This window comes from Myotis nattereri (assembly GCF_964212035.1).
Source record: "Myotis nattereri genome assembly, chromosome: 7".
In the NCBI taxonomy this organism is placed as follows: Eukaryota; Metazoa; Chordata; class Mammalia; order Chiroptera; family Vespertilionidae; genus Myotis; species Myotis nattereri.
Window position 1 is genome coordinate 50,520,960 of NC_138082.1, and position 72,089 is coordinate 50,593,048.

The following is a 72,089-nucleotide window of genomic DNA, read 5'->3' on the forward strand; positions in this document are numbered from 1 at the left end:
AAATTTTATGGCCAAGTTATAGTGCTGGATGGAGTCTGAAAAAAATTATTAAAGTAAACGTAGGACAGCTAGCCTTTTAATATTTTTCGTTTACTATAAAACAGTTATGAGACAAATTGTAGGGACCATAATCCTTTCTTCTAAAAAAAGATGAGTGAGAGATTAGATTAGATCCCTTAATGACCTGTAGGGATACAGGCTTGGAAGTTCAGATAGAAGCTTTTAATTTTAACCTGCCTTCACATTCTTGATAGAAGGAATATTTCTTCTAAAGAAATTAATAGTATATTTAATATTTTGGAAATGGTCAGTACCTAAATCCTCTCCAGACACATTCAGTTCTCTGGTCCATAGTGTAAAAATGAATTTGGTGTGACAGATCTTGTATGGGTATAAAATGTGATTGAAAAGGAAATATTTTCAGTTCCTTATCTAATTATGCATCTATTTCATATAAGAATAATTAGTTTTATATAATTTTAACACAGTTAATGTACTGCCAATAGCAACATTGAATCCAAATCAGTGCCAGCCATGGCAAGAGGCCAAAGAGCATTAACTTATGTCAAAGCAAAGACAAGTAGGACTCTGAATTCTAGGTCATTGGTGACTGTTGACAATTAGATTGTCTTTGAGTCATTCTCTGAGCCGGACTCATATTTTTGGCACTAAAATAGAGAGTTTTTCCCTGAGTACACATTTTCCCTATAATTGTTTCAGTTTCAAACTGTTTGAACTAGTTTGCTCATGTATCCCGTTGCCTGCTGGACATCTTTAATATTTCATAATGACCTGAGATTACACATGTGAAAATCAGAACCTTCATCCCATATAACAAAACAAACACACTTTAAAAACCACACAAAGACAACCTGTTTTGCTTCATCTATTCTATAAGTATTAACAAATTTCTTCTTTGCAATTCTAAAACCAAAATGTCCCTGAAACCCAAACATTTTTTTGGTAACTGTTTGTCAGCAGAACTTGAACTCATTTGCTGTAAAACCCGAGTGAACTGTCAGGAAGCTATTTATGGTCTCTCCTGCTTGGGGGGATGTGTCTCGCTACAGAAATAGTACTGAATTTTGATTACAGGTACTGTCCCAGGCCCTGCTGGGGATACACTGTTTGTTATATTGGGTATGTGAACCATATCATCCTTCTAACACCCAAAATATTCTCAATTTTAAAACACATCTGGCTCGGTGCTCCCCCAATTCTTCTTCCACTTCTACTGCCCTAGTTGAGGGTCTCATTAACTCTTGACTGGGGTACCAAAACCACCTGATATCTCAAAGCCACCGGATACCGCAAAGGATACTCAGATCCATCCTCAGCCGAACCCCTAAGATGATGATCTCTGTAGAGATGGAAACTGGAACACTTTCTGTGGCTTCCAGGATAGAACCTGCAGCCCTTAAAATGGTCCCACCCAGGATCTGACCCTTGTTTACTCTGCAAACCAAGTTTTATATTCCACCAACAGATTTTACACTTTTTTTCTGTGTGCTTTTGTTTGTTACTCCCCACTGCTAAGAATGCCATCCATATTATCTACCTCTATAACTTACTGGTTCTTAAGGCTCAACTGAGGTCTTGCCTTATTTAGGAAACTGTACCCACCCACACCTCCACACACATCTGAGCTGGGAGATATGTCCTGTGGATCCTTCCATAATGTGCTTTACATAGGTGATATCATCTAGTCTGCTTTGGCACCTGTGTTTACACACCCACCCACTCACCACCTACCCAACCCCCTTTTAGTTTATTTAAAAAGCATTTAAAATCTTCCTTTCCTCTCATCTGACCGTGGAGTAAAACGTTGGAGAAAAAGTAGCCCAAGAAGGCAGCGGCATTGGACAGGCAGGATATTGCTCTTTATATGGCAGAGACCACAGGAACTGGGGAGTAGGAAACTTGTTTCACAATACTTAATTAGCCTATTTAATTTGGATTGCTGTTATTTCCATCTCTTTCCTTTGAATTCCATGTTATTTTTGTGCCTTTTGGTTCTGTTCCAAGATCTGGGTTTTACCATTTAGAAATGAAAAATTAACTTTGTGATCGAACTGTCTTGCAGCTTTTTTTTATCAATATTCTACAACTGAGTACATTACTAATTGTGACGAGTTTGTGGGGGGGTTGGTGGGCAGCTTTTACTTAAGGAATATAATGTAATTAGACTAGAATAAAACAAGAAAGGCATACAATTCCTAGGAGTCTTCCATCTCCAAATTCCGTTAGTTTTATCTATTGAATAAATATTTCTCAGATTCATCTACTTTCCTCCATTACTATTACTTTCCTCCATCTCTTGCCTGATCGTTTGCAATGGCCTTCCTACTCGGCTGTCTGGATGTTTTCTGGTAGGGTCCCACACTGCACCCATTGTGATCTTTTCAAAACAGTTGGTCTCTGCCAAAAAAACCTTCATTGCCTTAAGAATGCAATAGCATGGCCTAAGGGCCTGATATGAAATAGGTCCTGCCCACCACACACCTCTCTCATCATAGTTCTTTCCTTTGGCTCTGCTAACCTTTTTTTTATTCCCATGGTTCTCTTGCCTCTAGGTCTTTGCAAATGCCATTCCCCCTGCATTGAACTCTCTTCCCTCCTCTTTTGCCCTATCTAGCTAAAACTCATCTTTCAGCACTTACTATAAATGCAGTTTTTCACTAGCGCGCCCCCCCCCCCCCCCACCACTATGGGTTAGAATAGTGATTTTCAGCTGCAAGGATTTTTTTTTAAAGCATGCAGTACCTGACTATTTAGTCAGGGCACTGACCTGTTTTCCCTTAGATTGTCAAAAAAATGACAACACTTGAATAGGCCAATAACAAATGAGGAAATTGAAGCAAAAATAAAATAAAATAAAATAAAATAAAATAAAATAAAATAAAATAAATAAATAAAATAAAATAAAATAAATAAATAAAATAAAATAAAATAAAATAAATAAAATAATAAAATAAAATAAATAAAATAAATAAATAAATAAATAAATAAATAATAAAATAAATAAAATAAAATAAAATAAATTAAAAAAAATGACAACAGCCAACACAACAATAGCTGTCTGGTGTGAATGAATAAAAATTATACCTGTTTTTGTTTTGTTTTTTGTCAGATTAGCAAAAAATATATTTTGTGGTGTGCTGCAGAATTTTAGTGATTAGTCTATTTGTGACATGAGATGAAAAAGGTGGAAAGTCACTGGGTTAGAATGAAGACTGTAACCTAAAGAAAGAAAGTCCTACTTAGTAACTGGGAGTATTAATTTTTTAAAAAATTAAAATTTCTTCACAAAGGAAGCTGACTTTCATATGTGGCTCATAATTTAAAAATTAGATTTAGTTACTAATATCTTTATATTTTATCAATTAACACTAGTTAATATTTACTGTCATAGTAAGTATCAGTCCTCATTTACTACTGAGCACTTATATGCCAGGTATATTTTAAGCGACTTACATGAATTTATCACTTAGTCTTCGGAGAACCCTACGAGGCATATACTATTTCTCTCCCTATTTTAGAGAGAGGAAAACTGAGAAATGAAGTAATTTGCTTCTATTACAAGGTTGGTGAAATGTCAGAGCCAATATTAAAATCTAAGCAATCTGATTCTGTACTTGTATCCTATTTATATGTAAATAAAATTAAATAGGATTATTGAAAGGCTTATAATACCCACGGCAACAAAAATCCAGTCAATGCTCATCTCCCCTAGTCTGCTGACTAAAGGCAACCACTTTGACACTTTAAGATGGGTTTCTTCCAATATTTACATTTTGAAATAACATGCTTATACTACTATTTCTTAATTTATCAATATTTGACATTATGGTAGATAACGTCATTTTTGTAGATAAATATTTAGCTCTTTCACACACATACCCCCTGCCAATATAATTCTCACATTCTTTCTTTTAGTATGCATTTTAGTATTTATTATGGTATAAATATTGTTCCCTGCTGAGCTAAGCAAGTGTATTAGGAGTATGGTTCCTTACTTGTAGCTATGTTTTTTTATCCTGGAATTAATAATTAACTAATTTAAGAAAAATAAATTTGTTTTGTTTTTCCATATGTCAATTTTTATTGCTATACTTCCACATCTCAGTTTGATTTTTCCACATAATTGAATCTATCAGGTATATTGGCCCCTTGCTGAAGCCATCTGTCTGTCTTCTTGTTCCAATTGTACTGTTGCTTTCTAGGCTTTTTCCATAGCTGTCGTTTGGGATTTCTCTTTGCTGACATTTCCTTTGGAGTCTCTGTTTCTTAGATACTATGGCTTTTGTTGTTTATTTACTCCCTCATTTGGGTGGAACATATTCCCCGGTAGCTTTCTGACAAATGCTAAATGGAATTAAGAAATTTGAGATACTGCTTGTCAGAAAATCTTCATGTTACCTTTACATTTTCTTTTCTCATTAATGTATTACTATCTTTTTAAGTAGTTCCTCTGTTCACCTGATTTAAAGTTTTTTAAAAAGTAAGGAAGGGTATATTTCTTTCAAACTGCTCTCTGATACTCATATTTTCTCTCTGGAGGCAACCAATGCTATCTTTTAAAATATAAAAACAATATGCATATATTTTCTCTCTTTTTAAAAAGCAAATAAATTTTGCTTTTTTCCTCATTTAACTTATTTTGGAGAAAACTTATCAGTATATAAAGTAGCTTCTTTGTTTTTATCTTAGCATAATATTCCACCATATCATAACTTATTAAGTTTCATATTGTTACTAGTAGAGTGATAGATTGTTTCAACCTTTTGATATTCAAACAGTGCTTTAATGTGTAAGTTTACAGGCCATCATTTCACTTGTGTACAAGCATATCGGTGGGGTAAATCTCTAGAAGTTATTCTCACACCTGATACATTGATGGGGAATTGAGACCTTTCACATTGATAATTCCTAGTCAAATGGGATAAGGGTATAAGGATAAAAAACACACACCCAATAGCCAATACCTGATGGCACAGTGGGCCCTTCTGGAGGACAATAGTGGAGAGAGGGTTTTCATTGAGCTTTTTGACCATGGCCTTTATTTTTTCAGATATGGCTCATCTTTTTGAATTGGATAACACTTGTTTCTATTGTTACTTCAGTTTCCTTCTGATAGTTTTTGTCCTCTATCATCACCTTCTTTACTGTTCATGGCCTCTTTTCCTTATTTTAGCTCTGGTTCTTCCTCTGAAAATAATCCAGAACAGAGAGAGCATTCCATTATCTGGTCCTTTTCAACAAGTCAAAAACCCATCCTTAACACACTTTGCAATTTAACCACCTCCCCAGACTCCCATTGATTCATTTGCTGAGTTCAGCTAACTCTACCTCCTAAATCTCTTCCCAAGCTCCCACACCCCTTCTTGTCATCTCTTGCCTGGATTATTCTTAATAGTCTCCTAACTGCCTCTAGACTCCTTTCTCTTCCCCTAGCCCCCTAATCCATATTCAGCAAAGCTTCAAGAATAATCTTTCCAAATTTCTGTTCTTATTAGGTCATTACCCTGCTTAAACTCCATCTAGGCCTCTCCCCTTTGCCTAAAGAATTAAGTACAAATCCGATACAATTAGGTACCCCTCCCTTTTTTCTTTTGTACCTACTACAATTCCTGTCTTATAGCAGAGTTCTAATACATATTTGTTAAAACAACTAAGCAACCAAAGTTGGTTTCCCTATACTTTAGTGTTTTTCCCCTCTTCCTTTTTTTTTTATGTGGAGCCTGGCATTAAGCATATGTCTCATAGACCTCACTGTGGGTTAATTGTCAATGTATGGTCCTGAAGACAATTACTGAAGGGCAGCTTTTGAAAGAGGAATGTAAGTTTAGACTAACACTGTTTTTTTGTTTTTTTTTCAACTGAAACATATATTAAAAAGGTCTTTTCATACCTTCACCATGAGGAGTGAGTAATTTCAGATGGTAATTGTATAAGTGGAGTGATATTGTGTGCTTCACATTAGGCACATATATAGCCTAATCGTAAAGACAGACATTGCTTTTATGAACAGTGTTTGTGGAGAATTAATTTTGTTCTTTCACATCTGAGGATTTAGCAGCTAACAGAGAAAGGAAGGGGTAAGTATAGGTAACCATATCAATATTGATGTTGAAGTCTTTTTGAATTTCTAGACTGGGGGTTGGAAAACTGCACCCTTGGGCCCCTGGTTTTTTAAACACAAACACAATTTTATTGGAACCACCAGCTATTTTCATTCATTTATGTATTGTCTATGGCTACTTTGGCATCAGAAAAATTGACTTGAATAGTTGCAAAAGGGCCCACCAAGAAAAAATAAATACTATTTAGCCCTTTACAGAAAGTTTGGGGACACCTGTTCTAGAGGGAAATGGAAGTTGAGAGGTGGAGGATAAATGAATGTGGATAAACCTGTAGCTAGGTGAGAGCAAAGTGATAGCTATTGATCAAGCAGTCTTACTTTCTTTGCTTCCCGACTCACCTATCCTTAGTATTTTGGGACCTCAAAGGAAGAAGGAAGGGACAGAAATTATTTTACTACTTGGGAGTGCTTGGACTCCTTCATAAACATCTGACTAGATTTATTGTGGGCACATCCACTTCCAACTATATTCCATGACAAGACCTAGACACTCCCTTCACTAAGGTTTTGAGAAAAGCAGTGAGGGGAGCCCCTGCATCAGTGCAAAAGACATCTGTGATTGCTCTCCTTTGTAGGCCATTGAGATTGGCTCCCTGATTTCAGCAGGAGCCAAGTGACAGCACTTAAACACCAGGGACAAAGTAGGTACATAAACAATAATGGAAAGCAGAGACATAGATGTAATCAGAAGGTATTGGCTCACAAATGGTTTTGGTAGATAAGGTAATGTCTTTGGCAGAGTTCTAGTGGTAACTAATAAATGAAATAGATGGGCAGAATTACAGTATCACTTTGTGTATAGAACAGGAAAACTCTAGGTCTGCTAGCAAAAATGTTGATTTTAGTTGATTCAGTTGAGAGTCACAACCTCTCACCCAGTTGCCAACCATAAGACATATGGTGGACAAGATGACACACTGTGGACGTCAGCTGCTTTCCCCAGCTCCTCCAGGGCTTGTTCAGTGGGCCCATAAGCATGGCCCTGGTGGCAGGAGGGGAGGCTATGTATGCATAGGCTAAGAATATGGACTTCCTCTTTCTACGGGTGACCTGGCTAGCACTACTGCCAAGTTCCTGATCTGCAGAAACCAACACTGAGTGCCTAGGGGTACCAGCCAGCCACTGGAGCAGGTTGATTATATTTGATTTCTTACACCATTGAGCGAGCAGAGATTTGTCCTCATTAGAATTGGTAAATATTCCAGATATGGATTTGCCCTTCCTGCCAGCACCAACATCTATGGACTCACAGAATGCCCGAGGCCAGGGTAAATACAGAATGGGTAGTGGAAGAAGGAAGCCATAGATGCCAATTATGGCCTCATGGCCAACTAGATAAATGAGAATTGTAGTAGCTTTGCACATTTTCCCTTTGCTTTGTGTGTGTGTGTGTGTGTGTGTGTGTGTGCGCGCGCGCGCGCGCGCGCGCGCGTGCGCGTGTGTGTTGTGTTTCTTTTTATATGCTAACAATTTTCTTAACTCCTTCCCCTTTTCTTTTAAAAACATATTACATAGGTGTTAGAGATTAAATTTACAACTTAGTCTTTAGGTAACAGAATATGAAGTGGGACTGACATAGAATTTGAGAAGTAATTCACGTATAGCCACAGCAATGGCTACAATGGCTGTTGGCTCTGCGTCTTTTCATCTTGAGGTATCCTCTTCACTGTAAGAAGGATGCTTCGTCTTGTTAGGTGGGATGTGGAACTGTTTTGTTATTGTACAGGAGTTCAAGTATTTGGGAAAGTGTGCATATGGAGGCTGAGTAGTCACAAGGGTGAACAATGCTGTTCAGTTTATTGTTTCTCAACTCCAAATGCGTTCTATTTGCCAGTTGCTAATAACGGAGCTGGGCCCTGTAAATATTGCTCTTTTGCTGGCTGCCACAATGGTGGGAAGGGGCTTTTCTTCTTGGTTTCAGAGTGGCTCACTGGCGAGGCTCTTGCTGGCCTATCTTCTTCTCTACTACTCAGTCCCTTCCTCTCCCCACCAGTGTTCTCCAGTCTAAGTAATTGCATTCTCTAGAGTCGACATCTGCCTGCCCCTGCACTTTCTCCAGAGCTTGACTTGGGCAGCAGTGATGTTATATCCTGGGGCCACAGACATCATGGACCTATTCTCTAGCCCAGGTCACTGTTCCCCACACTCTTTTTTAAAAATATATTTTGTTATTGATTTCAAAGAGGAAGGGAGAAAGAGAGAGAGATAGAAACATCCATGATGAGAGAGAATCATTGATGGCTGCCTCCTGCACACCCCCTACTGGGGACTGAGCCCACAACCCAGGCATGTGCCCTTGACTGGAATCGAATTCAAGACCGTTCAGTCTGAAGGCTGATGCTCTATCCTCTCAGTAGGGCCCTCATACTCTTTCTTTAACCCCATACATGTGCACACTGGGGACCCCACAAGACTGGGTGTCTAGGGAGCTGGCTGCTCAGCTTTTATCCCAGGTGCCAGCCTGGAGCTATGTTGGCCCAAGATGCATATGCAAGTGCACTAGACTCCTGCAGAGGACAGCTTCTTAACTCCAGTTTCCACCAGTAGCTAGCAGTTTTCCTCAGCACCACCTCGCCAGTCCTAGGATTTGACAACTCCCTGTGAAGGGCTCCTTCCAAGACTCCAGGAGGCAGACTTCTGACAAGTCTCACCAAGTGAGGCACCTCAGTGACTTTTCCACTGTCAGGGAACCAACACCATGCCTTCTCTGTAGAGACCTCTAGATCTCAGCCCTGGGGAGGGGAAAGCTCTTCCTTGGCCCTCATCTCAGCCTTATGGGTAGTGGTGGGCCCTTATATCCAGTTCTGTATTCTTTAGAATTTCTTTAACTCTCACTAGCCAGTTCCATTCCCCTAACCCATAACTAATAATAGATTAAACTTTCCTTGCTCAAATCACTATGCAATTTCTGTGTCCTTACTAATCTAAAAGCCATCAACTATGCTTGCAATATAACTAGTTAGATGGACAAATCTTTTTAAAATGCAGTGCTTCTGCCTGGGGGAAATATTAATTAAGTGAATAGTCTGTGGAACCACGCCAATCACACCTCAAAATTCCTCTACTCTCTAATACGTCATAAGTAATCAATATATATCTTTCCTATGTTATGTGAAATTCATTCGCAGGTACAGAGGTAGCAGGAGAGAGTATGTGAGCTCCCCTTCTAACCCCTCGCCCCACCCTCCATGGGTAGTGTAACTCCATAATTCCTTTCTTGCACCAAACTGTAGAATTGACTGGTCCACAAATCAAGATCTGTCTTCAACCTCTCACCTTCAAAGATGTTTATCTGACCAGGTGTAGCAGTGGATGTCTCACCATGCCCTTCTGTTTAATAAAACCTGTGCCTCATAATTGCTGGAGGTTAAACTCTGTCAGTAGGCTTTTTGTCTCGTAATCTAAAGAAACCTTTGTTCAAAAAATCATCCTATTTTATGACAAGTATGTGCCTTAGGTGTCTGCTGATGGCATTTTCCAGCCATCTGGAACAACTCTGCTTTGTCTTTAGCAGGGGATCTTTGAGGTATGTCTGCATGTGGCTATCTCAACACAGTTTGCTTTGCATCATTGTTTGTCCCTTGTCATACATCCATAAATCACTTCATGCTCAGAAGAATTGCTGGCAAGAATGTGAATGAACACGGACTTACACATAATCAAAACTAACAAACTGCAGTAGCAAATCACCATGAAATTTGACTCCACCAAAAAATATAAGCAGAAATCGCTTCCTGCCACTTCTCCATTCCCTAACATTTCACCAGCAGATAACATTTCTGCCCAAGCATTTAAGGGTTTATTATCAGGGCCAGTTCTTGTTTTTTTGTTTAGTTTTCAAATTTAATTTTTTCTAGGTTTGAAAAACTGTTGCATGATATTCCTTACTCAGTTAGTGAATCCAGATGATAATCTGTGGCAAAGATTTAATGAGTATTAATTCACAGTAGTGTACTTTAAAAAATTTACCAGCTATGCTAGGGTTTGGGGATGTAATTTTGTAATTTCTTGCTTGGTGAGGTTACCTTTAACTTTTTACAGCACGCTTTAACTCGGTATCAAGCAAGTTTCATACACCAATTAGGCATTGTGCCCATTAAAATCAATTGGAACCAGACCTTAAGTCCCTGGAGCTGTAAAGTTTTATTATCACAAATACAGAAACAAGAAATGGAAAGAATCACTATCCTCTTATTTTATTAAATGGTACCTTCACATGCAGTTATGAAGTGTTCTGCTTTTCACTGCATTAGAAGATTGTTTCAGTTGGAATTTTAAACCAACATTCTTGCAATGTGTGCTTTTCCACCTGGAGGGACAGCCACAGCTATGAAGATGGATCTTATCTTGATATATCCCCACCTGTTTGTATTTAAACAGCATCCCCAGGTGCTTCATTGTCACATTAAAGTTTGGGAAGCTATAGTCTAGATAACTGGAAGCCACAGCTTTGTAGTTAGATTATTTTAATTTGTGAGATTTCAGTTTTTTCTGTTGAGATGAAAGCAAATTTTTTTCTTTCTTTTTAAAAATGTCTTTTTATTATTTTAAAGAGAGAGGAAGGAAGAGGGAAGGAGAGAGAAACATCAACATGACTGTCTCCTGCATGCTTCCTACTGGGGACTGAGCCAAAACCGGACATGTGCCCTGACTGGGAATGGAAACGGCAGCCTTTCTGTGGACAGGACAATGCTCAACCAGCCACATTGGCCAGGGCAAGATGAATGCATATTTTACCCCTAAGAATAATCCATTGATTTTTAACCCAGTCTCATAGACATAGAGTCATGCATATTGTTTTAGCCTTTCAGAGTATCATTTTGTGGATATTTTTATTTATTATTAATGCCTTTTTGTAAGGCCTACATGTATAGTAGGATATATATATATTAACATATATATATATATATATATATATATATATATATATATATAGAGAGAGAGAGAGAGAGAGAGAGAGAGAGAGAGACCAGAAGGTCTCTGAGTTTTTTTATTAAATTTATTGGGGTGACATTGTTTAATATAATCATACTAGAGGCCTGGTGCACAAAAATTTGTGCACTCGTGGGGGGAGGGGGGATCCCTCAGCCTGGCCTGTGCCCTCTCGTAGTCTGGGACCCCTCGGGAGATAATGACCTGCTGGCTTAGGCCTGCTCCCGGGTGGCAGAGGGCAGGCCCAATCCCTAGGTGCAGCCCCTGGTCGGGCTCAGAGCAGGGCCGATTGGGGAGTTGGGGTGCCGCCCCCTGTCATGCATAGAGCAGGGCCCATCAGGGGGTTGAGGAGCTCCCCCCTATCACTCATAGAGTAGGGCCAATAGGGGAGTTGGGGCACCGCCCCCTGTCACACACAGGACAGGGTGGATCAGGGGGTTGGGGCCCTGCCCTCTATCACCCACAGAGCAGGGCCGATCAGGGGGTTGAGGCACCGCCACTGTCACACTCAGGGCAGGGCCGATGGGGAGGTTATGGCTCTACCCCATCACACACAGAGCAGGGCCCATGGGGGGGAGGGAGGGGTGGTTGGGGCGCCACACCCTTTCACACACAGAGCAGGGCCGATCAGGGGGTTGGGGCGCTGCCACTCTCACACTCAGGGCAGGGCCAATGGGGAGGTTATGGCTCTACCCTGTCACACACACAGCAGGGCCCATGGGAGGGTTGGTTGGGGCGCCACACCCTTTCACACACAGAGCAGGGCCGATCAGGGGGTTGGGGCGCCGCCACTGTCATACTCAGGGCAGGGCTGATGGGGAGGTTATGGCTCTACCCCATCACACACAGAGCAGGGCCCGTCGTGGTGCGGGGGGGTTGGGGCGCCGCCCTCTATCACCCACAGAGCAGGGCCGATCAGGTGGTTGGGGTGCTGCTACTCTCACACTCTGGGCAGGGCCCATGGGGGGTGGGGGGTTTGGGGCGCCACACCCTGTCACGCACAGAGCCACAGGGCGATCAGGGGGTTTGGGAGCTCCCCCCTATCAGGCACAGAGCAGGGCTGATCAGGGGGTTGGGGTGCCTTCCCCTGTCACGAACAGAGCAGGGCGGATAGGGAGGTTGTGGCCCCACCCCGTCACACACAGAGCCGCAGGGCGATCAGGGGGTTTGGGCGCTGCCCCGTCATGCTGATCCCGGTGCCGGGAGGCCTCTCGGCTCCGCTGATCCCAGTGATGGGTGGCCTCGCGGCTCCGCTGATCTCGGTGCTGGGAGGCATATTACCCTTTTACTATATAGGATAGAGGCCTGGTGCGTGGGTGGGGCTGGCTGGTTTGCCCTGAAGGGTGTCCTGGATCAGGGGGGGGGTCCCCACTGGGGTGCCTGGCCAGCCTGGGTGAGGGGATAATGGCTGTTTGCAGCTGGTCACACACCCTTCAGGGTGAGGGTCCCCACTGGGGTGCCTGGCAAGCCTGGATGAGGGGATGATGGCTGTTTGCAGCTGGTCACACACCCTTCAGGGTTGGGGTCCCCACTGGGGTGCCTGGCCAGTCTGGGTGAGGGGCTGAGGGCTGTTTTCAGGCTGGGACTGAAGCTCCCAACTGCTCCTTTTTTTTCTTTTCTTTTTTTTATTCTGGGCCAGCTTTAGCTCTGAGGCTTGGCTCCAGCTCTGAGGCCTCAGCTGCTGAAAACAGGTATCTGGTTTGTTTCTGTTCTATAATCGAAAAAATGTATAACTCCAGCTCTGAGATCCCAGCTCTCTGAAAGCTGGTTTCTGGGGTTTTGTTTAGCTTCTATATTTGTTACAATGTTTTTTAAACTGCAAGCTCAGAGGCCAGCAAGGCAGGCGGGGAACGTTGCAGTCCTCCGTCACTGAAGCAAGCAAGCCTCATGTTCAGTTTAAGCTGCCTGGCTGCCGGCCGCCATCTTGGCTGGCAGTTAATTTGCATATCGCCCTGATTAGCCAATGGGAAGGGTAGCGGTCGTACGCCAATTACCATGTTTCTCTTTTATTAGATAGGATAGGTTTCAGGTGTGGGTTTCTGTGTTTTAAGATCTGTATATTGCATTTTGTGCCCACCACCTAAGTCAATTTTTTTTCTGTATTTTAGAATTTTATATGGATTTCTAATTTAGAAAATTTAATTTTTTCTAGGTTTAAAAAACTATTTCATGATATTCCTTTCTCTTTTTCTGTGAGTTAGATATTTTATAATTAGCAAATGACCATTTTGGATTGCTATATGTAAAGGGTTTAGAATACAAGGATGACAAACCCTTCATATGCTAATCATTTCTAATATGTAAATATAACATTATATTTGACTTTGTTGTTGTGCTGATTTTATTTTCAAGCCTCAAACTTCTGAGTCCAATTGAAAATTGATTCTAGGTGAGATTTGTTTTGTTTTAATGGCTATTTAAACATAGGTCTTCAAATTTGTCAAGAAGCATTGTTTAGGAACATGGCATTATTCCCAGGAATAGGAATTAAGAGTCCTGGTTTTGTTTTACTTATGATTTTATTGTGTGTTTTTTGGATTATTTGTTTTATTGTTCAAAGCCTCAGGTTTTCTATCTTTGTGATTGGAACAAAATATTAAAAAAATGATTTTACAGCCTCATAATTTGCAATAAAACTTCAATGCTTCAATTATATCAGCCATTTTCCTGAAACTCTTCCAGAAACTTTGACTCATTCTTGCTTTGGTTTTTAAATTTTCTCCCCATGTCAAAATAACTTTTACTCAGTTTATATCAAGCATTTGTTTTAAAAAATCTGAATTTGAAGTATTAGGAATTAATAATGAGGTTATCTTTGGATGGATACATTCCTTTCTGTATCAGGTGCTAGTTTTGATTTGCCAAAAATTAGACCAGTAATTTTTAAGCCTAGCTGCTCTTTGGAATTATCTGGATAGCCTAAAAAAACAAAATCAAGGCCTAGGCCCTGCTTCTAGAATAATTAAGTGAAACTCTCTAGAAGTAAGGCCTAAGGTACTGCCTATTTAAAGATCATTCCACTAATGTTTATTCAGAGCTGAGGACCATTGATGGAGATGCTTAATGTTGAGTGTAGTTTTCATTAGTGGAAGCCTGGACATTGCACATGAGCAGCAAAGGACAGAAAAGTCCTACAAAATCCCTGGAGAACCAATGTTGAAATCTTTTATGTGATCAGCAATTGATATAAGAAGAGCATTCTTTTCAGAAATAATCTGAAAAGAACAAAGCATCATGTTCTACTTTAGTAGAGCAACTAAAAGGTCTCAGTATCTTAACACCTATTTTCAAGATCTAAAACCTCATCCTCAATCTTTCTTTCCCCAAACATGCTCTTAAAACAGAAAAAAAAAAAGAAAGAAAAGAAAGAAACAAAATCACAAAACTCATTTGCCCTGAAAAACTTACCTGAGGTGATATTAGGCTATTTGTACTTTTTTTTTTTTTTTTTTTTTACCTAGGTTATTCCCTAATTTCCTGACAGCTAGGGTATCAGTTCTTGACTTTTAAAGACCCTTTTTTCAGATAACTTCAGTTAAAAGTTCAGGATTTTACATCAGACCTGAGTTTGAACATGGTTGGGGAAAAATGCTACTCTTCCACTTAAAATTACCTTGGCCAAACTGCTTAATCTATTTGACTGTCATTGTTTGTCAGTAAGATGGGAATAACATAAATTTACAGAACCATTGAAAGACTGTATTAGGATTTATTTAGTAAGTGTTAAAGTATCAGGGACTTAACATTTACAAAAGTTAACTATTTTTTAAATTATTTCTAATAATAAATTAAATCTTGGTCTTCCTTCTTCTCTTCTCCAATCAACAAACATTTATTGGGTGCCCACTATGTCACCAACGTCACCAACATAGAAAAACAACCATGAGTAAGGGAGCCACTCTTCATGAACTTTCCTTCACTCCTGCATTAGAGACATCCTAAACTAAAACCTACTATTTGAGTGACTCCCTTAGATAAACATATTCACACAGTGATAGGATTATTGTCCTATCGATGAAGAACTCCTTTAGTTTATAATTTATTCCTAAAAAAAAGAACTGTTCCAACTACTTCGTTAATTCCATTCTTTTTACTAATTCCCCACCCTAGCCACAAATATGATTTCTGGCATAAAGTGTTTTAGGAAAAGTATCACTACTGTAGAAGAATCTAGTTCTGTCATCTCCCTCTACTCTGTGATTTCTCTGGACTCTCTTTGGTTCTCTATTGTGTTAAAACATTCTTAGGAGACTATCTTATTCCCTTTATGATTTTTAAATCTAGCCTACCCTTGGCTACTTAAGAAATCTGGTATCACTAAATAGCACTCCAAAAGGGGGTTTTTAGTGCTTCTGCCAGAAACTGAAAGGAGGGTGAACATAGGTTGATTTATATCCATGTCTGTTGTCAAGCTGTGGTTAGAGAAAGGTGATTAGGCTGTATTTCATAGGTTGGGGACTATGAAATAACATTTTGCTTATCCCAAATATTTTTCTCATCTTTATCTTTCTGGAAACTCTTAGGTCAGGTGGTTGCCCTGTTAGTCTGAAAGCATCTGGATTCTAAGCCTTAGAATCTTGGTGGCATAACTATAACTAGTCTATTGTATTCTCTTCCAAGGTTCATTCCTGGGTTTGCACTAAAGCTTGTTGGACCAGGTCTAGTAAAATTTATTTTTAAAGGCCAACTAGCTGTCAAACGATTATCATCTCTCAAGGATAAGATGCAGATTGTAAAAAATCTAAATTTACCTGACACGGACACTTTATCTGCTAATCTATTTTCACTTGACTCCCCATTTGTTTTCCTTATTTCCCTGGGTCTTTTTTCCCCTCCCACCACTTAAATATATACTATAGGTGAACTCTTCTGTACCCTGACACTGACTCTCAAATTTTCATCTCTAGCACAGAGCTTTTCCCTGATTTTCAGTCCCATATATCTTTTTTGCTTATGGGAACTCACTGGGAAGTCCTACCAGCATATAAAATTTGTCATGTCTAAAATTAAAGAAATTATATCCCTAATTCCCATCCCAAATCTATCCTTTCTTTGTTAATGTCATCACTTGACCCACATACCTCCCATTCTTCTCTCTCTCTCACCAGGTCCTACTTAATACCACTTACTAGTACAGGGCATATTTTTTTAAAAAAATATATATGTTTTGATTGATTTTAGAGAAAGAGGAAGGGAGGGAGAGAGAGAGAGAGAGAGAAAGAAAGATAAATATTGATCGGTTACCTCCTGTATGCACCCCGACTGGGGATCGAACCCAAAACCTTGAGTATGTGGCCTGACCAGGAATTGAACTGACCACCTTTCAGTGCATGGGATGATGCTCAACCAACTGAGCCACACTGGCTAGGGTTTCTGAACTCTTTTGAATCAGTCTTTTCCATCCTTCCTGATCTCTTAATTTTTTTTGTATCTATCAATTTTAGTGGCACTAAGAAACTGATTGTTCTAAAGCATAAATGTGATTATAACCCTTCCTTAAAATATCCAGTTCTTTTTTATTCATTCTATTCAGGACAAATTGGTAGATTCCAAATTATCTTTGTTAACTTGCCTTTAACTGACCTTCCAGCCTCACCTCCTACCATTTCAAACCTGTGATTTCCCTTTCTGCTGTACTCAGGATCGACCATGGCTTTTCATGCCTTTGTATCTGCCATTCCCTCTCTCTCCTCTCTCTTGTCCACCTGCCTACTATTTGCTTATCTTCAAGATCCTGCTCAGCAGTATCATCTCTTGGAAATTTCCTCCAACATTTCTCCTTACCCTCCATGTTGCTTTCACAGTCTCCTGTGATAGCACATGTCATGCTGCTTTCTTGTTGCCTGTTGACATTCCATGTCTTTGCTCCTTAAAGGTAAGAGGCATCTTTAATTTTATAGTCTCAGCTTAGCAAAACAGCTGACATAAGACATTACACAACAATTGTGTGGCTCTCAAACTCCTTATATTGTGTCTTCAAACCATGTATAAAGCTTAAGGAGGGCATTTACTCTTTCCTTGAGGCTCTCAAAATAACCAAAGCTCAGAAATATTGGCATCTCATTTTCATGGGCATATACATCATTAGTTGAGGTATTTTCTGGAACTAGTATCCATTTCACACTAAAAAAAAAATAATTTAGAGCAGTCCAATTAGAAATAGTATATACAATTAAGTATGCAAGTTCTGGCATTTTTGTTTATTCAGTTTAAAATGTCTTGCTAAAGACCAGAGACTCCATCTTTGAACTTAGTTTTCTTATTTTAATTTAATAATAACTTTGGAAGATAAAGGGAATAAAATGTCAAAGTTAGTTTTCACTTCTATAAATGATATTTTCCTTAAAATATGTTTATGGAGGACAGGTCTTACCCCTACAAATTACTTGAATAATTATAATGGTCCATGGTATGTAATTGTGTACTAAAACCCTTTCACATTACCTTTTTTTTTTTTAAAGCACCATGAAGAAAATAAACCCTCACTGTGATTCAGCCTGTCATAGATGCCCTTTTTCTCTCCCTCCTTTCTTTTGCTCCCAGTGGCCTATATTAGGTTTTAGTAAACATGTTGCTCTGTTTTTAGGGTCAAGAGCAAGCAGTATTTTATCAGGCCAAATGCTGCTTTTATAATTTGATGATCTCTGTTGCCTCTTTAGAGATACTACAAGTAAAGCTTGATGCATTTTTTTCTTTTTTTTTGCTACTAGATTTTTGTATTTTGTGTGATGTACTTTTGTATTTGAAAATGGCTATTTTATAACAACCGATGCTCTTAATGTTCTAGTCTTAATTGGTTTTGTCAGAATTCAAAATACTGTCAGGTCAGCAAATCTGCGAGAATGTGTTTACTTGTTGGTGATGCTGCTTTTTAATATTAATTGGTTTAGTTGGAGTAAAGGTTCATAGGTTATGGGCAAACTTCATAAAATAAAAAGCAGTCTTTTGAATGCATGGCTGATAGTACCTGTCAGTATACCTTTGCTTTCTTATGGATTCCCTTTCTTTATAATCAGTTTAATAAAATCCTTTGCCCCCTTGATTATTAAGTTAAGATACCTGTTATTTTAGACTCAAAATATATTTTTAAAAGTAATTTTATGCATATTATATAATAGCTATTTGCCAGAGTTAACAATGTATTTTTTACTGGGGAAAAATACCTAATATTTATTATTTTTTGTTAATATATTTTTACTAGAGGCCTGGTGCACAACATTTATGCACTGGGGGAGGAGGGGTCTTTCAGCCCAGCCTGTACCCTCTCACAGTCTGGGGCCTCTCAAGGGATGTCCGACTGCCAGCTTAGGGGAGCAGGCCTAAGCTGGCAGTCGGACATCCCCCAAGGGGTTCTTAGCACTACTGCAGAGGCAGGAGAGGCTCCCAGCACCTCTGCTGTGCTTGCCAGCTGTGAGCCTGCTGGCAAGCCCAGCTTCTGGCTGAGCGGCACTCCCCATGTGGGAAAGCACTGACCACCAGGGGAAAGCTCCTGCATTGAGCATCTGCCCCCTGGTGGTCAGTGCACATCATAGTGACCGGTCGTTCCACCATTTGGTCAATTTGCATATTAGCCTTTTATTATATAGGATTGATTTCAGAGAGGAAGGGAGAGGGAGAAAGAAATATCAATGATGGGAGAGAATCATTGATTGACTGCCTCCTGCACGCCCCCTACTGGGGACCAAGCCCACAACCTGGGCATATGCCCCTGACCAGAATTGAACCCGGGACCCTTCAGTCCGCAGGCTGATGCACTATCTGCTGAGCTAAACCAGCTAGGGTTCTAATATATTTTATAGTCCTGATAGATTGTGGTTAATTATATTTGTGTTCTTCCAAAAGTATAATTTGCCCCCTGGTGGTCAGTGTGCATCATAGCAACCGGTCGTTCTGCCGTTCAGCAGTTTGCATATTACCCTTTTGTTATATAGGATAGGAGTATATTGTTTGTAGCTCTTGTTGAGTTGTTGGTTGAATGAGTGAATTGAACCATACTGATAGGAATGAATAGTAACTAATGTCATTTATCATTTCTGTTTATAGGTATTACCATTTAATGAAACCTGCTTGCCAGCAAATCCATGATAAAAAATATAATTAAAAGCGGAAACTATAACTGTTATTTGTCAAGTGACAAGCTTTTAATGTCAGAATGACTCAACTAAAGCGACTAGTGAAATTACATCTTAAAAGACATTTTCATAAAAAGTTCTGGAAGTTTGGTGCAGTAATTTTTTTCTTTATAATATTTTTGATTTTAATGCAAAGAGAAGTAAGTGTTCAACAATCCAAAGAGGAATCAAGGATGGAAAGGAACATGAAAAAGAAACCCAAGATGCTTGATTTAATGCTAGAAGCTGTACACAATATTAAAGATGCAATGCCAAAAATGCAAATAGGAGCACCTGTTAGGCAAAGCATTGATGCTGGTGAGAGACCTTGTTTGCAAGGATATTACACAGCAGCAGAACTGAAGCCGGTTCTTGACCGCCCACCTCAGGATTCTAATGCACCTGGTGCTTCTGGTAGAGCATTCAAGATAATCAGCCTAAGTGTTGAAGAGCAGAAGGAGAAAGAACGGGGAGAAGCACAACACTGTTTTAATGCTTTTGCAAGTGACAGGATTTCTTTACACCGAGACCTTGGACCAGACACTCGACCTCCTGAGTATGTTGAAGAATATTCATTGTCTTCTGTTTATCATCAGGGCTTGCAGGGGAAGGCTGTTAGCTAAGAAAGTTGCTTGTTCTTTAGCCACTCTAAGGGGAAAAGATATCACCAATTATTATTTATTTACTCAGTTTTAATTACTTTTTCTTTTTCTTATTGAGGCCAGATAGTCATATCTATTCCTGGTGCGGCATTGGAGATGTGAAAAGTTATTGTCTTAGAAATTAGAATATTGAATTCTAGATCTGACATCTATAGAATCACAAATAAATTCTTTATTTGAAATACTTTAGTTTCCTCATCTGTTAAGAAAGAAATACAGGACAGTTTTTATGGAAAATATGGGAGTTGTCTCCATTCCTCTGTGTATTACTGTAGAATAGAAATGATTAAAAAGTATGCCAAGACTTAGGAGCTGTTAAATAGCAATATTTTATGAATCAAGTCACAGACTTTGTGGTTATTCTCTGTGCTATAATTATATTTCATTATATTTAAGAATGCCCTGTGTTTTATGACCTGTCTTTTAAGGGACAATATTGTTATAATTAGTAATTCAACTATGATTCTTTTCTCTATGGTTTTGTTGAATAAGTCCTGGTATTATAGATCTGTTTCCCTTCAGCTTCTGAGAAGTCAAGATTGCTTTTTATTGTCACTTTACTTACATGCTTATTTCAAGTATATAGTATTTTGATTAAGTTTTCCTCCAGCTTCCTTTATACTGTTTGTCCTTAGTTATTGAACCATTTTGTTATCTTTGAGGTAGTGGTCAAATGCTGTTTGAACTGAAATAGCTAAAATGAATTTCTAGCGCTTTCAAACCATCCATAGATTTGTTAAAGTTGTAAGACAGAAAACTGTAAGCAAGCAGTGCTACATATTTTGCTTTCTGGTTATAATAAAAATATATTTGGAAGTGAACCTAAAGAAAAGGACTTAGGTCTATTGCCTCATTCATATTTTTCTAGATTTATGATCTGATCATAAATACCTGCTCCAACTATGAGTTCCTTAATGTTGAAGTTGTGTAGATTAAATTTCTGTTGCTGTATTATTTTTATTTTAATTTTTAAAATCCTCACCCAAGGATATGTTTTTGAGAGAGAGGAGAGAGAGAGAGAGAGAGAGAGAGAGAGAGAGAGAGAGAGAGAGAGAGAGAGATGTATGAGAGAAACATCAATCAATTGCCTCCTGAACTTACCTCACTGGGGATCAAACCCACAGCCTGGGTATGTGCCTTGACTGGGAATCAAACCAGTCATCTTTTAGTGCATGGGATGATGCCCAACCAACTAAGCCACACCATCCAGGACTGTCACTGTATTATGATCTGTGTGATTCAAAGTTGGGTTGCTCATCAATATTAAATAAATGTGTAAAGAAATAAATGAATGTCTAACAAATATTTTAGCTGTTATAACAAGGCACAGTTTTGTTATGTTAAGTTAAAACGTAGTATTGCACTTCACTGATCTGGAGAAAGGTCTTGACTGAAAATCAATTCACATCACAAATGAAGAAACCTACTTTTTATTCTTTAACGTGATAATCAATGCCAGCTCAAGATAAACTTTCCCCCCCAATATAACATTTAAACATTACAGTAATATTCAATAATGTTCATCATTAAGTAAGTGGGAAATAACAAGCACGTAAAGAACCTTTTTTTTTTTTTTTTTTGGATAGGCATGGGTACCTATGACTGTGAAGAGCTGGTGAAGACTTAATAATTTGCTACTTTAAATTTAACCTCTATCTGCAAGGAACACATTTTCTGAAGAATTCGTAATCTTTTCTTTGCTCATTAGAAATATAGGTCTAGTTTCTCCCAAAACCAGATGTGACTGATTGAGCACTTTTCTATTTGCCAAATCTTTCAAATGGCTTGATTAGAAATATGCAGTCACTTTGGCAAGTTATTTTAATTTCACTACTTTAAATGACATGTGAAACAGTTTTTAAAGCATAAGTTTAACATGCTAATTGTTTCCAAATAAATGAGGTGTATGCAGTAATATAAAATTTCATTACCACTTGCATTAAGGATATGACATGACACTTTTATTTGATATTAGTGGTTATCAGTTAAGCAAATAAAGCCTCGATTAAACCAAGGGAAAGCATTGTAAGATTAAAATGATAACATTTTATTAGTGTGAGTTTTTGTAAAGATTTATACTTTAAATCTTCAAGACCTTTTTGTAATTCTTGATTAATATTACATTAGTTAGTCACATGGCAAATAAATGTAGGGAAACATTTTTTAAAATCTTGAAAATCTCTCCCCAAAATGCTTATAAGACAGGAAATCATAAGGTTTCTTTTTTTTTGTTAAAAAAAAGAAAATATGGAGTTTTTCATAATTTTTACTTATAGTTTGTTAGATTATAAACCTTTATGTCTGAAGATACAAGCTTATATTTAGTTATTTGTTTCTGTGTAATTAAGAGTACCATATAGGATGAGGTAGTTTATGTTTGGATGTTATTTTTAATTAGTAGTTTATCCAAAATTCAATTTAGAATAAATAACTTGCTTATTCATCAATGAGGATGAATGTGATTATTTGCTCTGACGATATATGTATATTACACTTTGAAATAACAAATGCACTAGAGAGTAAAATCACTTTCACTCAGTCAATTCCTCTATTTTTTCTATCCGGTGGTGTTGATACCCTCTCAATACTTTATTCCCAGTCTAATTTTTTTTTTTTTATCACTACAAATATTCTACCCTAAAGACCTCCTCTTAGAAAAGAATCTAAGACACATACATATTGAGGCCAGGATATAAAAGTGGTTAATGAGAGTTTGTAGGATATCTTTTCCCAGGGTGGCAGTCCCAGGCCTCCCATACCATACTGGAGGCTCTGGTTTCCCCATTGGCCCTGGCAGAGGGACTAAAGTGCTCTGGGCCCTTATCTCCATGAGTGAATGATTTACTTCCTTTTCTTTGTGTTTGACCAGCACTTGTTCACACACTGTACTTACAGTGCCTTTTGACTGTGTGGGAGATTTTTGTACTCTGTTGTCTGAAATTATACAACCACTTATGGGTTTTAAGTGAACTTAAAGATAAACTTATTTATTTATCTTTTCCATATGTTCCAGGTTTACTATGTTTGATTTTACAATGTTTTGCAGCCCTCTCCTGCATGTTATTTCATTTGATCTTCACCTCAATGCAATAGGCCAGGGGACTGGAGGCTGTACAGGTCCTCCCACACCCCAATGCTTCATATGAAGACAATTTTCACAGAGGAAGACATTGTTGTAAAAATGAATCAATTTATAACTTGTTTATAGCTAATGGGTAGCACAGTGCCATTAACTTGTCAAAAATTACTAGTGTTGCTCTCCTTGTGCCTATTGATGTTTCATGTGGTAACAGAGCACAGGACTAATAACATGGATTTAGGACTTTTATTTTAAATTTATAAATGTATTTTTAAAAATATTTAAAGTGCCTTGTCTCATTTAATTAAACAATAGATTGGATTATTGGAGCAAAATCTTTGCTGAATAATGAAAATCATGCATAGCTATGTAGTACGCTATTTTCCCCCTATTGGTTCAAATATAGATTAAGTAAATTGATTAAATAAACTTGGAAAATATTACATACTTAGGAAAGTATCTGATTTAAGATAATCTGTACATATATGAATATTTAATTAAATTGCAGTTTTAAAAATTACAAATAAGAAAAATGTATGATTTCCACAAGGAAGGAGAAAAACTTGATTTTTATTTGACTAATTACAAGTATTTGTCATTTTTATAGGTGGTCTCACTTGTCGGTTATTTTCCTTATTGAAAATGTTATTTTTATGTAAAATTATACTGTTGAAAAAGTTTACAATAGCATGTCCTCATCTTTGACATGCAATACATATGAGTGGCCATGATCTAGGTCTTATAAAGCATTTTGTTTTGCTCTACTTATGTTTATTCAGCATTAAGATTGTCTTACATAGTAAAAAGTCACAAAAAACTATTCACTACCATTTCTATAGTGATAAAGGTTAAATAATAATTTTGGTAATGGCATAGCTATGATATAAAGTAATAAAATTCATAATTGTTCTTCTACTTTGACTTTTCCTAGATGTATTGAACAAAAATTTAAGCGCTGTCCTCCCCTGCCTACCACCAGTGTCATAATAGTTTTTCATAATGAAGCATGGTCCACGCTGCTTAGAACTGTCCACAGTGTGCTCTATTCTACGCCTGCCATACTGCTGAAGGAAATCATTTTGGTGGATGATGCTAGTGTAGCTGGTAAGAAAGCATATGCAAATTAGGTTGTTCCCCAAGTAAATCCATATGATGTTGTCCAATGTCTATTGAGTTATATTGTACTCTCAGATGCCATTTCAGAACTTGAATATAATAGTTTGGATGCTATATATGGTGGATGAAAGTAGAATCCAAGGGTGTTGATATTCTAATATTTTGCAGTTCAGAAATGTATAAAACACCATTGTTCATAACTTTGTAGTCTGAAATGTAACACTTATTGTAAGGAATAGTCATTAAGAGCACAGACTTGAGCCTGGTGTCAGACTTCCTTGGTGTGAATCCCAGCTCTGGTCCTAACCAGCTATGTGACTTGGGCAAGTTATTTAACCCTCTTTTCCCCTTACCCCCAATGCTTTAGTTTCATTATCTGTAAAGTGGAAAAAATGCCATATCTCATCAAGTTTATTGTATGATATGTAATTAGTTTATATACCACTAGTTTAAGAAGCTCTCATAGCCAATTAAACTAAGATGCTATTGATTATAAGAAGAATTCAATTGTGCAGTTTATAATTGAGGAAGTACATAAATAGTATATAATTCTTAGGGTTGTTTTGAAAATTAGATAAGTTAATATAAATAAATGTAATTAATATAAATAAGTAGTTAAAAATTTCTGAGTTATCACATCCTGTTTTAGTTTGGCTCTTAAATTTTTCAATATTGTTTGCAAAGTTAGCCACATTCTTTAATACATAGCTACTTAAAATTAAAGTCAAGAGGCACTTACTAAATTACACATTTTAAATTAGAATTGCAAGGCTAATTCGACAAATACTCTAATTTGCTAAATTTTCAAACATTACAAGCATTTTAAATACCAAACAGATGTAGATTGTTTCAATGATTACGACATTTATTCTTGAATGAATCATAGTTTGGAACCAGATTCTTTAAGGAAAACTTCCAGCTCCAACACTAATTAGCTGTTTACTCATCTGTAAAATGGGGTTGGTATTCTTTCATCAAATCCAAAGCAATATCTGTGGTAAGATAAACCATTCCTTTATGTGTCATGAGAAGAAAAAAAAAGATACTGCAAATTAAGTGACATGTTATCAATTATAAGCTGTACCAAGACTTCAGAAATGGTAATAAGTGAATAAAACATAAATTATTAACCTATTTATTTCTAATATACAATTGCTTATTTAATAATTTCTACATATAATTCTAAACCAGTGGTTCCAACCTTTTTTCTGCCATGCCCCACCTAAGCATCTGTATAATCCTGATGCTCCCCCCCTACCCCCCCCCCCGACATATAATTCTTACTAGAGGCCTGATGCACAAAATTCATGCAAGGGGTTTGGCTGTGGTGGCCGCCTCTGCCTCGGCCCCCGCCACCACAGCTTCATCTGGAAGGACGTCCAGAAGGATGTTCGGTTAATTAGCATAGTACGCTTTTATTATTATCGAGTATTCAAAAAATGAACTCCTATTCACGTGGAGGAAACCTTAAATGCCATTAACTTGGTCTAAACAAGCTTCCAAAGAACATGGCATCCATGAAAGAGAAAAATAAAAGAGCAAAAGGGCAGTTGAAGTACTAAGGAAGAAATCACTAAGAAATTGTTAAAAAAGTAACATGAAGTATATGAAAAAATAGCCAATAAAGTTTCAAAACATAATAGAAAACTGAAATGCATAAATATATCACAATATATATTTATATACTGTAGTTGAGGCCCCTAGAACCATAAGAAATGCAAGAGATTCACTGTTAATAACTCATTCTAAAATTGCCTCCCTTAAAAATCAAACACACCCCTGTGGAGTGTGTGCCCCACGTTAGGAACCACTGTTCTAAACACTCCTGTGGTTTCAAAACAAAATCTCAGTGAATTGAAGTTATGTTCTCAATTTACATTAACATCTATGTGGAATCAGGTTGCTTATCACCTGGGGATTTTTTGCTTGGATGTGAGACATATTTACCAGATGGCAAAGTTTTTATAAAATACGTTTTTATTGATTTTAGAGAGATAGGAAAGGAGAAGGAGAAGGGAGAGATTGAAACATCAAACAGCTGCCACCTACATATTCCCTGGTGATCGAGCCCACAACCCCAGGCAGGTGTTCTGACAGGGAATTGAACCATGACCTCCTAGTTCATAGGTTGATGCTCCACCACTGAGACATACCGGTTGGGCCAAATGCGGAAGTTTTATAATTCAAGTCCCCTACATACAGCTAAGCACTTTATGCAGATCTCTGATTTGAATCTTTAATCCTCTTACCCAGGCTACTTTACCACTCAATTGTAATCAACTAATTTATTTACTGCTTGATCTGTTCTGAATTCTTCTTATCCTTGCGGTTTGGACTGCAGCCCATAGAGTTTAAAGTGACATCTGATTAACTTCTGCATACTTCATATGTTTTAGCTTTAAAAAACAACAACCACTTATCTTAGAAATCTTTCCCTCTTTGGTTTCTTGAACTTGATTCACAGATAATTCTTATTTTGCTTGATTTTTCAAGTAGTGAAGCAATAGGGGAACAGTAAGGCTACTTCTCAAAAGTCTTCAGTTGAAGGAAACTTTATTATTTAATTGCACAAAGAACATTAATAGAAGTAAAGGAAATAAAAATGAAAAGTGACATCTATTCATAATCTTCCTGTTTCAATTATTTTAATCTTTTCCTCTTTTAATTATTATCTACTATAGAACGTTTATCTAATTATACCCATGTCATAAATCCAGTTTTGAAATTAGACATGTCACAGAACATTATTAGCTCATTTATTTTGCCTTCAAAATTTTATTTTTAATGACAGTTATGGACTAGATGCATTTTATGTAACCATTCACCTTTATTCACCTCATTGTTATTCTATATTACACTGTAATAAATATCCTTGCACTTCTGTTTTTCTTCTTTTGAATTATATCTTCAGATAAGTTAGAAGTAGAATTGCTTGATCAAAAGGGTGTGAATATTTTTATAATTCTCTATAGCAATTAAGGATAGATTTGGGTTTTCTTGGCTAAGGCTATCTTTGCATATTAATATAATTCGTCTTATCGAGTCAGAGCTGTCTAGTAAATACCCACTGTGGAAAAATGTGTCCCTACTTGCTGTAAGTAGCTTGTGAAGTAGAAACCACAATCCCTGATTTCATCTGGCTTAGGGAAAAGCAGCAGAAGTATGCCATAATCAAATAACAGATGTAAAGGGTGTCCCAAAATTCATGCAAGAAGTAATTTTGATAGAAAACACAGATTTATAATTAAAAATTGTAATTTTTTTTACTGATTCATAATGTATACAGTATAGGGTTATGTATGGAATAGCATATCAGGTAAATGGCCTCCACGGCTTTGCTGGCACATACGCACTCTTGTTGAAATTTTATCATGTCGTGATAGCGAGCACCATTAACTGTTATTGCCTGAGCAGCCCCATTTTTGAAGAAGAATGGTCCGATGATGCCTCCAGCCCAAAATCTGCACCAAACAGTGACACGTTGTGGATGCATTTGTTTCTCAACAATCACTCGTGGATTTTCTGAGCCCCAAATGCGACAATTTTGTCGATTAACTAAGCCATCAAGATGAAAATGAGCCTCATTGCTGAAGATGATTTTGTTTGAAAAATCAGCATCCACTTGTTGTTGTTCCATAATCCATTCAACGAACTCTATTCGCTGTGCGTGGTCAGTAGGCTTCAGTTCTTGAGTCAATTGAACTTTGTAAGCATGAAGATGCAAACCTTTCATGAGAATACACTGTAGAGAGCTTCTCGAAATGTCCAGTTCTTGACCACGGTGCCGAATTGATGTCCCCGGACTCTGAGCAACACTCTCACGAACTGCTTCGATGTTTTGTGTTGAACGACTTGTTGAAGGACGGCCAGTGTGTTGGAGATCACTAATTGATCCAGTCTCCCTAAACTTTTTAATTAATCTCTTCACAGTTGATGAAGTTAAATCACTGTTCCGACCATATTTTGCACGAAAATTGCGAACTGTAGCTGCCAAACTTTCATTATTTTTAAAATATTGCTCAACTATAAAAACATGTTCTTTCATATAGCACTCCATTTTTAATAACCCTGAACTGTCAGCTGTCACGCTATCTTTTTTTCCCCCACTGGCAACACTTTACGGCACAAATGGCGTAAAATTCAAATCTTGCGTGAATTTTGGGACACCCTTTAGTTAAATATCAATGATAGCAAAACAAAAGATAATCAACATTTACAGAATATAGGCCCTGTGCTAGGCCCTCTCTTAAATGCTTTAGTTGTACAGTAACCTCACATTTTATCCTTCCAACAACCTTTTGTGAGGGTAAATCCTATCATCCCCATCTTAGAGATAAAAATACTAAGTTACAAAAAGGTGAAATAACTTGCCCGCGGTCACACAGTTAAAAGTAATGGTGCTATAAATTGAACCCAGGAGGTCTGATCTCATAGCTTTGTGCTCTTAACCTCACAAAAAGTGGGGTGTAGATGGGGACTAAATTTAGGGGCCAGATAAGAATTTACAGGAAGTTTGGAAGGTGTGGGCAAATAATTTCTTTAAAAATTCAAACAATGTTAGGACTTTTTTTTTTATGGAATCTATAGTGACTCCAGTTTTTAAAAAATCCACATTAATACCTTTCAGATGTTTCTATTTTAAAAGTCTATGATTAAAGCAGAAATTATATTTTTAAGCAAAATTGCAATCTTGCTTGTCTCTCAGAAAATTAATTCTGAGAAACTTAGAAGGTGTTTAAAAGTTAATCTATTACTCTGAGACAACAATGTTTAGATTTATTTTTTTACTAAAATTGTTCCTAGACTCTCACTTCTTTTATGAATGTTTGTTTTCAATAAGCAGCTCTCTTATCTTCACCACTGAAGCACTGAAAAAAACATATATAATCATAGATGAAACCATCTACATTTGCTTCTGAAATCTGGCAGAAGCAAACATCTACAATAGGACATTTATTTATGTTTTCAATATTCCTTAATCTTTTTTTTTTATTTTTATTGACTTCAGAGAGGAAGGGAGAGGGAGAGATAGAAATGTCAATGATGAGAGAGAATCATTGATCCGCTGTTTCCTGCATGCCCCACACAGGAGATAGAGCCCACAACCTGGGCATATGCCCCAATTTGGAATCGAACCGTAACTTCCTGGTTCATAGGTCGACGCTCAGCCAGTGAGCCATGCCATCCAGGCTTCCCTAATCTTTTTGAGGCTATCCTATGGGCCCAAGAAACCCACTGGAAGGACTGCATTTTATAGTCAACAAGAAATTGTTTAAAAATATGAATACTTGACTGACCTGATTAATGTATTTTCTTTTACCTACTGTCTTAAATCTTGCTTATAATGTCTCATTCTCATCCAAATTGAAATACTTAATATCTCAAATGATACATCTGTTACTAAAATTTTGCTTGTTTTTAGCTTCATTCCTGATTCACATGTTCCCTTATTCCATATTTTAATCGGAAAAAATTCTATCAGGAGACTCTAAAACTTGAAATTTTTCTGCTGACTGCAGAAATATTCCCAAACTGCTATAGCCTTGAACTTTCTTACTTTAAAAAAGAACTATGTTTTTATTGATTTTTTTTTTAGAGAGAGGAAGGTAGAGGGAGAGAAGATAGAAACATCAATGGCTGCCTCCTGCAAGCCTTCTACTGGGAATTGAGCCCACAACCCAGGTCTATGCCCTGACCAGGAATTGAACCAGCAACTTTTTGGTGTGTGGGAGGACACTCAATCCACTGAGCCACACCGGCCGGGCTGGACTGTCTTACTTTTGCTCAACATTTTGGTCTTAAATTATTTTGATCACTGCCTAAGTATCAGAGAATCCTTTTGATACTTGGCATTTTTCTTCACATTTCCAAATTAAATAATAATTTTAAAAAGCATCAAATCTTTTGTTGCCCAAATTTAGTTTCTTTACTTCCTTAGTTAATTTTCTCAGATCTCCAAATGCATTTTCTTGACTCCTGGGTCCACTCCACTTAAAGTCTTTCATTTTGCCCCGAAGTATTAACATGGCATATATAGAATCCTATATAATAAAAGGCTAATATGCAAATAGACCAAATGGTGGAATGACTGGCAGACACTCAATGCAGGAGCTGCCCTCTGGTGGCCAGTTCACTCCCACAGGGGGAGGTCCGCTCAGCCAGAAGCCAGGCTCAGGACTGGTGAGGGCTCCCAGACTGCGAGAGGGCGCAGGTCAGGCTGAGGGGACCCTCCCCCCCACCCCCCACAGTGCATGAATTTTGCGCACCAGGCCTCTAATCCTATATAATAAAAGGCTAATATGCAAATAGACAAAATGGTGGAATGACTAGCAGACACTCAATGCAGGAGCTGCCCTCTGGTGGTTAGTGCACTCCCACAGGGGGAGCTCCGCTCAGCCAGAAGCCAGGCTCAGGACTGGTGAGGGCTCTCAGACTGCGAGAGGGCACAGGCCAGGCTGAGGGACACACCCCACCCGCCCACCCGCCCCCAGTACATGAATTTCATGCACCAGGCCTCTAATATGTTATAATGTTATATGTTACAATAGTCCATATTTGCATGTGTAGTTTTTTTTCAATGAAGAGTTAAAGATATAATTTTCATCTTTTTTTTAAAAAATATATTTTATTAATTTTTTTACAGAGAGGAAGAGAGAGGGATAGAGAGAAACATCGATGAGCGAGAAACATCGATCAGCTGCCTCCTGCATGCCTCCTACTGGGGATGTGCCCGCAAACAATGTACATGCCCTTGACCGGTATCGAACCCAGGACCCTTCAGTCCACAAGCCGATGCTCTATCCACTGAGCCAAACTGGTCAGGTCTAATTTTCATCTTAATGGAGAAATGTGTGTAACTGTTACGATTATGAATGTGGTTTCTTCATTAACTTTCATGTGTCATATATGAAAATAACCTTAAGAGTTAATCCTGGTTTTATTTTTTTTTTACAGAGTACTTACATGATAAACTAGAGGAATATATAAAACAATTTCCTATAGTAAAAATAGTCAGACAAAGAGAGAGAAAAGGTCTGATCACTGCACGGTTGCTAGGAGCAACAGTAGCAACAGCTGAAACGCTCACATTTTTAGATGCTCACTGTAAGTATATATGTGTAGACATGGTTGTAACATTTTTCCTTCCCCTACCCCCTAATTTAAAAGGTAAGGGAGCCTTTTCTTTAAATGCCTAATTGCATTTTCTTTAACATCATTTTCAACTGGTGATTATAGCATTGACAGCCCAAGAAGATTATAGCTTTAGTACACAGGGACTTCCTTTCACTTATGCAAATTTCTTGCCTTCTTTGCAATTAAAGCTCCTCAACTTTAATGTCTTACAGTGGCCAGCTTCCCCAGCAAGTTATCCCTGCTTGGGATCTTTTTCTGATGCTTGTTCTTTTTTTTTTTAAAGTGTTTTTATCCTTATTATTCTTGATTCCTATAATTAAAAAATATTTTTATTGATTTCAGAGAGGAAGGGAGAGGGAGAGAGAGAGAAAAAAACAACATGAATAATGAGAGAAAATCATTGATCTGATCAGCTGTCTCTTGCATGTCCCCTACTGGGGATCAAGCCTGCAACCCAGGCATGTACCCTGACTGGCAATCAAAACATCAATCACTGAGCCACACCGGCCAGATGCCAGATGATTCCTATAATTTTAGATGAGTGAAAGTTTTTTTGTTTACATGTAGTCAACCCTATCATAAACTTTGTTCCTATACTAACACTTTTAAGTTGTATATTTCAATTCTTCTCCCCCCCCCCCCCCCCCCCCACCGCCCGCTTCCTCCCCCAAGGATTCACACACTCCTTCTTGTACCAAGTTACGGGTTCCCCTTCCAATTTCTGGTATCTCTTCCATGAACATTGTCAGTTGTTGCTGGTTTTTTTCCTTTGATTTTTATGTGTATGTGTGGTGTGTTTTTTTGGCAGTTTTGTTTCTTTTGGTGTTGTGTGTGTGTGTGTGTGTGTGTGTGTGTGTGTGTGAATGATTCTATATAATAAAAGTGTAATATGCTAAGTGTCCGACCAATCGGTCGACCGTTGCTATGACACGCACTGACCACCAAGGGGCAGATGCTCCAATTGGTAGGTTAACTTGCTGCTAGGGTCTGGCCATTGGGACTGGGCAAGAGGGCTGGACACAACCTGAAGCCTTCCTGTGGTCCCTCTCTGGCTAGCCAACTAACCTCCCATGGTCCCTCCCTGGCCAGCCAGCCCCCATTGGCCCCGGTCAGCCTGATCACCTGCCAGGTCGAGGGACCCAACCTGTGCATGCATTTGTGCACCAGGCCTCTAGTTTTAAATAAATTTGCAAAATATCTTTAGAGTCAATGTTTAATGTACACATTAGGTATTACTGAAATGTCATTTTGTCCCTTCAGCTCTAAGTTTGCTATAGTGGGTATTACTTTTTGTATGAGTATTTAGCTCTGAATTTGCCAGTCCTTGGTTGTGTTTGACCCAGCAAATGGTAGTGAGCTTACACTAATGGTCACAGAAGGGCTTTTGGATTTGTTGGGAGTCTCTCTAGAGCTAACACATCCAGTATTCTCTTAATTTCAGCCACTTAAAAATGAAGAGAGGTCTAGGGTAATCCAAGAGAGGTGATTTTAAACGGAAATGGTTTATCCTCCAGTCTTCCCTCTCTTGGCCCCAAATGATAATGTCAGACTGGACCTTCTTCCCCTCCGGGCGAATGTGTTTGAAGTTCCTCCTGAACCATGGCTGTCCAACTGCCCTTGTTGGGAGCCCTCAGTAGGACTGTACATGTCGGCATCTCCTGAACTCTCTGTGTTTTGTGAGATAGCCTGGCTTATGACGAGGGCCCAGACCTTTCATAGCATTCCTTTGCCCCACCTTCCATTAAGGCTGGGGCAGGCTTGAATGTTCCTTCTTCTCCAACTGCTAAAATCATAATATTCTGACTCCTTGACTTACATTCTTCTAAGATCCAGTTAGAGGAATGAAAATTTTGATTACTCCATTTTACTCAGGGAAGACCAGTTTAAATAAGTCAGAATACATTTGGGGCTAGATGGTATGGATCAGCAAAAAACTTTCTTAGATTCATGGTCCATTAGAAAGAGAAATACCTCATCTGAAACTTAAATACACTGGTATCATTTTGCTCCTTTTCTAAGTTATAAAATGGAACATCATCTGTAGGAAAATTTTCCCAATGATGCTGAATCTTGTTTACTTTTTAAATCCTACCTTGATCTCTTCACAAGAAAACTTTAAGAAACCTCCCCCTATAAAAATGTTCAAAATACAAATGACTTTGTTCTCATTTCTCTGTAAACCCACTTCCCAAAAACAAAAGCAAAAAACAAAAAAAACAGATTTCATTGAATTAATTACAATTGTATTCCTTTCAGGTGAGTGCTTTTATGGTTGGTTAGAACCTTTGTTGGCCAGAATAGCTGAGAACTACACTGCGGTTGTGAGTCCAGATATTGCATCCATAGATATGAACACATTTGAATTCAACAAACCTTCTCCTTATGGAAGTAACCATAACCGTGGAAATTTTGACTGGAGCCTTTCATTTGGCTGGGAAGCACTTCCTGATCATGAGAGGCAAAGAAGGAAAGATGAAACCTACCCAATTAAGTAAGTTGAGGGTATACAAAGTCATATGTCTATATAAATGGATACATGTCTCTTTCAATTATTTGAATATGTATGCAGGCTTTGCTTTTTATCATAATTGCCTCCAAGATAACTCACCCTAACAAAATAAAGAGCACATCCGTTGTATATGTAGGGAATAGAGAATTCATTTATTTAGGTACTTACCCATGATTTTAGTGAGTAAGAATTAGCATTAGGTGAGCTTGTATGCCTTCTTTGTAATTGTTACTTAAGAATCTTTAAGCTTGGTTAGATGATACTTAATAATTTTACTACATGAGAAAGGATACTTAAAATACCCTCTCCCCAACTTGACTTTGAGGAAAGCATTTTCAGTTTTTGTTAATCTATCTAAGAGCTTTGGAATTAGAATCTCTCTTTAATATGTTTGTGGATTTGATTCAGTTGTTCTTTAAAGATTTCTTTTTTCTTATTTGACTTTTATAATACAGTTTGACAATGGATTATTTTTCAGAACACCCACTTTTGCAGGAGGCCTTTTTTCCATATCAAAAGAATACTTTGAATATATTGGGACTTATGATGAAGAAATGGAAATCTGGGGAGGTGAAAATATAGAAATGTCTTTCAGAGTAAGTTTATAAACATAGCATACCTATAAAACAGTGAAATCTATAGTTTGTTCTAATAGGCTGATTACCATGGATATATGTAGTCTTTACTTTTTGTGCTTTCTAAAATTTAATTGCTAGAAATTTTAGAATAGGATATTTCCTTTAAAAATGTAACTTAAGCCCTAGCCAGTTTGGCTCAATGGTTAGAAGGTCGGTCGGCCTGCGGATTGAAGGGTCCCAGGTTTGATTCTGGCCAAGGGCACATGCCTGGGTTTTGGGCTTGATTCCCACTGTGGGATGTGCAGGAGGCAGCCAATCAATGATTCTCTCTCATCATTGATGCTTCTATCTATCTTTCCCTCTCCCTTCCTTTCTGAAATCAATAATAAAATAAACTGTGCAAAATGATTTTAAAAAATGTAACTTAATATATTTATTCATTGCTGCCAATGTAACAGGAGGAATCAGTTAAATGCCTGTGTCCAGGCAGTGACACCAATTAATGCACTTGTAGCTACTGAATTCCAGCCAAGATAAATATAATTAAATCTAGTGCTTCAGGAAATAAGTTGATTCTCAAGGGAGTCAGAATGGAGAAACATTTATGTATAATTTTAAAGGACATTGAATTTAACTTTTTGGATTAAATGAGATCCCCCATCCCAAAACATATGAAAAGTTAATATGAGAAACAAAACAAAGGCTTTGGATGGTCTCCATATGTACTTATTTGATTTCATGAATTCATTTTCTGCAATGACTTTGTCATTCATTTTTATCCCCTACGTTGGAATGTAGTGGAAAAATAACTGAACTAGGAGTTAGAAGATTTAAGTTTTGGCTCTGACTCCATCTATCACATAATGGCAGTGATGATCTTAGCCAAGTATGAACTGCTGAAGGGCAGGGGTCTTGTTTTATTCATTTCAGTATTCCCCACCCTTCACACATGTTAGAACTCAAGCACAGTTTGTTGAATTGAACATATCACTTAGTTTTCTCATTTGTTTAAAAGAGAGAAAAAAAATTTGATCGCTTGCCCTAATACTAGCTCATACTATTAAACATTATTTTAGATTTTTTGCTTGGTGATTATTTATGGCAGAACTAATTGTCAAGATATTTAAGTGGATAGGTATTGATTTAATGATTTATCATTTTATTTAGAGTTAATGCAAGGATTTTTTTTTTACTATCTCTACATACATATGAGTTGTTTTTGTTTGTTTTTTTTATAAATGAGCAGTTACTTTATAAGTTTAATAGATTTTACTTTGGTAATAATGACTGTTCAGAATTGTTGTCTTCACTAAAAATTGGATATGTAAGGGATAATGGAGTGTAGGTTCATTTACTTGAAGGTCACTAGAAGAGAGTAACCATATAAGTTGTATAAGAAGACAGAAGTCAAATGCAGAAAAGGCTTTGGTCTTCTGTGTATATTAGAGCTTGAATAATTGTTTGCAAAAAATAAATTCTGGGTTTCATTTTTATAAGAGATCTGAAATAATTATTATGTTAAATTTCTGAAAATATGCTTTGGTTGACTTTAGTATACCATTTAATAAAATTGCTCTTTATATTTAAGAACTTAAGCTGAACTGATGGGGCAGAGACTATTTGTGAAGTTGTGCTAAAATTCTTCTATATTTTGCTTTTAATAATATCTTATAGGTGAACTTAAAAGCAACACTTTGATTTTCCTAAAATATTGTAAATTTAAACAAATATCATTAATTATCAGGTATGGCAATGTGGTGGGCAGTTGGAGATTATGCCTTGCTCTGTTGTTGGACATGTTTTTCGCAGCAAAAGCCCTCATACCTTTCCAAAAGGCACTCAGGTGATTGCTCGCAACCAAGTTCGCCTTGCAGAAGTCTGGATGGATGAATACAAGGAAATATTTTATAGGAGAAACACAGATGCAGCAAAAATTGTTAAACAAGTAAGTTAGAGCTAAGTAATTAAATTACAATAAAAATCCACTCCCCAGTTCCCATGTTCTTTTACTTATTTGAATCAATTCAAATATGGAATATTTTAAAAGGCTGTTTTTAAAGCTGGCTTTTTTAACTCTTAAAATATATAACTTATGATGCCAGTTCAATTTTTTTTTTTTAAGGAAAATTGAGTAAACTGCTTTTTAAAAATTTATGCATTCTCCTTGATTATATCCTTTTGGGAAAAAAATATTGATTTCAGAGAGGAAGGGAGAAGGAGAGAGAGATACTGACATCAGTGATGAGAAAGAATCATTGATCAGCAGCCTCCTGCATGATCCTCTACTGGAGATCAAGCCCACAACCTGGGCAGGTTGCCCTGACTGGAATCGAACTGTGACCTCCTGGTTCATAGGCTGACACTCAACCACTGAGCCACACCATCTGGGCGATCATATCCTTTTTAATATTGGAAGCCATTTAGTTTTGTAACTGCCTTGGTTAAAAATTTTTCTCAAGGAAAAAATTAAGTGGAATTGTTTTTAACTGGTCTTAGGTGATGTGATTAACACCTAAATCAATGTGCTAAGTGGCTTTTTGAACTGGAGATAGAGACATTGTCAGAATGTGGCCAGAGAATAAGCCAGGAGTATCAAAGCCTTTTTTCCCCCCAAGTTCTGGTTCCACTACACACTGGAGGGACCACCTTGGCAAAGCCCTTTTGAAACTGTAATTAGGGATGGCACTTCATAAGTTGGTTAAGAGCTTGGCTGGATGTGGGGTGTGTGCTCAACCAATTCTCTTCTCTGTCCTTCCGTGTTTTAAGAGAGGAAATACTTGCCTTTCTCCCAGAGTAGTTGTGAAATAAATAAGTGCTAACAAATGGTACTGTTATTGACCTGCCATAGATAAAAGCGCTGCAGAATCATGGGGTCCAATACATGAAAACTGAGTTCCAATAGGTTTCATATTGGATGTGGTAAATGAACTGGACAATTTAAGAACATGCTTCAGTGAATGGCACCCAACTCTCTCTTTTTTTTTTTTAGTTATGTTTTAATTGATTTAGAGAGAAGAAGGGAGAGGGAGAAAGGGATAGAAACATCAATGAGGAGAGAGAATCATTGATCGCTGCCTCCCAGGGATTGAATTAGCAACCTGGGCATGTGCCTGACCCGGATTCAAACTGGCGACTTTCTGGTGCATGGGTCGATGCTCAACCACTGAGCACATTGGCTAAGGGGCACCTAATTCTTTATAAGAATCAGTGCTGATTTGTGGGGAAGGGGTTGTATACTGGGTTTAAAGGGCATCAACATGTTGACTGTCATAAAGATATGGTTACTTATATTCACTTTTTCTTTGGCCTCCATTATCTCCATGTAACATGTCAGAAGGATGCAAAGTCAGAGCCCTGCTGGGTTAGATTGCTATCTTTTTACCGGAGGCAACCAAGACAAATTGGGCAGATTGTATACTGCAAAAGGGTACTTGGCTAAGCAGGCAAGTAGGTGCTAAATACAGCTTATGCTCACCCATAAAGAGGAGTGTGAGCCAACAATCCCCCCACCCCTTGCTTTTTTTTTTAACACAGGGCAAATAGATCTGCTTGTAAAATGCATAAGTTAGCCAAAAGTCCTTTGTAGAGTTTTACACTTTTTTGCTAAAACACCTGGGTTCAAGACTTTTGAAGCTGGTAAGGAAAATATTTTCTGTAGTTGAACTGACTAGCTTGAGAATTTACCTTTTCATATATTTAGGTACCAAAGATAATATAATTTTCTTTAAAAATTTTCCTACAGACCAAATTCCTTTTCAGTTTAATAGTGCTTTTTAAAAAAGTTGTTTGTTTAGTTCCTTAAATAAAATGCCATTGCCTTTTTCTACTAATATACTGTTATTGCTAGAATATTATGAGGGCTATTGTTAGAATAAGCTACACCCATAAAGCTAGAAAAAAATTTTTGTGTGTGATCTTGACTAGAGAAAAGGTATAAATTACATTATGTTTGGTACTTTCTCTATACCTGTTTTCTCACACCTCACTTTACAGATCATTTTGGGGATCAATTTTGAATGCTCCCACTACCATTTCTTTGCTCATAGCATTTTGCTAGAGATCTTTGTCCCATGGGGAGATTTGTGGTACATAGGAAGAGGCAAATAACACTTGACCAGCACCATGGTGGCACCTGATTCTTTTTGAAGCCAGAAATGAGCAAGTGGGAATACTTGTTGCATGAATGAATTATGAATGCAATTAAATTTTATCTTGAATTTAGCCCAGAAATTTTTTTAAAACCTAAAGATAAATACTAATCGTAGCATTTGAAGTACTTTACCAGTGCTGTTTTGATGAAGCCTTCTCTTCACTTGTTATCTTTCTCCAGAAATCATTTGGTGATCTTTCAAAAAGATTCGAAATAAAGCACCGCCTTCAATGTAAAAATTTTACATGGTACCTGAACAATATTTATCCAGAAGTCTATGTGCCAGACCTTAATCCTGTTATATCTGGATATGTGAGTATTTTCCTGTTCCTTTTTACTTGGTATACTCCTTGCCACCAACATTTATGTGGTTCAGGGGAAATTGCTGAAATACTTTCAGGTTGTTTGCTTTTGAAATTTTTACACTATTCTTATTTACCCTACTTGTTGAAATCAATTGAAGAAATATATAAACTACATGGATTTAAATTTTTTTTATAACTTGAAAATTTTCCTTTAGATTAAAAGCGTCGGTCAGCCTTTATGTCTGGATGTTGGAGAAAATAATCAAGGCAGCAAGCCATTAATTCTATATACGTGTCATGGACTTGGGGGAAACCAGGTGAGCCCTGCTTTAAAAACCCTCCCTTCTTACTAGTCCTTACAAACACAAGTTGTCGCATATTTTTCAGAAGTCCTACATCAGTTTTATATTCGCGTAACTGGTGTGTGAAATGTTTCTAGATTAAGTTTGGAAATTTACATTGAAGCTGTGGAGCACTTTATTTTGATTTTCACTCTGGCTCTGAAAACAATTTGAAGTTGCTTACCTATTCAGTAGAAAGGTAAATGAGAAAATAATGGAATAATGCCTTTTAAAATAAAAAATGGGTTCTTTTATATGGAATTTTTATACTGTGTGACTATTGGCATGGTGATTTTGCAAAATTATACATAAAGGTTATATTTAACTGGATTCAATAGTGAATTATAAATCATGTTAATCCCAAAAAAGCAGTGTTACAAGTAATTTTCATGGCCATAATAAATTTTCTAAAAATAAGGTATGTTCTTGATTCTCTTTGGTTGATAACATTTCTGCTTGTTGCTACTTATTTGACCATTTTTACAATTTAGACTCAAATGTCAAATGTCACTGTTTGGCCTACTATTGGTAGAGAACATATTAAAATATTATTTGAGTTTTTACCTTTCTTTCCTTGCCTTTCCAAGTGAACTCCTGGAATGATTAGACTCTTTCTTCATTTGTTAATTCAGCAAATTCATGGAGTGACTCCTGCATGTCAGATACACTGCTGGGCTCAAGCAATTTAGATTCTAACTCCTTCAGGAAATCTGTGTTTCAGAAAGTAGGCAAGGTATAATGGTTACAGGTTACAGGCAATTTGGGCTGAGTGGGGTTGCAGAGGGCAGGCGGCTGCCTCCAGAACCAGGCTATAGGCAATAAGGGCTGGGGGTTGCAAAGGGCGAGGGCCTCTGGGATTAGATAGTTTCAGCCAAGAGGTTGTAAATCTTTACATAATGGTAGACAGTTTCTTGGGAAATGAGGATGGACTGCATTCTGATGTTAACTCCCATATCCCAGGGCATATAACTCTCAGCCAGGTTAGACTATGCTTTTTCTAGTCAGAAAAATCATGCTTAACAGAGAATGGTTAATATTCCTTTTCAAAAAAATATATTGTTATTGATTTTAGAGAGGAAGAGCGAGGGAGAGAGAGATGGAAACATCAATGATAAGAGAGAATCAGCAATTGGCTGCCTCCTGCATGCCCCACACTGGGGATTGAGCCCACAACCTGGGATTGTGCCCTGACCGGGAACTGAACAGTGACCTCCTGATTCATAGGTCAATGCTCAACCACTGAGCCACACCTCCGGGCATAGCATTATATTTGTTTTTATCATAAAAGTTGAAGATATATTTTTATAACATTGTTTCATCAGTTTTTCTCTTATCATTGCCATAAAGATGTTTTTATATTTTTGTCTCTGGACAAATAACTCACATATTCTTCCAACTAATATTTGTTTAGAGCTTATAATGTAACATGTACTGCTATAGTGGTGAAGTCAAAATCCCTGATCTGGTCTGGTGGAGCTAGTGTTCTAGAAAGGAAGGAAAAAAAGAAATATGTGATTTCGGGTATGAAGAAAAATAAAGCAGGATGGGGGGAAGTGTGTGTGTGTGTGTGTGTGTGTGTGTGTGTGTGTGTGTGTGTGTATAATTTTCAAGGTTCAGGAAGACCTGCTTGAGAAGGTGACCTTAGAATCGAGGCCTGAGGGAGTTAGGAGAGGAACCATTTTCCATGGGGAGAACCTCTGCACAGGGAATGAAAGGCCAGAGGCCCAGTGGCAGGTACATGGAGCACACGGGAGGCCAGTGCAGGAGCAGAGTGATCTGGGAAGAGAAGTGTGGGAATTGAGGGCAGTGACATCAATGGGGGGGTCCTGGTCATACAGGTTTAACAGACCTTCTTAAGGGCCTTAGATTTAATTCTGAGCATGACAGAAGCCATTTGAGGGTTTTGAGCAAGAGGATAATATTTTTTGGTTTATATTTAAGAAGATAATTCTGGTTTCTGTTACCCTAACTTAGCCATCAATTTTATTTTGGTTTATTTCCTTTAAATTTATTTTCAATCAAGTATTGAATTTAAACTACTTTGTGAATTTTAGTTTCTAGTACTACATGTTTTTGAGATATCATCTAACTTAATCATTTCCTCATGCTCTTTTCCACTGTTTTGACCTGATAATTATATTTTTATAATCTAAAAAGTCATTGTATCAGTATTTGTATATGCCAAGTAAAAATATTTTAATAATGCAATTAAATTGACAAATAAGCTGTGCAAGGCAGTCTAAGTCATTATGGCTTTTTAAAAATTGTTTTATTGCTTAAAGTATTACAAAGAGTATTATATATGTCTCCTTTTTTTTCCCCCCTTGACAATCCCCTGGCCTCCCATACCCCGCAGTGTCTTGTGTCCATTGGTTATGCTTATATGCATGCATACAAGTCCTTCGGTTGATCTCTTACCCACCCCCTCAACCCTCCCTGGCCTTCCCACTGTTGACAGTCTGTTCAATGTTGCTTTGCCTCTGTATCTATTTTTGTTCATCAGTTATAATGGTCTTAATTATCCATAAATGAGTGAGATCATGTAGTATTTTTCTTTCATTGACTGGCTTATTTCACTTAGCATAATGCTCTCCAGGTCCATCCATGCTGTTGCAAATAGTAAGAATTCCTTCTTTTTTACAGCAGCGTAATATTCCATTGTGTAGATGTACCACAGTTTTATAATCCATTCATCTGCTGATGGGCACTTAAGCTGTTTCCAGATCTTAGCTATGGTAAATTGTGCTGCTATGAATATAGGGGTGCATATATCCTTTCTTTTTTTTTCTTTTTTTTAAAAATATATTTTATTGATTTTTTACAGAGAGGAAGGGAGAGAGATAGTTAGAAACATCGATGAGAGAGAAACATCGATCAGCTGCCTTCTGCACACCTCCTACTGGGGATGTGCCCGCAACCGAGGTACATGCCCTTGACTGGAATCAAACCTGGGACCCTTCAGTCCGCACGCCAACGCTCTATCCACTGAGCCAAACCGGTTTTGGCCATATATCCTTTCTGATTGGAGTTTCTGTTTTCTTGGGATATATTCCTAGAAGTGGGATCGCTGGATCAAATGGGAGTTCCATTGTTAACTTTTTGAGGAAACTCCTTACTGTCTTCCATAGTGGCTGCACCAGTCTGCATTCCCACCAGCAGTGCATGAGTGTTCCTTTTTCTCCACATCCCCTCCAGCACTTGTTGTTTGTTGATTTGTTGATGATAGTCATTCTGACAGGTGTAAGATGGTACCTCATTGTTGTTTTGATTTTCATTTCTTGGATGATTAGTGACTTTGAGCATGTTTTCATATCTCTCTTGGCTTTCTGAATGTCCTCTTTTGAAAAGTGTCTATTTAGGTCCTTTGCCCATTTTTTGATTGGATTGTTTATCTTCCTTTTGTTAAGTTGTATGAGTTCCCTATAAATGTTGGAGATTAAACCCTTATCGGTGATAACATTGGCAAATATGTTCTCCCATGCAGTGGGCTTTCTTGTTGTTTTGTTGATGGTTTCTTTTGCTGTGCAGAAGCTTTTTATTTTGATGTAGTCCCATTTGTTTATTTTCTCTTTAGTTTCCAATGCCCTAGGAGCTGTATTGGTGAAGAAATTGCTTCGGCATATGTCTGAGATTTTGTTTCCTTTGGATTCCTCTAGTATTTTTATGGTTTCCTGTCTTACATTTAAGTCCTTTATCCTTTTTGAGTTTATTTTTGTGTATGGTGTAAGTTGGTGGTCTAGTTTCATTTTTTTTTGCATGTATCTGTCCAATTTTCCCAACACCATTTATTGAAGAGACTGTCTTGACTCCATTGTATGTTCTTGCCTCCTTTGTCAAATATTAATTGAGCATATTGGTTCGGGTTGATTTCTGGGCTCTCTATTCTATTCCATTGGCCTATATGTCTGTTCTTGTGCCATTACCAGGCAGTTTTGAGAACAGTGGCTTTGTAATACTCATTATGGCTTTTTAACACAGTATTTCGCTTCTTCCACTTTCTCTTCCAAGTTATTCATACTGGTTCTAAGTTACAAGTTTAGCCAATGTTCTCAGCTTTTTTTGTTGTCTAAGTATCTTCAACTATTTTCCATTCCTTATAATGCCCCTTTTAATGCTTTTAAAAAAGAGTGGAGCCCCAGCCTGTTGCTCAGTGGATAGAGCGTTCGCCTGTGGACTGAAGGGTCCTGGGTTCAATTCCGGTCAGGGGCACATGCCCGGGTTTTGGGCTCAATCCCCAGTAGGGGGTATGCAAGAGGCAACTGATCAATGATTCTCTCTCATCATTAATGTTTCTATCTCTCTCTCCCTCTTCCTTCCTCTCTGAAATCAATAAAAATACGTTAAAAAAAGTAAAATGGGAAATTCATCCCTTAAAAAAAAAGTGTGGAGCAAAATACTGGACAGCCTTTCTTGCCATCTTTGCAATCCTAAAATTTACTTTTCTTAAAGACATATAGCTAGAGTACTGTTTTCATCATCTAAACCCATTTTTTTTCAATGTCTCCTTCTGTCAGTTATAAAAATGACTGACATAATATTTGTAGAAGGAGGTAAATTAGGCATGATACTAAGACCAAGGGAATTCAAGATTAATTCAGCTAGTGTTTGTACAGTGCCTACTGTCATACCCATAAAGGGTATAGAACAGTCTCTCCACAGGACATAATAAAGGCTCAGTAAATATTAGTGCTAAGACTAATTGTTTAATTACTGAAAATCAGTTATATTCAGTTATTTTATCTTTGGTATATCAACATTATGAAATGTTTGATTTGTAATGAATGCTGTTACTAGGTACACTACCAGACTTTGGTCTGTGGTGAAGCCAGCTAGCTACGCACACAATTCCAATAGAGTGCAATAAAAGTTATCTTTGATGGACTATGGGAACCCTGCAAAGGACGTAATTTTGTGCAGTACAACAAATTCATGGAAAACCAAACAAGGAAAGGAATATTTGAATTGGCCTCTTGAAAAATAAAAAGGTGTTAGGTAGGCATAGAAGGATCCAGAAGGATATTCCAGATAGAGCACAATAGAGCAAAGTCTTAGAGTTATAGATACACATGTTCTGCATTTGTAGAATTGTTTGAAAGGAGCATCTATATATATAAAAGCCTAAGTGACCGAACGACCAGTCGACTGGTTGCTATGATGTGCACTGACCACTAGGGGGCAAACGCTCAACACAGGAGCTGTCCCCTGGTGGTCAGTGCACTCCAACAGCCAACCTCCCGCGACTGGCCAGCCTCCTGTGGTCCCTCCTCCCTGCCGGCTTGCCAACCTCTCCCATTCCCTTCCCCACCGGCCAACCTCTCGTGGTCCCTTCCCCCAGCCAGCCTGCGCCCCCATCGGCGCCAATCAGGGGGGCCAGCCAGTCAACCTCCCATGGTCCCTCTCCCCCCACCAGTCGGCTCCCCTGATCGGCCCTGATCACTGGCCAGGCCAAGGGACCCCACCCTTGCACGAATTAGTGCACTGGGCCTCTAGTAGTATATAATTGGGACAATAGATAATAAAAGATTGAAAATGGAAGTTTCATGTACCAATTAAGGAATGTGGACTTTATCTTAGAAACAGCAGTGACTCACTTTAGCAGGGGAGGTAGGGGATCTAATAAATGTTATAGAAGACAAACAGTGAACTGAAGCAGAGTGAGTTTCCACTTACTGAGGTAGCAGAGTGAACTGAAGTATAGGAGCAGAAACTGCAGATAAATGGAGGTGTTGCAGTAGAGATTCTGAATAAGAGAAGTTAGGATATGGAAGGAAGGATGGGTGGGATGGTAATATCTGAGAGAACAATTCAGTAGGATGAAGGGACTACTAGTAATTAATTGGACATATGTGGAGGAAGGAACATCAATACAGTAACAATAGCTAAAATGTATTGAATGCCCAACATGAGCCAGTTATTATCATTGTTTGCATAAATTAACCCATTTCTCTTTATAATTCTAATGGATAGGAGCTATTAATTTACCCAACTCACAGGCAAGGACACGGAGGCAAGGAGATTACCCCCTTTTAAATGTTCCTAGTTTAAATAAAAATGCCAAGAATTGAGATGAATAAGAGAGAAGGAACATTTGCAGTTAAGGTGCTTCTAGAGCTTGCCAGGCCCTTTCCTATGGAGTACCTGACCTAGCCTCCATCCTACCAGATAACTTCCAGTTTCTGAAATGGGGAGGAGACAATAATGTCTTAATTAGGTAACTTCCTGTTGGTAATAGGCTGGAGAAAGGTTATAGTAGTATCTTCTGTCATAAAAACTCAGCTTATGTTCCTGATCCCAATTCCTACTGTATAATCTTGTTGAAGTAGACACGACTTCATTATTGGGCAAGTTGCTGATTTTTTTGGTTGGACTGTTATTTTGCACCTGAGCATATAGGTGCTTTTGTCAGTAACAGCAGTCTGTCTTTCATAGTACTTTGAATACTCTGCTCAACATGAAATTCGGCATAACATCCAGAAGGAGTTATGTCTCCACGCTGCTCCAGGTCCTGTTCAGCTGAAGACATGTACCTACAAAGGTCACAAAACAGTTGCCACTGGAGAACAGATATGGGAGATCCAAAAGGTACCTCAGTGCAGCTAATTCACCCCTTTATGTAATTACTGTTTTGAATAGCTTTAATTGCTTATCTGTAAACATACGTGAAACATTTTGTATTAACATTATCCATCAGAACTTCTGAGCTTTTCTTAACTTTGTTATTGTTTGTTTACCAATGTGATAAAAGAGAATATATAAGTTAAATACTCTTAGGAACAAAATAATTGGAAAGCTTCTTAGTTAAAGCATGGTTTTTATGCAGATCAACACTTCTGTGAATTATTAATTGTTGTCCATATTTATCTTTTTAAAGTTTCTTATAATGCGTCTTGTAATAGACATACTTTTTTCCTTGGCAGAGAGAAAAGAAAAATCATTATTATTACTATTTTTTTTTACCTGAAGTGCTCAATTCTTTTCTTCCCTGTTTGTGAATTTAGAACTAAGAGAATACACAAAAGTTCTTTTCTGTTTTTATAAAACATATTTTAGGGATTAGCTGGAATCTAGTAACTCTTATCTGAAAACTGTTTTGTGAAATGCAAGAACACTGACTTTTATGACTTACATTTTTTAAAAGAGTTTGTCACTTATGGGTATATATAGCTGGAATGTTTCTTGTTTGAAAACTTGATTGAGACCTTGCTCTATATACCTCTCTTCATTTATATAATACCTTCTGTAGTGGCATAATTGGTGGTGTTTACTCCAGAAACCAACAAGATTTTATCAGACATAGTTGATCTTAGAAAATAACAAGTTAAGAATGGTGTATATTTGGTGTACAGGTTTTCCTTTAGCTTTGATGAGATCTGTTAGGGTTTGGGCTTGTGACTTGGGCTGAGAAGGAATTCAAAGGAGGGAATTAGAGAGGAAGTTTATTTCACTTTCCTCCAAGGGAGAGGACCCTGCCCATGCATTGCTAATCAATACAGGGGCAAGAAGCAAAAACCGGCTTCACTTTTTAAAGCAGTGGTTCTCAACCTTCCTAATGCCGCGACCCTTTAATACAGTTCCTCATGTTGTGGTGACCCCCAACCATAAAATTATTTTCGTTGCTACTTCATAACTGTAATTTTGCTACTGTTATGAATCGTAATGTAAAAATCTGATATGCAGGATGTATTTTCATTGTTACAAATTGGACATAATTAAAGCATAGTGATTGATCACAAAAACAATGTGTAATTATATATGTGTTTTCCGATGGTCTTAGGCGACCCCCTGTGAAAGGGTCGTTCAACCCCCAGAGGGATCGCGACCCACAGGTTGAGAACCGCTGTTTTAAAGGGTAATGGCTGCTGTTGCTTGGTGACAAGGCAGGGAGGGGGATTTGAGTCTGAAGTGTTTTTCAGGAGACAATACCAGCAGATGCCTTAGGGAGGTGTCTTACCAATATTTTTCCCAAGCTTGTAAAACATGCTTAGAGCAAAAGTTATGAAGAGTTCAAAAGAAGCCTATTTGAAGGGGGGTTGCAGGGGAAGGGAGTTTTCTATTAACTAGAGAAACCTTGGTGCGAAATATCCCTTAGTTCTGAAAATAGCAGGGAGGAGGGGTATGCAAAAATGTAGCCTTGAGAGTATCTTGTATTTGTCTTGTAGTTTGAACACAGGGGCTGTTTGAATCAGAAGAGCTAACAATCTTAGGTGCTTCTCATAAATTGTGGAAGGCTATCGCAAAGAAAAAGAAAGGCCTTTTTTTTTCTTTTTCTGTCCTTACAAGACCATAAAGTAGTTTTTGTATTTATGAGTTAACTTTGAGTCTTAAAACTTAATGTCTGTTGTGTTTCTTTTTATTCTAGGATCTACTTCTATATAATCCATTCTTAAAGATGTGCCTTTCAGCAAATGGAGAGCATCCAAGCTTAGTGTCTTGCAATCCATCAGATCCACTCCAAAAATGGATTTTTAGCCAAAATGATTAAGTGTTCCTTAAAATTAAGGAGTTGAAAAGGAGATATTTTTTTCTCATAAAACTGTGACTAGGAATACACTGTAGTTTTTGAAAATTATGCAAAAGCAGCTAATTGTAACTTATTCCAAGTGCATTTTTCTTATTTATGTCTTACAATGTCTCTGTAGCATTGCTACGGAAATCCCTTGTTTCCATTTCAAAGCACAATAATTAATAATACCAAAGACTCTTTTGACATGTCTGTATGTAGGGGGAGATATGTTTACAGTATGATGAAAATAATTTTCCAAGTAAAGTGATGTTTGTGTGATTTGTATACTCAAGGATATGCACAACTACATTCACACACTCACAACTTAAAATATTTCTTCTAGTTTTGGGGAGAAAGGGAGAAAGATTTGATACTGTATTTTTTTAACTACATACAAACGGATCAGTGAAGGTCAAACATTGGCCTTTATACACAAACCAGGAAATTTTTATAGATCTAGAATTTATTACATGAAAATGCAGGTAGATGTTTGTTTTTGTTTTTTTTTCCTTTTGTTTACTGATCTGTCAAATGTTTCCTTAAACATGGAATTAAATGAATAAGCAGTAAACTATTTTTAAAACTTTAATTTCTTGGAAAATTTTAAAATATTTTTTATTCTGAAGCCCACTTGGTTTGAAGCACTTAAGTCTTTCTTAAAAGACTTTTCTTAAGTAACAATACTGTGTTTTCCCAAAGCAATTTAAAAAAAAAACAAACTTTTATAACTTACTATCTGTTGAAAAGCTGTCTTTTTCCTTCTTGTCTTTTTTTTCCTTACCAAAATTCACTAATCTTGAATGTTTGTGAAATTGAATTTTAAATGCAGAATACTTGACTCATTTAAAGTGAAATTTTATTTGTTACTGACTTAATTTAATTTGTTACTGTTCAGTTAATAGATTGTCTTTTGATGAATATTTTTCATTCAAAAAAAACTTCTTTCTCTCTATGTGGAAAACACAATAAAATAAAACCTTACTATTGTAACATTGGATTTATGTATTTTTCTCTTTTGGATAAAATATATCATTGATAATAAGTAGGGGATGCATGAATTTTGTATTCTGAATTTGTAAGAACTGATTATAGAGCCATCAAATATTTCTTAAGGAAAACTCAAACGTTTGATAATCATGGCATAAAAAAATGTGTAATGGAGAAGATTCCATGTTAGATGTTTAAAAAATTTTGTACTAATTCCTGGTAACTTTCCTTGAGCATCTGATAGAGTAATTTTTTTTTTTTAATGTGATGCTTATTTAGGAGATTTAGCACTTTTTTCTTTTTGGCCACTTTATATATAAGTCTCTGGTATTCTTATTTCAGAGGTGAAGTAGGATTGGGTTTATATTTTAAACCCGGCAGAGCCTCACTTGTACAAAAGAAAAAAATTAAATATTGGTCCCATCTGCTCATTATTTGTAACTTTGAAATTGCATTTTTAAAAACCTGCATTCTTTAATTTGTCATAATTCCAACTTTTATTTCAATTAAATTGCCATTTATTGTGTGTCTAACTTTATGACAAGTTATGGTAGGCAGAGTAAGACTTACATTGCCTTTGAGCTTAGGTCTTACGGAGCAGAAAGAAAGACATAATTTTGAAATAGTATCATGAGTGACTTTATGATGTTTTATTTTATGATGAGATGACAGGTCATTATTCATATTTGATATTTTTAATAAATAAAGATATTTCTTTATTACTATAACATATTAATATGTATTGTGAAATATACACTAATACCCACTTACATGTACAACTTCTGTTTCTTAGTTTGTTACTCTAGAACAGCGATTTGCAACTAGTGTGCTGCAAGAATTTTAAAACATGCAATACCTGACTATTTAATCAGGGGCACTGAGATCTTTTCCTTTAGATTGTCAAGTAAAAAGATGACAATAGCCAACACAATAGTAATTTATTGTAAATGGATCAAAATTATACCTATGTTTTTTGTCAGATTGGCAAAAAATATATTTTTTGGTGTGCTTCAGAATTTTAGCAATTTATTTATGCCATGAGATCAAAAAGGTTGAAATTGCTACTCTAAATGAACATTCAGGAGCAAATATTGCCCCTAAAATATTTTTATATCTCCTAATCCTATATAATAAAAGGCTTAATATGCTAAGTGTCTGGTCATCCGGTCAGCTGTTCAACCAATTAAAACATGCTTATTATATACTAAGGCCACTCAACTGCCCACTATGACATGCACTGACCACCAGGGGGCAGACAGTTGACTGGTTGACCAGTTGCTATGATGTTCACTGACCACCAGAGGGCAGATGCTCTGACCGTAGGTTAGCTTGCTGCTGGTCCAGCCGATCGGGACTGAATGAGACAGGCTGGAAACACCCTGGAGCCCTCCCGTGGTCCCTCCCAACTGGCCAATCTCCCATGTCTCTCCCCGGCCCCGATCATGCATTGGTGGGGTCCCTTGGCCTGGCCTGCACCCTCTCGCAATCTGGGACCCCTTGGGGGATGTCGGAGAGCTGGTTTTGGCCCAATCCCACAGTGGGAGTGCCGCTCAGCCAGAAGCCGGGCTCACGGCTGAAGAGCGCAGAGGCGGTGGCAGGAGCCTCTCCCGCCTCCACAGCAGTGCTAAGGAAGTCCAACTGCCTGGGGAGCGGGCCTAAGTCGGCAGTCGGACATCCCCCGAAGGCTCCCAGACTGCGAAGAGGGTGCAGGCCGGCTGAGGGACCCGACCCCCCAGTGCACTATTTTGTGTACCGGACCTCTAGTATGAAATAAAATTAAACAGAACAAATTCTCAAATATATTTTATAAATGAACTTAAAGTAAAACATATTAAAAACAAACAAATCTGAGTACTCTCAGTGTATTAGTTACATGCTGCCATGTCAAGAGCCAACCAAAATCTGCTTAGATTAATTCGGTTGATTGTTTTATGGCTGTGATAAATGGATTCAAAGGGAGAGTTTTTCTTACCTGATTTGGGAGCCCCAGGCTGTTGCTCATGTGACGTTTTACTCATTTCACTAGAGATTTATCCTTTCTGGTCAGGTAATAACTTTTAAAAGTCTGAATTTTGAAGCAATGCTCATAGAAGTTATTTATGCAGCCTGATTGACATCCACTTGAGATATTTAAATGTACTCAAGTGTGAAATTGCGGAACTCTTGCTTAATTTGAAGCTACCATGGCAAATTCTGCAGAAGCCCTGACCTGTTGCCTTTCTTCCAGAGGACCAAGTCCCAAAAACTCTAGATTGGGAGGCTACACTGCCAAACCTGCTAGGGTCAACCTGATGGGTGGGCTCCCTGAAAACCAGGATATGGCCATGCAACTGTAGGAGAAAGTCAGCAATACACTAAAATTCCTATTACTACAACCAATCATGATAACTTTTAAGTTGCTCTGTTACCAGATAACTGGCCTTGCTGTTGACAATTTAATTAAATACTATGTAAATCATAAAAAATATAGCAAAAGAAAACAGGATTGAATGCTTTGTGAAAACTTAATATTTTTAAAAGTTTGGCTAAGTTATATGTGGATGAGAATTATAAAAGATAAGAAAAACAAAACTCTAGGAAGATTCTGTGCTCAAATTGCTTCACAATAGGCTTTAACAAAAGCAGAATGCATCAGATGATGCATTCTAGTATTATTACTATAGGAAAGATGTTGCACAATTCTCATAAACCAGTGCATACTCAAATAAAAGGGCTCGCCTTGCAATGGAATATTTGTGAAGGAATTAATATACATAGTGTGTGTATTTTAAGTTAAAATATTTCATATGTATCAATTTTTATGGCTTTCAATTTTAAATTCCCTTTTCAAATCATCATTCATCTATCAGCCCAATTGTGTTGAAGGAGAGTTTTTCTCCTCCACACATATTTAGACACTATTGTTCTCCTATCTTCAACAACTTGTTTTCTTTTTGTTTTTTTGTTTACAAGCAATGGGGAAGATTTTATTTTATTTTTAAACTATTTTTTTTTTATTGCTTAAAGTATTACAAAGGGTATTACATATGTGTCCTTCCCCCCCCCCCCCCCCCCCGCCCTTGAACAACTTGTTTTCAACAATATTTAGGGAATATTTTTGTTTGTTTGTTTCAGTGATTGTAGTAGGCACCAGAAACTAATGATGCACAAAGTGATCCCTGTCTTCAAGAATTTTAGAGTATTGTAATGTAGTTATCAATGAAGTATAATGATGCTATTTTATTTAATTATTTTTTTTGTTACTCCTCACCTGAGGATATTTTTCCATTGATTTTTCGAGAGAGTGGAAAGGAAGGGGAGAGACAGAGAGAAAAACATTGATGCGAGAGAGAGACATCGATTGGCTGCTTCCTGCACGCAGTCTGATAGGGCCAGGGGTTGAGCTTGCAACCTAGGTACAAGCCCTTGACCAGAATCGAACCTGGGACCCTTCAGTCCACAGGCCAATGCTCTTTCCACTGAGCTAAACCCGCTAGGGCCAAACATATCTCTTGAGTACTACATCGGTCACAATGGAATACTTTCTTGAACATTAGCTGTGATAGTATGTGTTTCCTTAGTTTATTCACATAAAGACACTTCCTACACAATACTAATACAAACCATCCAAAACCAGTACCAGCGGTTCTCAACCCGTGGGTCGCGAACAATGAAAATACATCCTGCACATCAGATATTTACATTCCGACTCATAGCAGTAGCAAAATTACAGTTATGAAGTAGCAACGAAAATAATTTCATGGTTGGGGGTCACCACAACATGAGGAACTGTGTTAAAGGGTCGTGGCATTACCATCCAATTCATTCCAAAAACCTCATTCAAATATCCTTAACTTTTTCAATGTCTCTTTTTTCTTCCTGGTCCAGGACCTACTCTAAGATCATGCCTCACATTTAGTTCTCAGATTTTTTGGTTTCTTTTAATCTGGAGCAGCTTCAAAGTCTTTCCCTGACTTTCATGTAGCTTACAGTTTTAGAGTATAAAGGATGTCAGTCAACCTAGGGCCATGTGATATTTTCTTATGTCCAGACTTAAGCCATTCATTCTCATCAGGAATAGCACAGAAACAGCATTGTAGTATTCATCAAGAGTCCTGCAATGCTATTTTCATTCTTATCAGGAATAGCACAGAAACAATATTGTAGTATTTATCAAGAGTCCTTCAATGTTATTCCTTCCTACCACTAGAGATGCTAACCTTGATAACCTGTTCAAGTTGGTGCCTGTCAGATTCCTGAACCATAAGTCCACCTTTTCCCACTTTGTAGGTGGTATTTATTAAGAGATACTCCAAGACTATGCAAATATGTAATTCTTTTTTTTTTTTTACACTTGCCAGTACTCAAGGGGAGGAGGGCTTGGGGGGTAACTGGATAAAGACAGTGAAGGGATTAGCTAAAGAACATATATCCATACCCCATGGACACGGACAATAGTTTGGTGAAGGCCAAGGGAGGGGGAGGGAGGGGTGGCAGACACATGTTTTATATATATCTATATCTAAGTGTTACCTAATTATATATTTGTACACACATCTTTATTCCTGGATCTCTCTCAGTTGCAATCCCATCCTGTAACCTCTATTTCCATTTTCATAAACCTCTCTCTAACTATGAGGACCCTGATTCCCATTATCTTCCTTCTATTTAATGAAGTAATCTCCTGACCATGCCATCAGACTTCTTGGCCTCTGGTCTCATCACCTCCTCATTCATTTCCTCCCTCTTTCTAACCTCCTCAGCCCAACTACCTCCACGAGAAGGGAAAGAAAGAGGAGAGGAGACAGAAGGAGAAAAAAGAGGAAACAAGTTTTTATTTTTTATACACACGTCTTACAAAAGAAAAAAAAAATTGAAACTAATGGGTTTGACCAAATTTCATGTATTTTATTGTAACTGAGACTAGAAGAAATGCAGTGAACAAATTTTAAAAAGGGACAAATCATAAGGGGCATTTTGATAACTTTGTAAAGGTTCTGTACATTAAAAAGTTGGACTAATATTTGCAACATGTATATCTGTTTTCTAGTGCTGCTATAACAAATCACCGCAAACTTGGTGGCTTTAAACAACACAAATGTATTACCTTGCAGTTCCAGAGGTCAGAAGTCCTAAATGGGTCTCTCTGGTCAAATATCAAGCAGTGTTAGCAGCACCGTGTTCCTTCTGGAAACTCTATTTCCTTGCCCTTCCCAGCCTGTAGACTCTACAGTGTAGAGGCACCCACATCCTTTGGTTTGTGACTCCATTTCTCCATCACTAAAATCAGCAGTGTAGCATCTTCAAATCTCCCTCTGAGTCTGATCCCTCCCCTGTCTCGCTTTTCCACTTCTAAGAATCCTTATAATTACGTTGAGTCCACTGGGTAATCCAGGGCCATCTCCCTATTTTAAGGTCAGTTGATTAGCAACCTTAATTTTAATTTGCATGTGAAATAACGTATTTAGAGGTTCTTGGGACAAGGATGTGAACATTTTTGGGAGGCCATAATTCTATCTACCAGGATATGTCATAAAAAAATGTTGACATCTTTTTTTTTTTTAATCCTCACCAGATGATATTTTTCCAGTGATTTTTAGAGAGAGTGGAAGAAAGAGGGAAAGACAGAAGGAAACAGATGTGAGAGAAACACATTGATTGGTTGCCTCCTGCATAGAGTCCCGACCAGGGGCCGGGCCTGGGAGGAGCCTACAACTGAGGTAGGTTATGTGCCCTGGACCGAAGTTGATCCCAGGACCCTTCAGTTTGCATGCTGAAGCTCTATCTATTGAGCCAAACTGGCTAGGGCAGAATGCCAAGGGAGTTAAAGGGTTGACCCTGAACACATCAGCGGGCATGTAGATGAGTGTCAGGGTTGTTTTACTGGCAGGCATGACTGTGCTCTGTACTTTGGAGGGCAACTTTGAGTTAGCCAGTTTGACTGTCCTTTAGCTTTCCACTAGTAACCTGGAGTTTATTCTTCGGGTAAGGTAAAAGAGGGTGATTTTCGCCTACTCTTGAGGGCAGGAGATGGGCCATGGTGAACTTAGAAGCAGAGGCAGCTGAGCTGGCCCCTCCTGATCCTGATGCTGACCCAAGGCCAGACCTGCAGCTCCAGACGCACATCCCAGATCCCTAGCTTTCCACTCTATTTCCCTCTCCTTCCCTACTAACGACTTTTAGAAACTCCCTAGGAAATGGGAGCATGCTCTGATGGAAAACCTTCTGGAAGATGTCCTCTATCAATGGCGATACTGATTTCTTACACAGACAGGCTTATGATGGCTACTGAGTTGTGAACAACTAAATGATGTAGTGTTAGAGATAAATAGTAGGGAGTAAAAATAAAGAAGAGCAAAAATCTGGATTAACACAAAATTCAATTATTAGCACAAAAGTTGTGATAATGGTTACCTCAGAATGTGGGAGGACAGAAATGTGATTGGGAGGGGACACACAAGGACTCTCTATGGTACATTTTATTAAGGTGGATGCTCAGGTGTTCATTTTATTATTTTTGAAAATGAATATTTTCATTTTATGTATATTTATATTTCAATATCCCTGTATATATGGGTAATATTTTTAAAAAGAAGATGTGAAGAGGCAGGAGCATGAGGATGATGAAGAAATAAGGTTATGTGGAGGTGGGGCTGCGTATCACAAGGATGGCTTTCTTTGTCTACCATTATTTTACTCTATATTCTCTACAATAGCCCTGTTGTCTCTAATTTGTTATAAAAAATTAATGACAGATATTTGTTTAACCTTACAAGAGGCTTTGCTAAGCAAAGTGTTTTGTGAATTAGAAGTGGAATTTACAATCCGTTAGAAGGGCCTACAGGATATGAAAGCTGTAGAGCCCGAGCTAGCAGCATTGAACAAATGCAGCATAAAAGGATTTGCATTGTGTTCCAACCAGAGAGCAAATGCATTTAATGGAGTTTTAAGGGAACCATGGGAATTCTGTGTTTATAGAAAGTTCAAAGGGAGTTGCCACTGTTTCAATGAGGAGGGGCTTTGTGGAGGAGACAGGATTGCTGGAGCCATTTGATAGAAGCAGGAGAGTTTGAACTGGGGGGAAGAAAATGGTTCAGGATTTGAAGGACTCATGGTCCTGTTGCTATTTCGTCGGCTATAGAGCAGGAGCTGCCTGCATGGTGATCTCCCCAGGCCCGCGGTGGACTGTTCAGGAATGCTCCACTGTGGCTTCCACCTCCTCTCTGGCAGTCCTTCTCCCAAACCACAAAACCCAAATGAATGTGTTTTTCTTCTAAATGGGCAGAGCTTTAAATACAAAACCCAAATTTTCAGTTTGAGAAGAGTCAAGCTTTTGACGGCATTTTGACTTCTGGTCTTTATTTTTCAAGTGTAGCAGTAAGGATAAACTAACCCCCTCCATCCGTGCTTACATCTTTCTATGGCTAACCAGAGGCCGGACACCCAGGTGCTCATCTTGTTTATCCCTATTCTTGTCTGCTTGTTACGTACTTTTAGTCTGTTTTTCTCAACCATGGAAGTGTGCCTGCCCCTTGGCATTCAAATTCACTTTGTGACGGGAAAAGAGAGTTACCAAAGGCCTAAGGATTTCAGCACCCTCTCCCGTTTTCTGCTTCCTTTGGGGTGGGAGACCTCTTCAGTTTCCACATGAATATTAGGATCAGCTTGTCAATTTCTATCTATCTATCTATCTATCTATCTATCTATCTATCTATCTATCTATCATCATCTATCTTTATGTTGAAAGTATTACAGATGTCGCCCCTCCCTCCCATGCTCTTGTTCCTTTTCATTGTCCTTCTCGTCCCCCACATCCCAAAGTCCTCTTGTTCTTCTAAACTCACTCTAGCAAAAGACTCCACATTGGGAAAGACTGATGAGTCCCTCCAGGAGACGACCTGACATCATAATCACACACCCGCTGCTGCCCATCCCAGGAAACTTGGACCTGCACCATCTATGTTGGACATAATTATAAGGAGCAGTTTAAACTGTTGCTTAAATTGGCCCAAATACGGAAGTCAGTTTATTTTTCATAGAAATTGTATCTAATCAGAGTAGAAGTAAAATAGAATTCTTTTTATATTCTCTATGTAGAAAATGATATTACAACATCATCATAGGAACAATGCATGCAGCTAAAAACAATATAGAGGAAAGGTATTATAGAGGCATGCTGGTCAATGAACAAAACTATGATGTTAATTTTGATTTTGTGGCGTTTATGATATTTTTTAACTTTTCAAAATTTATCTTTTGAGATTAAAATTCTCAATCTAGCATTTACCTTTGTGCTCTATGTATATAATCTTATGTTTTATTTTCACCACAAAAAAACTCTAACTTGTAAAAGCTTCAGCCTCCACAACACTTGGCTCTGCCCTCAGAGCCCAGGAAAATGAACAACGGCAAACGTGACAGTGAACCATAAGTGAAGGAGCTTATCCTCATATCCACGTGAGAAGGCAAAATGTAGCTTCTTTTATGCTGCTTTTATAATGTTTCTGGTTCTGCTTTTTAACCCATATTTTTATATTTCCTGCCACCATGTGGAACCATTTTTTCAGAGCCAAGTTCATGTTACACCGACTCTTTTCAGAGCATTAGCCACCCTCCTAATTCAGAACTGTGCTTTCTGGTTGTTGGAAACCTGCCCAGTGAGCATTGCCCTTGTGCACCCATTTGATATAGAGCTTCCACGAACTGATGTTTAATAAATATTTAATAGGATGTGTTCAGCTAAATTAGGTCAGCAGCTAAGGTGGGAGGGGAACTGCAGTTTTATTAATATTGCAGCAGCTTCGGATGTCGAAAAGCATTAGAAAGCAAAGGCCCTGACAGGGAGGACAGTAGGTCCTGCCCTCTTTTTGTCAGGGAACTCCAGAAGCGGCTCAGAATTCCCAAGATGTTCCAGGCAATAGCAGCTTGAGTCTAATGCTGATCTGAGAGCCCAGGGAGAGAGGCGTTGTAACACCCCAGCCTGTGAGCTTCAGAGGGTTTGGAAACTCACACAACACGGGTCCAAATTATTGTGGAACATTGGAGAATATAGTCGTGAAGGGGCGTCATTTCTGCAACTTACAGTCAAATGATACAGGAAAAAATGAGAGCTAAAGCAAAGGTGGCAAAATTTAACAATTGGGAGATCTGGGTAAAAATACATGGGCCCTGGCTGGGTGGCTCAGTTGGTTGGAGCATCATCCTGTACACCAAAAAGTTCCAGGTTTGATTCCCAGCCAGGGCACATACCTAGGTTGATGTATCGATCCTCAATTGGGGCAAATACATATGGGAGGCAACTCACATCAATGTTTCTCTCTCTCTTTCATCAATAAAAATTATCCTCAGGTGAGGATTAAAATGGAATTTTTTTGGTACCACTTTTTTATTTAAATTCTATTTTTTTAAATTACAGTTTACATTCATTATTATTTTGTGTTATTTGCAGGTGTGTAGCAAATGGTTAGACAATCATATACCTTCCAAAGTATTCCCCTGATATTTCAAGTACCCACCTCACCATTCATAGTTATTGTAATATTGTTGCCTATATTTCTTATGCTGTACTTTGCATCCCTATCTATACCACTCTTGAAACTTTTATACAAATCTGCAATTACCTACACTAATAAAAGACAAAGATGCTAATTGACCATACCTTCGCTACGTCCCCAAGCCACGCCCACCAGCCAATCAGAGTGACTATATGCAAATTAACCCAACCAAGATGGCGGCTGGCAGCCACAGAGGTGGAGCAAGCAGGAAGCTTGGTTGTCTCAGCAATGGAGGAAGCTAAGCTTCCTGCCTGCCCTGAGCCAGCTGTGGCCTCTGCTCATGGCAACAAAGTTTCAATTATAGAAGACAAATAAATCCCAGATACCTGCTTCCAGCCAGCCTCCACTGGGAGCTTGGGTGGCTGGGGGCCATGGCCAGCCTGCAAACAGCCATCAGCCCCTCACCCAGGATGGCCACAACCTCATGGGGTGAGGGTCCCCGCTGGGGGACTTGGCCAGCCTGCAAACAGCAATCAGCCCCTCACCCAGACTGGCCAGGCACCCCAGCAGGATCCCCGACCCTGAAAAGGCTGTGGCCAGCCTGCAAATGGCCCTCAGCCCCTCACCCAGGATGGCCAGGCACCCCAGGGGGGACCTCTACCCTAAGAGGGCTGTGGCCAGCCTGCAAACAGCCATCAGCCCCTCACCCAGGATGGCCAGGCACCCCAGGGGGGACCCCTACCCTGAAGGGGCTGTGGCCAGCCTGCAAAGAGCCATCAGCTCCTCACCCAGGCTGGCCAGGCACCCCAGCGGGGATCCCCACTCTGAAGGGGCTGTGGCCAGCCTGCAAACAGCCATCAGCCCCTCACCCAGGCTGGCCAGGCACTCCTATATAATAACAAAGTAATATGCAAATTGACCCTAACTGCAGAACAACTGGGAATGACTGGTCACTATGACACACACTGACCACCAGCGGGCAGACGCTAATTGCAGGAGCTGCCCCTGGTGGTCAGTGCGCTCCCACAGGGGGAGCTCTGCTCAGCCACAAGCCAGGCTGATGGTTGCCAGTACAGTGGTGGTGGTGGGAGCTTCTCCCGCCTCCTCAGCATCGCTAAGGATGTCCGACCACAGCTTAGGCCTGCTCCCTGCTGGCAAGTGGTCATCCCCAGAGGGGTCCCAGACTGTGAGAGGGCACAGGCCAAGCTGAGGGACCCCGCCCCCCTGAGTGCACAAATTTTTGTGCACCAGGCCTCTAGTCTATATATATAAAAGCCTAATATGCAAAGTGTCCCCTCAGGAGTTCAACCAACTGCGAGTTCCATTGATCGCTATGACATGCGCTGACCACCAGGGAGCTACACGGAACTAAGGAAGACCCTGGCTGGCAGCTGGCAGCTGGGTAAGGGAGGCTCTGGCAGGTGGCTGGCAGCCGCAAGGGACCCTACCCATGCACAAGTTTCGTGCACTGGGCCTCTAGTGTAAAAATAAAAAGTTAATGGAAAACAACTAAAGGGTGTCCCAAAATACACGCAAGAAGTAATTTTAATAGAAAACATAGGTTTATAATTAAAAGTTGTAAATTTTTTATTGATTCATAAAGTATGCAGTATAGGATTATGTATGGAATAGCATATTGGGTAAATGGCCTCCATAGCTTTGCTGGAACATATGCACTCTTTTGTTGAAATTTTCCATGACCATTTTGCATAAATGTGGCTGAATTTCGATGAGGCTCATTTTCATCTTGATGGCTTGGTTGATCGACAAAATTGTCACATTTGGGGTTCAGAAAATCCACGAGTGATTGTTGAGAAACAAATGCATCCACAACATGTCACTGTTTGGTGTGGATTTTGGGCTGGAGGCATCATTGGACCATTCTTCTTCGAAAATGCGGCTGCTTAGGCAATAACAGTTAATGGTCCTCGCTATCGGGACATGATAATCCAGTTTTTTGTGCCTAAATTGCAAGATATGGATGTGGACAACATGTGGTTTCAACAAGACGGTGCCACATGCCATACAGCCCGAGAAACAATTCAATTACTGTATGAGTCATTTCCTGGTCGTGTAATTTCCTGTTTTGGTGATCAGAATTGACTGCCCAGATCATACGATTTAACTCTGTTGGACTTTTTTCTTTGGGTTTTTTTGAAGTCTAAAGTTTATGCCAACAAGCCCATGACCACCCACGCCTTGAAGGAGGAAATTGAGCACTGTATCAACGAAATTCAGCCACATTTATGCAAATAGTCATGGAAAATTTCAACAAAAGAGTGCGTATGTGCCAGTAAAGCCGTGGAGGCCACTTGCCCAATATACTATTCCATACATAGCCCTATACTATATACTTTATGAATCAATAAAAAATTTACAATTTTTAATTATAAACCTGCCTGTGTTTTCTAACAAAATTACTTCGTGCGTGAATTTTGGGACATGCTTTACAACAAATAAACACAGAGAAAAACAATAACAAAATAACTGTGGATCTCCATTTCAACCCTACTTTTTTCCTTAGTATAATGAAAACACTGACACAAAAAAATTTAAAGGATTGGTCCCATCTTTCTTTACCTGAAAATTACTGAATGCTAAGCATTATTGAGGTTTTTTTTTTAAAATTTAAATTGTTTTAAATGCTGCCCATTTAAGAGAATCAGAACAGTCTTTGAATAAAAGGAAATCTGAATCTTTTAGGACTCTATAGACAATTTCACATTTCAAACAATATAGATAACACAAACAGTAGGACCCCTCAAGTTTTTTTGAAAAGTGGGATAAAGTTAGAGGTCCTGGCATTACTGCCAGTAGCCTGACTTTATTGTTGTTATGGCTATTCTTCACTTTTTTTACATCGCCTCAAAACAAGATAGGTTCCATTGAGATGGTAAAAGGGTTTTGAAGGCGTTCCTCCAAAAAGGAGATTTTTGCACTATACTGGAGGAACAAGGCACCTGTTTGCTAAATAGAGGGGAACTTTGACTCGGGTAGTACCCGCCACCTATAATATAGCTATGCGGTCACTGCAGGCCAAAGAGAGGTGTGCAAAAAAGACAATGAAATATCCAAAAAAACATTTTCCTTATGGTAGTACTTGCCGTTAGGAAGAGAAAACACATTTTCCCTTTGTTTCTCCTTTTCTCACCTCTTTATGCCTTCATTCTTCCTTCTCCACATGCCCATCTATTCCCAGAACTTAAGGTAAGTGTGTTTGAATGACTCTTCTGCTGTGATTACTATGCCACATACATATAAAAGCATATTAACCACTTAACCATCTCCTAAAGAGATATTTATGTGGTTCTAAGCATCTAATTTAATGGTAACTTTAGAAACAAAGACTACAAACTAAGAAATGCATTATGAATTTTTACTTTGAATCAAAACAATTTTCAGTTTTGCACAGCCTCAATTTAGTACAGCTATAGAGGAGGAAACCTGACCTTGGCCAAGAAGTTGGGAATCTTATTCATGTCCCATAAACAACAGCATCTGAGAGAGTGTGTCCCCAGCAAATCTTTGCTTCCCTGTGTTTGATATAATAGGTCTCCAGCAACCCATTTTTTTTAGTCCTGACAAAAGTTTCTATTAAATTATTTGGCATCATCACTACCTCAGTAGTCAAGTCAATTGCATTCTGATTATCTTTAATGTTTGACTTTAAGGTTTTTCAGCCTTCCTGGTAAGGTAATAAAAGGTACAGCATTAATTTTCTATACCTGGCCAATCACTAGGATCTTTGAGGAGCTTGTTAAGACATAGATCCCCAGGTTCCTACCTGGTGGTCTGGACCAAATTCCAGAATCTGGAATTTGTAATAGCTCCTTACTAAGTAAGGAGTAATAGCTCCTTACTTAGCCAAGTTTGGGAAACAATGCCAATGGAAAAGGGAAATTGGAAAGTTTCCCAAATGGTACTAAATATGCAAGTCATTCATGCAGAGAAATTGCTTTATTAACTGGTATGCGAATAAATAACGAGCCGTATTTTCTTTTTTCCCAATGTCCTTTATTTAGGTAATTGTTTTACCTAATTAAGCAGGTAACATTTATTGCAGGAAATGTAGTGCTAGATACAGCATTGTTTTGAATCCTCAAAATACTTCTATTAGATCCGTATTATCCCCATTTTTCCAATAATGGGAGAAGGATTCAGATGAGCTCAACATCTTGGCCACAGTTCTCCTAATGGCAGGTTGAAGAGCTAGAATTTGAATTTAGAAATGTGTGCTGTCTAGGTAAGTGCTGGTAAAATGCTATTTTCCTGGGGAGTGATATACATCCAGATCCTGTATTTTCTATCTGTGATAGCAATAAGACTAGTATACAAATGATAAACTTGTGACTATGTAAGAACCAAACATGAAATATTTGCTATGCTTTATTTGCTATGGCAGGAAGAAGGAAGACATCTCGTGTCCTGTTTTTCTGATTAACCCTAAACTAGTTTACCACATCCATTGAGTTAAATTAGTTTCCAGAATCTAGAATTACTTCTGATAGTTACTAGTGAATATGAATATACTTGTAGTTTGCCAGATTTCCTTAAAAACACAAAACAAGCCTTGACTGGTTTGGCTCAGTGGATAGAGCGTCAGCCTGAGGACTGAAGGGTCCTGGGTTCGATTCCGGTCAGGGGGATGTACCTTGGTTGTGGGCACATCCCCAGTAGGAGGTGTGCAGGAGGCAGCTGATCTATGTTTCTCTCTCATTGATGTTTCTAACTCTCTATCCCTCTCCCTTTCTCTCTGTAAAAAATCGATAATATATATATATATATATATATACACACAAAACAAAATGAAATTTAAAAGCTACCCAGGGGGTCTGATACTGGAGGACCCGGCAATCCTTCCAGAACGTTCTTACCGAAATACAAACTTTCCTTCTTCCTTTAACCCATCTTCCTTCGCCCCATGCCACTTCCTAAAGAGCAAGACCTCTGGAAATTGAATCTCAGCTGCCGTTTATTATGTGTCAGGCACTGTGTCAGCATTTGTTATACAACCATAAAAGGTGATGTTTTGGCCTCATGGAATTTACATTTCTAAAGGGCAAAAATAATCAACAGGCAAACAGCTGAGAAATATCAGAGTACCATGGAAAATACAAAACCAATGAACAGGATAATACAACTAGAAAGCGAGTACCACGGATTGGATGATCAAGCAAGGACTCTCAGAGCTCTGAGTGGCCAAAAGGAGGCAGACACTCAGCCATCCCTCCAAACGTCCTTGGAGCTGGGTGGCGGGGTGGGCTCCCCCCTATCTCCTTTGGAAGTCCTGTGTGTGATTGCTGTGAGGGAAGACATGCTGTAGTGGGACTGGTGACCTGAAATAACCAAGTAAATCTGTGAACAGAGGAAAAATGCTGGCTAGCAGCTGGGAAGTGTACCATAATTACTGGATTCCTACGTTAATTTAAGAAGCTGTGTTCTCTACAATAAAAACAACAAGTAACCCAATTAAAAAAACAGGTAAAGGGCCTGGCCAGTGTGGTTCAGTGGTTGAGCATCGACCTATGAACCAGGAGGCCACAGTTTGACTCCTGGTCAGGGCACATGCCTGGGTCGTGGGCTTGATATCAGTAGGGGATGTGCAGGAGGAAGCCAATCAATGATTCTTTCTCATTGATGTTTGTATCTCTCTCTCCCTCTCCCTTCCTCTCTGAAATCAATAAAAATATATTTGAAAAAACAAAAACAGGTAAAGGATTTGAATAGATGGTTCTCCAAAATATATATATAAATGGTCATTAAAGCACAGGAAAAGATGTTTAATATTATTATTCATTAGTAAAATGCAAATCAAAACCACAATGAGATACCACCGCACACCCACTAGGATGGCTATCATTAAAATTAAAAGGAAAATAACAAATGTTGGCAAGGATGTGGAGAAATTGGAATCCTTATGTATTGCTGGTGGGATTGTAAAATGATGTTACCGAAACAGTGGGAAACCGTTTGGCAGTACTTTAAAAAGTTATGCATATAACCCAAAGATTATACTCCTAAGCATGGACTAAATATAATGAAAAACATATTTTCACACACACACACACACACACACACACACACACACGCACACATAATTGGTGAACAAATATTCATAGCACCATTATTTATATTAACTAACAAGTGGAAACAACCCAAATATCTATCAACTGATGAATGAATAAAAAATGTGGTATATCTGTACAATTATTCAACTGTAGAAAGAAATGAGGTTCTGATACATTCTACAAAATGGATCAACCTTGAATACGTTAACCTTAGCATAAGAAACCAGCCACAAAAGATCACTTATTGGATGATTTAATTTACATGAAATAGGCAAATCCATAGAGAAAGAACATTGATTAGTGGTTTTCCGGGGGCTGGTTTGGTGGAGGTGGGAAGGGAGAATGGGGAGTGTATTAACGGTTTCTTTTGGGGGTAATAAAAATGTTCTACTTGTGGATAGTAGTGATGGTTATACAACTTTGTGAATACACTAAAAACAACCTTAAAATTGTGAATTTTATGGTATGTGAATTATATCTTATTAAGAAATATGTGGAATAAAGCTGTGTTACTCCCCTGACATGTAAATATTGAGGTTGTCCTTCATAAATCAAGTAACTGAGAAGATTTTAATTGTTGAACAAGAAAGATATCTATCTACACCAACAAAACAAAGTTCATCAGTTATTTATTATGAAAAAGGTGGTGAAAAAGTTAAATGTAATTTATAAAGTAGAACTTGAAAATTCAGGCACTTGACTTGGTTAAAGATCTTATCCATTCCTGCCTTGGTATTACTTTACAGAGCATCAACAAGCTAAAGAGCTAATCAGATAATCGCATGAGGACTACATAGACTGACTGGGGATTCTTCATCATGATCTTTAAAGAGCATCTGATAGCTCAGTAAGAGTCGGCACTTGGCCTTGAATGAACATTAACACTCAAGAATGTAAAGATTGAAGGAAGAGATAAGTGCCAAGGTAGTAAGATAGAAATTATGGGGCTTAGTCAGGGGGAGAGAATGTGTTAATTAGTTTTCCGGAGAGTAAGGATGTAGGAGTAATAGGATAATGTGTGGAAGATTGAACGAGAGGGAAGAAGAAAGCTTAAATGCCAGGATAAAGAGAAGAAAACTAAGAATTCCCCGTTTGTCCTGGCTTTTCCCTAAGTCCCCGAGTAAAGTTGGATAATTTACTTTTTACTCTCTCTGTTCAAGATTCCTTTTATATAATGGGAGGTACTGGAGTTAATTTCTACAGAAAGTGTTTTATTTGTGTTAATGCTGTATTTCATGGTTCACTCGATTAGTTTGATATTATTGTGTAACAATTTAAGCCACAAACTCAGTGGCTTAAAACAATATACATTTAGCCTGGGTTAGTAGTTCAGTGTTGACCTATGAACCAGGAGGTCACGGTTTGATCCCGGTCACGGCACATGACAGAGTTGCGAGCTCGATCCCCAGTAAGGAGTGTGCAGGAGGCAGCCAATCAATGAATCTCTCTCATCATTGATGTTTCTATCTCTCTCTCCCTCTCCCTTCCTCTCTGAAATCAATAAAAACATATTTAAAAAAAAAAACAAAGAACAAACAAACACACACACACATAAATTTATTATTTTACAGTTCTAGAGATCAGAAGGATAAGATCAAGATGTCACAGAGCAGTGTTCCTTCTGGAGATTTCAGGAGACAACCTGAGAATCCGTTTCCTTGCCTTTTCCAGCTTTCAGAGACACATCACCCCAACCACTGGTCCCATTGTCACATCTTTTTTTTTTTTTTCCACTTTGACCCTCTTGCCTCCTCCTTATAGGGGTCCTGTGATTACACTGGCCTACCTGCATGCCAGGAAAATCTTCCCATCTCAAGATCCTTAACTTCATCACACCTGCCAAGTCTCTTTTGTCGTTTAAGCTAATTTATTCCCAGGTTCTGAGGATTACAACTGTGGACATCTTTGGGGGCCATTATTCAGCTCATTACAATCACCTATTATACATGTACTGGCATTCTTAAAGTATATGTGTTTGCAAGAGTCTCCTTCTAGACAGACCTCCAGGAGTGGAGTCAGGAATATGCATTTTATTTTATTTTATTATATTTTTAAAATATATTTTATTGATTTTTTACAGAGAGGAAGGGGGAGAGGTAGAGAGTTAGAAACATTGATCAGCTGCCTCCTGCACATCTCCCACTGGGGATGTGCCCACACCCAGGTACATGCCCTTGACCAGAATCGAACCTGGGACCTTTCAGTGCACAGGCCGACGCTCTATCCACTGAGCCAAACCGGTTTTGGCAGGAATATGCATTTTAAATAAGCTTCTCCAAGTTTGAGAATCACTGCTCTGAGAAAAGGCATGTCACTCAAGAGTTGTGAGGATGAGTAGAGGAATGAAATTAGTAAAACAGTATTTTAACATAAACTGTGAGATCTTTAAAACCATGTGAGAGTTAAGCTGTGTGGAGGGCTACTGAAGTTTTGATCGACAGTTACTCCTTTTTTTGTATGGTAAGAGGAGATTCTGCATAGAATTTGGATTAAATAAAAAGAAAGAAAGAAAGCAGTTGATTTAGGAGTGAGAATATAAGCAAGCCTGCTTTTCTTTCTTTCTTTCTTTTTTTTTAATCCTCACCCAAGGATATTTTTTCCATTGAGTTTTAGAGAGAGTGGAAGGAAGAGGGAGAGACAGAAACACACTGAGATGTGAGAGAGACACATTGATTGGTTTCTTCCTACATACCCCTGATGAGGCCTGGAGTCTGCAGCCGAGGTAAGTGCCTTTGACTGGAATCAAACCCGGGAGCCTTCAGTCCGCAGGCCAACACTCTATCCACTGAGCCAAACTGGCTAGGGCAACCCTGCTTTTTTAGTCTATGAGCCATCCTTGTAATTAAACTCCTTTGCTCCTTGGGGGAATCCTGCTTTCCTGGGGAATGACTTGCCAGCAGGCAAGGCTTTCAAAAATCTTGTTGCAACCTGACGGTGGACATGCACTGCTACAGCACCTGTGCACATGGAATGAACTTCAAAATGAGGTTGGCAAGCCCTTCCTTCCCGTCAGATAATTGCCCTCTCTGCACTACTTTGCTTTAGTGTCACGTGACAGGTTCCTGAGCCCTAAAGCTCAGAATGAAAAAATCCTCTTGCATCATGATGAGTCAGTCCTCAGGAGGGGCTGGGGTGCATAAGACGGCTACCTCAGCTCAGCTTGTCCTTTCCCTAAGCACGTGTCCTCAAAATGAAACACATCAGCCAGGATGCCAAGGGGTTTTCTCCAGGAGGCAATGTCATGAGGTCCTAGCAGGTGGCCCCGCATCTGGGGCATCAGTGCTTGGCCTCACCTGCACATTGGAGTTAAATGAGGGACCTAACACAAACTATCCCTCTATCCTGGATATTCTGCCATCAGTTGAAGAAGCGTTTCTGCCGTCAGTGTTTAAGAAAAACCCTCCAAATCATCCTAATGCAAAGCCAAGGTTGAATGCCACTGAAGTAGACATTTCGGTGAGTCCAGGTTAGTGAGTGTCTAATTACAGTCATTGTCATGTTTTTAGAAATGGAGTACAGTTAAGGATTCTATTTTAGCTTATAAGCAAAGCTCATTCACCATGTGTAATGCATGGTGCTCACTTCGGTGATAATGAAGGGTTAGGAGGAATTTTGGAAATATTCTCATGAGATTTAGTAAAACAAACAAACAAACAAACAAACAAACAAACAAACAAAACCTTGGGCTTTGGAGAAAGGGAGACTTGGGTTTGAATGGCTTTTTCTCTTTCCAAGTAGTAGCTGGGAAACCTTAAACAATTACTCCTCCTAAACTTCAGTTTCCTCCTCTGTATAATGTGCTAATTATAACTTGTAGCTTTGCTAAAAAGAATAAATGTAACGTATAAAAAGTCCCTATCATATTAGTAAACACAGTAAATATTATTACCCCCCCCTTTCCATACAGAGGAGAAAGTTTAGGCAGGAAAAAAACCCAACCCTGCTGTGTGTCTTCCCTAAGCAATACTATTAAACTAGTACTGATGGTTTGTAGCTAGGGTCTGGTCAGTGATCGCGAACCTCTGACACGCGTGTCAGAGGTGACACGCGAACTCATTTTTTTGGTCGATTTTTCTTTGTTAAATGGCATTTAAATATATAAAATAAATATCAAAAATATAAGTCTCTGTTTTACTACGGTTGCAAATATCAAAAAATTTCTGACACGGCACCAGAGTTAAGTTAGGGTTTTTCAAAATGCTGACACGCCGAGCTCAAAAGGTTCGCCATCACTGCTCTAGTATAACTATAAAATGGGCAAAAGGTGGGATGTTATATGAAAATAAATGAGAGAAAGAATATATAAAGAAAGAGAAAATAGAGTATGTCTGTCTGAATTGACATCTGACAACTGACACTTCAAGCAAGAATAGACTGTCTCCTCTTCTTGTAAGTGGAAACACCCTGGCTAAAGAGCTCTTTATTCTGGTATCTGAAAGGCTGGGGACGGTGCACAGTCTGATACAAAGGTCTGGCAGGCAGTGTGCCTACTGGGCTCCCAGTGGGTTCCCACAGGCAGCTGTCACCATAGCAACGCTCAAGGTTGAAGCTGGAGCCCTAAAAGCAGCTGCTCTTGCACCATTGCCCCACTCCTCACATCCATCCTGAACGGCCCTAACCACAGTCTAATCAGTCAATCACTACGAAATCCCCAGAGAGCTCAATTTAAACACTATTATTTATTTATTTATTTTTTTTTGCAGTAAAATGTAAGACTTGGAAAGAAGTTCAGACATTAAACTGATTCAGCGAATATAATGTTAGGCCTCTATCTGTTAAAATAACAAAATCAAAATGTAAATTTCACTGTATCCTATTGCCATATGTGATTCTCTGCTAAGAAGCACTGTCCCCTTTTCCTGCATTAATATATTTACTCATTTAGTGTCAGTGGGATGGTTATTGGTGCCATTTCCCAAGCACATAGTAGGATAACATTTTTCCTTTGAGAGGTTAAAGTATCTTTGTTGGGAATCAATTAAGACAATCAGAGTAAAATGCATTCTATTTCTGTCTATCCCATTGATTTATTTTGGCCCATGCAATGGTAGTGGTCTCATGTGTTACTTCCAGCTACAACCCTTTAGGAAGTGGTGCATAATTCACCCATTTCCTCCCCTGCCTGCAGTGTTTCAGAGGGTGGAGGCTCCATCAGTCTTAATATCTGAATGAGGACCACTTGGAGCAGAGTACCTCACTCATTTGATGAGCCTGAAGTGAAACCATTTTTAGACCATTGGGACTTAGAAGCTTGTGTGCTGTTAAACAGGAACAGTTTAGCATCTCTTGACTAACACAGTGAAAATACTAAAATAAAAATAAAACTGAAAGATTGAAAAAAATCTGATGATAACAAACAGTTTTAATATAAACTATTAATTCCAAGAGTATCCTGTTTATTGCAAGATCAGCTTCAAGAAAAAATCAGTTTAGTGGTATGATTTTTTTTCCCATGCCAATATCATTTGTCTTCCAATCAAGAATAGTCTTGGTTTAGATTAAAGCAAAAAATTAGTCTTTACTAGTGACTAAATCAGCTGTGGGCAAACTACGGCCAGCGGGCTGGATCCGGCCCGTTTGAAATGAATAAAACTAAAAAAAAAAAAAAAAAAAAAGACCGTACCCTTTTATGTAATGATGTTTACTTTGAATTTATATTAGTTCACACAAACACTCCACCCATGCTTTTGTTCCGGCCCTCAGGTCCAGTTTAAGAACCCATTGTGGCCCTCGAGTCAAAAAGTTTGCCCACCCCTGGACTAAATGGTCTCCTCAGCCTTCTTGATGTCAAAACACACATAAAAATATTTGCTGACACCTATATATAGAGATATTAAAATGAATTTTAAAATAAAATATTTCAGTTCTCATCTTATATAATAAAAGCCTAATATGCTAAGTGTCCAGTCGTCTGGTCTGCCATTCAACCAATCAAAGTGTAATATGCTAATGATATGCTAAGTCCACTCAACCGCTCACTATGACATGCACTGACCACCAGGGGGCAGATGCTTCGACCGGTAGGTTAGCTTGCTGCTGGGGTCAGCTGATCAGGACTGAGTGAGAAGGGCCGACACACCCTAGACCCTTCCCACAGCCCCTCCCCAGCTGGCCAACTTCCTGAATCCTTCCCTGGCCCTGATCGTGCAACAGTGGGGTTCCTTGGCCTGGCCTGTGCCCTCTTGCAATCCGGGAGCCCTCGGGGGATGTCAGAGAGCCGGTTTCAGCCGCTCGCTATGACATGCACTGACCACCAGGGGGCAGGTGCTCACTGCAGGAGTTGCCCCCCTGGTGGTCACCACTCAGCCAGAAGCCAGGCTCATGGCTGGCGAGTGCAGCAGCGGTGGCGGGAGCCTCTCCCACCTCCACGGCTAAGGATGTCTGACTGCGAGAGGGTGTAGGCCGGGCTGAGGGATCACCCCCTAAGTATGTGAATTTAGTGCACCAGACCTCTAGTCCTATATAATAAAAGCCTAATATGCTAATCGACTGAACAGTGGAATGACTTGTCGCTATGACATGCACTGACACCAGGGGGCAGATGCTTAATGTATGAGCTACCCCCAGGCCAAAGGCCCCAGGCCAGCCAAGGTGCGTGCCAGTGGGGACCCCCTGATCGCCCTGCCAGTTGCCCCGCAGATCAGCCCTGATTGCTGGCCAGTCTAGGGACCCTTCCCCATGCACAAATTTTGTGCACCAGGTCTCTAGTATTTAAATAAGTAGCTTGTGGGAGAGGTGGGTGATATATACTTCATACATTATTTGACATTTTAAAGATTATTTGTGGGGAATCCTAGGGAACAATCTGAAAGACATCTGTTTTATTTTTATCATTTTATTTTTATTTTATTTTTTTAAAAATATATTTTATTGATTTTTTACAGAGAGGAAGGGAGAGAGATGGAGAGTTAGAAACATCGATCAGCTGCCTCCTGCACATCTCCCACTGGGGATATGCCCGCAACCCAGGTACATGCCCTTGACCGGAATCAAACCTGGGACCTTTCAGTCCGCAGGCCGACGCTCTATCCACTGAGTCAAACCGGTTTTGGCTATTTTTATCATTTTAGATACAATTGTTTGACTTTACTACTAGTTCATTATTGTTTCAGCATAGTACTATGATTAATGGAGGTTTCAAAATGCCAAATATTAAAGTATTAATACTTCCCATAATTAAAGGTATATCCCAAACAATAAAGCAAAAAAAAAAAAAAATTATTGAAGATTGCTTTGAACAATGAGAGCCTGCTTATTGTAAGCATGTATTTTCCAAAAAAAAATGCAGCATTTAGATATATCAATCGTGATGTGTGTATATGTATCTTATCCATTACCTCAAACAGTTTTTAAAATTATATATGATATAAAAACTTAAAAATGAGAAAGCAGTCATATTATTTTATAATCACATATCCTAATAGACTCTTTAAACATCCACTAAAGATAAATAAATATAAAAGCCAGCCGAAACCGGTTTGGCTCAGTGGATAGAGCGTCGGCCTGCGGACTGAAAGGTCCCGGGTTTGATTCCAGTCAAGGGCATGTACCTGGGTTGCGGGCACATCCCCAATGGGAGGTGTGCAGGAGGCAGCTGATCGATGTTTCTCTCTCATCGATGTTTCTAACTCTCTATCTCTCTCCTTTCCTCTCTGTAAAAAATCAATAAAATATATTTAAAAAAAACCAAACCAACAAATAATTCTGGTGGATTTTATAAATGCCAAGGATGAGATTTCCTTTCTTTTACTTTGATACTCAGAAAAGAAAATCATTTTAGCAACTCTATTATTATTATTATTTTATTAAAGCAGGAAATTTAGAAGTTAAGCAGGATGCCTCCTTAGTGTGTCTTCCCACTTCTCTCCAGGTCTAGCACATTCTGCCAGTTGGCCAGTAAGGGGAGCCATCACAAAGTAATTACAGACACATTTACATGACAATTTCCCTCATAGAATTAAAGTTTGTGAGGGATTTTCAAATGCACACCTTGCTCTCT

The 72,089-nt window shown here is 38.6% G+C and overlaps 1 protein-coding gene across 1 annotated transcript; it reads left to right on the top strand.

Annotated features, from left to right (window-relative positions):
* Window positions 1–19,226: 19,226 nt before the first annotated feature.
* On the top strand, window positions 19,227–48,557 carry GALNT3 (polypeptide N-acetylgalactosaminyltransferase 3; the record flags this gene model as incomplete). Its single annotated transcript, XM_081096280.1, has 10 exons — window positions 19,227–19,741; window positions 23,858–24,030; window positions 30,997–31,146; window positions 33,433–33,667; window positions 34,164–34,281; window positions 36,008–36,208; window positions 38,594–38,725; window positions 38,934–39,035; window positions 45,489–45,641; window positions 47,419–48,557. 10 exons carry the CDS (start codon window positions 19,227–19,229, stop codon window positions 47,539–47,541), a joined length of 1,902 nt encoding a protein of 633 aa, XP_080952406.1. The 3' UTR covers window positions 47,542–48,557.
* Between the last annotated feature and the right edge of the window lie 23,532 nt (window positions 48,558–72,089).